The 70165-nt window shown below is 48.7% G+C and overlaps 1 protein-coding gene and 1 long non-coding RNA gene across 8 annotated transcripts; both read left to right on the top strand.

Moving 5' to 3' along the window:
• Positions 1 to 35650: 35650 nt before the first annotated feature.
• LOC126051505 (uncharacterized) lies at positions 35651 to 41893 on the top strand. Of its 2 annotated transcripts, none has more exons than XR_007509832.1 (4): positions 35651 to 36023; positions 38069 to 38250; positions 39313 to 39443; positions 39577 to 41893. It is a non-coding gene; the product is annotated as an uncharacterized LOC126051505 (long non-coding RNA). The 2 variants fall into 2 exon arrangements; XR_007509831.1 differs by having other exon boundaries at positions 36931 to 38250.
• A 1163-nt stretch (positions 41894 to 43056) lies between these two features.
• Positions 43057 to 66704, top strand: VEGFA (vascular endothelial growth factor A). 6 transcript variants are annotated; one of them, XM_049830810.1, is made up of 8 exons: positions 43057 to 44157; positions 50138 to 50189; positions 55286 to 55482; positions 57246 to 57322; positions 57734 to 57766; positions 60481 to 60552; positions 61692 to 61823; positions 64100 to 66704. In XM_049830810.1, exons 1-8 carry the CDS (start codon positions 44092 to 44094, stop codon positions 64119 to 64121), a joined length of 651 nt encoding a protein of 216 aa, XP_049686767.1. In that variant the 5' UTR covers positions 43057 to 44091; the 3' UTR covers positions 64122 to 66704. The 6 variants fall into 6 exon arrangements, 4 of the variants coding, with proteins under 4 accessions (XP_049686767.1, XP_049686768.1, XP_049686769.1 ...); XR_007509829.1 differs by lacking the exon at positions 61692 to 61823 and having other exon boundaries at positions 57930 to 60552; positions 64100 to 64125; XR_007509830.1 differs by lacking the exon at positions 64100 to 66704 and having other exon boundaries at positions 57930 to 60552; positions 61692 to 61740.
• Positions 66705 to 70165: the final 3461 nt, after the last annotated feature.

Raw genomic sequence — 70165 nt, 5'->3', positions numbered from 1 at the left:
CACAGAGGAAATCATGGAAAAAGGATGAAGCAAACAGTGGATGCTGATTTATCCACCTCTGCACTTCTTTAATTTAGCAGGGGTATAGAAATTTAGTAAAAGCCTGCTGGAGAGTTAGCTGTTGCTGGCCCTACTGTCAAAACTGCCCTGAGATGTTTGCATCTCTGGTTAAGCTGATCCATAGCTATTCATTTAGCAAACTCCTTTTGGACATGGTGGTTGCACCTTGAGCATTCACTGTGCTCCAAAGGGACATGAACATCAGACAAGAGAGAGTGGCCTCAGGAAACCATTTCGGGTTTTGTAGTTGAGCATATCTGCACCATCCAAAGGATTCCCTTCATGGCAAGGGACAGAAGGATCCTATGGCACCTGCACTTCCACTCAGAGCAGCTGGTATTTCAAGCAGGCTTACACAGAGCTGCTCATGAGTGAACTGATGCCTGGGAGCTGTCTGTGGGAATTATCTGATGAATAGTTTCATAGAACAAACAACAGAGATTGAAAGAGAGAGGGATGAGAGAGTCAGAAAAAGAGATGTCTGAAACAGGGTGAGATGCAGCAGGAAGAAATTACTCTGCAAGGAATTATGTGGTGGGGACTCAGCAAAGAGTATTATTCAGACCCTGTTCCCCAGGATGGAGGGAAGGCTCTTCTAGTCCCACCTCTTTCATCCTCAGAAATTGCCCCAGGCCTCCTACACAGTCACCCAGATTTACAGCATTCAGTGTAACAAAGTGATTGCTGTGCTGGCAGCTCCCAGGACTCAGGGCAGGCTAAGAATGAGCGCAGTCCCTGTGTCAGGATAACCATTTGTAACCCCTGCAGAGAGCCTGGACAGCCTGCACAGTGCAAGGCTTATGTTGCAGGGAGCTCCCAGTCCTATGCCAGGTCTCAGAGGAAGACATAGACAGGGAATACCAGTCATCAAAAGACATGGATGAAGCGTTGGTGGGTGCTAGCATTAACTCAGGCTAGGAAGAAGCAGTCCATGCTGGGGATTTTACATGGCCCAACAAGACATTGTCACCCTGGAGTCAGACTCTGAACAACAGAGGATAAAATCACTAAGATGTCCCAAAGACATCATAGTGGCATGCAGAACATGTCACATGTCCTCCAGCATGCCCCATGTCCTCAGGGAAACTAGCAGGGGACCAAACTACCCCTGTGCTGTGAATTAACAGGAACAGGCTCACATAGGTAGGAGAGCACTGTTCACAGAACAAAAACAGCCACACTGTCAGAGACTTGATCCTGATCCTTATTGCAAACCTAGGAAACACCCTCAAGAGCAGGGAATTAAAGTCTGTGACTTTAATGGATGCTAGAAACCAAGGATGCAGCACCAATACTGGTTTTACAATTTTCCCCAGCTCCCCACTCTTCTGCTAATTCCTTGCTATTTGCCTGGCAAGAACTTCTGCCTCTACTTATTATATGGAAACTAACAGCCTTTACCCCTCTCCCTTGGTAATATTTCCTGCTGCTGTGGATGCACTAACAATCCCCCTTTCCTTCAAAACAGCTATCTGATTGACACACTGAAGTTAAACTTGGAATGCTTGTTTGCAGTCTGTACATAGCTTGAGGTTTGATGTGTCTCTTTCAGACCTAAAGAAGAGCTCAAGCTCCTGACAGCTTGTCTGTTTTTTCCCAAATACATCAGTTGGTCTACTTAGAAAACTCCACTACTCTCCCTACAAACCTTGCTGTGCTAATAAAGACGGCAGGAGAGGAAAATGTTCCTATTCCATCTCCCACCCTTTCATCTCCCTTTGCTATATCCATAACTATCAGTGTGGCTAGGCATAGCTATGAGTAAATATTTAGCAGTACAAGAAAGACACGGACACAAATATCTTGGCTAAAATCGGAGGGTGCGGCATTTCTGTAAGGCAACAGCCCTGTGTTGTTGTTTTCTGTATGCAGCATTTGCTATTCCAGCTGACTGTCACGGCCAGAGCAGGGAGAAGGTAGTCAGGACACCTGAGTTCCTCTCATAACTCTGCATATGGCTTATCTGTTGTCTGTGGGAAATTTGGCTCATGTTCCATGGCTGTTTTCTTCTCTGCAAAAGGAAAAAGTAATAATTATTACCTGCTGTCTTTGGTCTGTTGAGAGGTGAAACTGACACTCACAAAGTGCCTAGGGGTCCTAGTATTAAAGGTTTACTCTGCTTTCTGCTTTCTGGACCACTGATGTGAAAGCTGAATCTGGAAATTTGGACCTCCAAATACCCTGAAAGATGCAGCTCAGTTGTCCTTGGTGAAAAGTGCCATGGCCTTCCTTTAGCCAGCTTTCCTCTGTAGAGCTGGGGAGCACCAAGGGTGTGTAAGTGTCTGGGCTTCATGTGCTATGGCCAGCTCTTTTGGGAGCTGGAATCCATGGGCTGTGCTCCCCACTCTGCCACATCTATCCAAAAGCATAACGCCTGAGACAGGAGGCTTCAGAAGGAAGTGACAGAATTAAGGTTGTCTTTGCATCTAGGTTTTAACTCTCTGGTGCATAAGGAGATCAGATACTAGGGATACACCATCACATTACATTTTTTCTGTGGGTTTTTCTGACTTGCACAGATCTCAGGCTTGGTGGACATGAATCAGGCTTCTCTACGGAAGGAAACCAGAGCTGTCTGTGGAACACAATCTTGATCATGGCAGAAATCAAAAGGTGTGTGAAGTAAATGAAGTTAGAGTAGGCCTGGCAAGTGTTTTCAGTTAACGTTTGGCAACTGGGACTAGGTGATTCAGCAAGATTTTACAAGGCAAATGCTTATGTTCTGCAGAGAAAGTAAAATTTCCATCAACGCCCCCCCACCCCAAACACACTGACATGGAGAGATGCAGATGTTCCAGTGTAGGTCCGGTTCGGTTCGCCACTTGGGAGCTATGTGTGGGCATACAGCACACTCACTTTGGGCAGAAACTTTGCAGCCAACTCTGCCAAATCTGTTCTGTGTGAGTATTGAGCTCATAACTGGATCAAAATTCAAGGATATTTTTCTTGGGGACAGCAGAGACATATTCTTGGCAGCTAGGCACTTCCCTTGCCTAATTTCAAGTTCTTGCTTTAAACTGTAAACTCTCAGTTAACCAGTTGTAAGTGCTGATTTTTAGCATGGACAGAATAACCTCTTTTTCTTCTTGTATTCTGAAAACAGTCAAAATCACTAAATGTGTGTGGGTCTTTTTTGTTGAGGTTTTTTTCTCCTTCTTCTTTTTCTTTTAACAGGCTAAGGCAGATGCCTGGTCTGGAAAATATCAGCCCAAGTGGTGAAAGTGGCAAGTTACAAGCAATTGAAACCAGGGCTGGGAGAGACAAGTCAAATAGGTGCTAGTTCTTATGTTCTCTAGGACAGAGCAGACCAGCCCAGAGCAAGACACAGTCACCTCTGCAGCCTAGGGAAAATGCCAGGGCTGCTTTCCTTGGTGGAGATCTGTTTTCTCTCACTGCTACAGCATTACCTTTGCCTGCATCCTTTGGAGTTTGCAGCTCCTTGAGTGGGCTATGACTCCAGGAGAGCTGTTCCCTGGCAGCCCTTGATGTGGACCTGGAGCTTCTTCACCATCTTGCTGGCGTGCTTTTCCTTCCCACTCCTTTCCTAGGGTGAGCCTGGTCCCAGAGTGGCAAGCAGGGTTTTTCCTCCCGGTGCTGCATAAAGCTAGCAGGCGGCTCTGGGTGACAGGCTGGTTGCTTTTTTGACAACCTCCTCTCTTTGGGAAGGGTCCAGAGACTAGGCCTGCAGGAGGCTATGATTCATTCTGTCTACAGCCTTTTCAATGAGACCATTTCCATTGTCTATGAGTGCTGGGTAGGAGAGCACGTCTGCATTGGAGGCTCTGCTTGGGCCCAGGCTGAGAGCGTGTGTGTGTCTATGTGTGCACTCTTGGGGCTGCTAAGAGGGCTGGGGCGTTACAATCTGGGGTACAGACCAATGGTACGCCCTGGTGTCACTGTCTCTGAGCACTGAGTGCAGCAGAGCTTGTGTGTGGGATGAGATGCTGCCACCCACCTTGCTGCTGCCAGGAGGTGGGGAGTGAGCAGTGGGGCTGGGTCCTCCCTGGGGATGCAGCCTGGGACCCATTGAGAGCAGGGAAGACAGGCTGTTGCCTCTGTATTTCTGGGCAAGCAGCTCCTGTGGAGCAAGTCATTAAGTAACAGCCATGACTGCTGCTGACTGGTGTCGTAAAGGCTGATGTTCACAAGGAGGGAGTGATGAAGCAAGTCGGCAGAGCAGCAGGAAGCAGCTGGCAGGCAAGGTGAGCATCTGTGCACAGTCTGCTAAATGCAATGCAGTTAGCTTTCCACGTAAGGCACTCCACCAATGGGATGGCCAGATGTATATAAATCCATGAGAGATCAGGCACTGAATTGCCAACAGTGCTTATGGGGGTGATAGCAATGCTATCAGCATTAGCAATGTGCCCCACACACTTCTTGGCATAGCAGCAGGCTTTCAACTGCATCTGGTGCTCCATCAGCAACGTGTCCATGTGCAGCCCTAACTTGGGCAATATTAGATTGGACAAGAGAGAAGGGATACACAGAGGGGCTCTGCTGTTTTCTCTCCAGTAGCTAGATTGGCCTTGCATTCCCAACTCTCCAGTTTCCCCTTTGCCTCAGTTCGTGTGATATCCTGAGCTACTACCAATACCTGTGTGGCAGTGTTATTTTTTCATCATTCATGGCCTCACTGTGCTCCTTAGCCTCAAATATCTCTGGTAAAACACACAGCACTTCTCTTCCCTGTCAGGGTGGTGGTGGTGGAGGGGAACCCTCCAAAAGTTTCAAGCCCCCCTGTGTTGTGTTGGTAGAGGCTGTGGACATTTTCATCCCCTACTTATCTATATGCACAGAGCAGTGTCTCTGCTGAAACAAACACATACTTGCTCCCCTCTGACATATGCAGCAAAACCAGTGTAAGGTGGAAAGCATTTGGATTGAGAGAGCCTGCTCTGCTGGAGCCTCTCCAGCCCTAAGAAGCACTTTCCTTTGGGGCAGGTCTTACAGTATTACAAGGTCTAGGAGGTTGGTGCTAAGTGGGCAGATGAAGAAATGAGAGCCCCAACTCAGCATACATGTGGGCATTCATGCAGGCTAATGTGTGTAGTCCCAGGCATCTTTTCTAGCCCCCTCCTGGCTGTACACCTCCCTTGACACCCAGCCCTGCTTCCTCAGCTCTATGCCTCTACTTGTTGCCCTGCCTTTCCCCTTGGACGCTAATGGATATCTCCCTTTCCCCTTCCACCCTCTCATCTCCACCATGCCATCTGCACTCTCTTCAGCAACAATAAGAAAACTCATGTACATCCTTCCTGCTCCTCCTGGCCCCCTCTTGGCACACAAACTTCCCCAGCCCGTCTCCCCCTGCATGCAGACCCCTGCCTCTCCCACCCTGCTCCCTTTGAGCACTCCCTGCTTTCCTCTCCTAGCCCCATGCCCCTTCCCAGGCATGCATGCAGCCTTCCCTCCTCGGCAGCGATCAGAAAGTGGGCCAGAAGTCATGGATGGGTTTCAAAACTGCTCGGTGAAGTCCTGGATCCTTTGAAGCCTAGCAGGAGCTCCCAGAGAGAGTCAGGTCTTTCTATTCTCATTAGGATTATATGCTTTCAGGCCAAACTTAGCATACAGTTACCAAGCTGTCCAGAATGCTTGCCAGAGTCTGGAGATTGGAAAAAGCAGAGTAAGGCTTTAAAAAAAATAAAAAATCCTAGGCAGAATAGCCCAGAGGCTCTGCTCCCGACAGCTAATGTTACTGTATAGCTTGGCTTCGGCAGGCTTTGCCAGCTTGCTTACCACAGGCTCCTCTTCTCAGCATGGGAGCCAGATTGGATGGAGAGTCTACTGTAACTCCATTCCTTCTGGCCTGCGGTCTTCACAGTTTGTTCTGGTAGTGGCTTTTAGCTGGGGACATGTGCATGTGTAGTGTCAGGGGATTTTTCCTCCTCCTCTACTCCTTTTTCCTTCTGACATCTATTGCCCTGCATCATACAGATGTGACCTTCTAGTTTTTGGTGGTGGCATCTTGGACCCTGTATGTGCTGCTTTAGGTGCCAGAGTGAATTAGTACATGTGTCTCCTTGTTCTTGACTTCCACTGACCACTGAGGAAAACTGCAGCCCCTTGATTTCTAGCTTGAGGGGTTTACTTGGTTATTGCTATAGAGGTCAAAACAATAAAATGAGAAAAGGAAAGCTGGAGAAGAGCCTGGCTCCCTGGGGCAACCCTGGAGGAGGTCAAGCCAGGTTTGGCTGTAAACTATAAGCTCTTTTAGTCAGGCTCGGACAGCACACACTGTCCCTCCCACTACCCTACGTGCTCATCTGCGTTGATCAGCTCTGTGATTTTGTGTTAGGAGGCAGCTGGGCACCTTTGGAAGAGCCCAGCCTTCCTCATCCGGCCTGGCCTGCAGCATGGAAAAGTCTCCAGCAACCGGCACGGGGGTGGTGGTGCAGGCATGTGTACTTTGGAGAGGGAGAAGCATGGTGCCTCAGGGGCCAAGGAACATGCCCAGGGCACAGACGCCCTCCTCCTCCATGAGCAGCACCAGGAGCAGGCACGTTGTGCACGCAACTGGTGAAGCTGCTGGGCGCAGGGCGGGATCACATCCAAACCTTTTTGTTTTTGCAACACAAAGGTGGAGACTGAGCGTCAGGGAAGGGGAAGTCCTACTTGTTCTTCCCTCCCAGTGAGGCATCCTGCGTATCTGGGATTCCCAGCAGTGGCAGCACTGCTGGCCAGCTTTTCAGCACCACTGCTGCTGCTCCTCAGGAGGTGGGATTCGCTATTGTCCTCAGTGGGAGTTGAGCACCATTAAAAATCCAGCTATTTCAGGCTAAGATGTCCTTTATTAATGTCAGCCTCACAGTGGAATTGAGACATGTAGGGGTATGGGGTATTTTTTTAAAAAGCAACATTTCTATACTAGGAAGCGTAGCCACTGTTACACCAGCAATGAAGTCTACTGCTAACTCATCCCATCTGCCAAAGAAGCAAGGACAGCACTGGCCACAACAGCCCTCTGCATAGCCTGATAAGAGAGCTTTGTAAGGCTGGCTACCCTGGGCCTGATTCTGCCTCACTCTCAGTGTGGTCATTTAGGATTGGGGATGTATGCTCAGCCCTGGGGGATCACCAGGCTCCCCTGACATCTTTACCAGGCCCCAGAACCCAGAGACCAGAGCACAAAGTGCTTGGGAGCACTGCAGTGCAAGAGGGAGGTTTTTTGGAGCATAACAAACACATCTGATTTTCCCACCTAGCTGAAGTGAGCCGTAAGAGCAGATTGGGGAATGGAGGGAGCAGCTGGGGCTCTGTGAGGGGAAGGCAACAGAGCCTGGATGTCTGGGAGGATGCAGGGAGGGAGCACTTGAAGCAGGGCTTTGCTCTTGCTGCTGGAGGTGTCGGCAATGGTTCTAGTCCCAGCCTCTGGAAATGGGCAAACCCCTCCTGGCAAGCGAACTCCATGCTAAACGGAGGCATGGATGAGCACTTGCAATCAGTTGAGTGGTGTGTGTGAAAACTGTCAGGCAAATGCTAACTTGCCCTCCTCTGCCAGACAGTTACAGTGTACATCATCATGCTCCTTTGCAAACAGGGGTGCAGCAGGATCGTGGGCAGAGCGCTTAGATCTAAGGGTTGATGCCAAACTTGGCAGATAAGCATCTGAATGAGGAATCATCCAGATGAGGAACTGTGCATTAGGAGAGCAGAAGAGGAGGAAGGAGACAATGTGCTCTGTGAATACCTGTCCAGAAGAGCCTGCTTCACTGTCAAGCCTGGGAGTGAAAACTTGGTGTGTTTGACACAGGAGCTTACCCCAGTGTTTGACAGCGCTACTTGGATATGAGGAAAAAATTTTCTGCCCTCTCTGCAAAGATCATTGCGTGATGCCTTCGGCTGTCAACGCTCTGCTGCTTCCGGCTGGGACCAGGCAGGGAAGTGTGAGTGGCTGAGAGCAGCTGGGCTGGGGGAACAGAGAAGCCAAGGTTTGTTCCTGGCTCTTGGCACAGTGCAGAAGACAACCCTTCTCCTCTTCCCACTCCCCACCCCCACCTCCTTTCTCTGATGAGCAGAGCAGTGGGAATAGGCTTAAAGCCTGTGTCAGCCCTGCCTTGATCTCCATGTGCACTCCACATCTCTTGTGACTTTATCAACACAGCAGGCCAGACGCTGTCTCTGGCGACAGGGCTGCCTCCTGGGCAGCTGAGCAGAATGAAGTGGAGGTGAGAAATTCCCTCTGGGAGAGATAAGCAGAGCTCTCCCTTGTGTCCCTTCCACTGCTTGTCCCCTCCTGCAGCTGCTAATGCAAGACAGTGAAGAGCTCTGAGGACAAGGTGAGGGGGATGCTGGGGAAGGAAGGAAGGAGGAAAAGAAGGAAGGAGGGAAGGAAGTTAAAGAGGGGCAGAAGATGCTTCTGTCACTGTGGTGGAAGTTGCATTAGGCCTGAGTCAGTAGCTTGGGGCTGATGAGGAAATTTAGCACCTAACTAGTCAGAGAGCTCTGACCCTATGCACCAAGGCATGACAGGATTTCAGCACCTTGCTTTAGGCATTCACTATATGAAGTCCCTTTGTCCTGGCCCCACAGTGCCTGGTCACGCTTCTTTCTACTGCAAATGTTCCCATGTGGCCAAATCAGGACGACGAATGAGATGGGGTCTCTGGAAACACCTTTCCACAGTAGGTATATGCTGGTGTGACAATGAGGCTGCCTTTGAGGCCATTCCTTGAGAGTCTTGCTCCTTGCCTGGAGCAACTGCTGCATACAGTCCATTGCTCCTGTGTGTGATCCAAGTCCTCCTTGTGACAACATGACGGAGGTGCCAGTCAGGGAGTGTGGGCTCAAGCTCCAGTGCTTTCAACACTTGCAGTCTTGGTTTCAGTGCTTGGAAATGCTGGTCAAGAGGGTATGCAAGGGCTTTCATCAGTATGGCCTTTTAACTGCCTGAAGGAAGGAAAACGCTGGCTGCTGGGAGCAGGGGAGCAGAATTTCAAAGGGCAGCTCTCTGGGGGGGGTCTAAATCAGCACTGCTCCACTTTGTCACCAGGCCCAACTTTCAGCAAGCCAATGTGACCCAACAGTGTCCTGCGAGCACCAGTGATGGGGTGAGCGTGAAGTCTCCCCAGCTGGGGCAGGCAGGGTCTGGGAGCCTGGTAGGGAGGAGATCATTCCTTGTTGTCCCTGCAGGATGTTACCCACGTCATGAAGGACGTCAGCTCCGAAACCGCTGATAGGAGCAGGGATATTTCTGCATGGAGGAGTGTGCAGGGGGGAGATCTGGAAGAATATACAGACTCAGCAGCCCTCCTCCCCCCAGCCCTCCATCTGGGACCCTGCACTGGGCCTGTCCACAGGGATCAGGGAGCTGGCTTTACAGCACTCATTAAGTGGAGGTGGGAGAAACACAGTGGAAAAGAACTGGAGGGGACAGTGTGGGGCTGTGGCCTTCCAGAGTGGTGGGAGAGTGGGTAAGCTGCTTGGAGACAAGTCCACCTGAAGGCAAAGCCCTCCTGTGTAGCTGGGAGTGCTGTTTTGACCCTTGAGGACCTCACCTACTAGGCTTATTTGGGACTTCTGAAATGCATCTTTCCTAGAGGAGTGCAGGAGGGGGACAGTATTTGTCGCACTAAGTGTGAATGTGCTAGTGACAATAATAAAACCATACTTAAGCATGGACTCAGTCCCATTTTAAGTGCCCCCAAGGTCCTGGTTTACGTGGACTAGCCACACAGTTAAAGACTTCTCTCCTACTAGCTAACTGATCTTTACTGGACCCTTGGGCAATCTCTCATAGGTGTTATTTTAAATATGCAAACCCAAACGATCCCTATTGCATGCCACCTGAGGTCACTGAAATTGCAGCAAGGATGTCTTTGTGTTCTGTGTCCCCTCAGGGAAAACAGCCAGCTTGAGATTGCCCACCCTAAAAAGTGCCATCTTTCTAACTCCATCAAAGGGGATTGAGCCTGGTGTTCAAGACTTGCCTTTGGTCTTGGCATAGCTGCCTCTATTTTGCAGGCAAATATAGCCACACAGGACTCTGAGTGCTTTCTAATGAGGCTGATTCCTTCAGGGGTGAAAGGAGTCTGGGTGCCTTCCAAGCCGAGATGCTAATGGGAGTAAGCATATGGTGTATGCGTGTAAATTATAACCCAGCTATGTGCTAACATGCCAGCACCTTCCTGGCCCTGTTTTCTGGAGTCTCCCTGCTGCCCCAGGGGTGAAGAGTTCTATTCATCCTGTAGGCCACCCAGCTCTCCAGCAGAGAAACACTGAATTTTTAAGTGATGGATTTAAAGCTATCGGAGGGAAGCGGGATTAGCAGGGCAAGAGACCTTTCAACCACTTATCTGTGCCTGCCCGTGATGCTGTGAATCACTGGCACTCCCCAGGCACTTCCCTCTGTGCCCTGGCCAGGGACCCCTGTCCTGCCCCACAGGGACATCTCCGCTGCTCTCCGTGCACCAGCCCTGGCTTCTGCTTCTGAGCCACCAACCATGGCTGGCCAGGAGTGAGCCACAGCACACCCAGTTTTGCCTCTCCACAGAACACTGGTGCTGGAGGATGCCCTCCCTCAGACTGGATTCCCTTCCTCTGCCTGCAAGTCCTACAGCTGGAGACCATCATTTCTGCCCTGGTGGTCATTGCCCCACGGGAGCGAAGGGCGGCAGGATCCCGGCACACAGAAGGCATGTTTCCCTCCCAAAGCCTCCTCTGGTCCCTTGGCCCCGGCCCTGAGTGGCTCCAGACCCCGCTGGTTGCAGGCAGCCCTGCTAAGGACCTCTGCCCTCTCCTGCTCTTCCTGGCCTGGACTCTGCCCCCCTGCCTCTCTGCCCTGCACCCGGTGCTGTCCCAATTCCTTGGCCTCTTGCAGACCCCAGCAAGGTGGCAGCTATGCTGGGTGGTGACACATTTTCTGGAGTCTGAGCTGAGAGTCAGGCCTTCAGCGGGAGAGAGACTCTGTTATGCCTCCTGTCCCATCACAGTGTTGCTGGAGGGAGCAGAAGCACGCTTGGAAAGCAATGGTGTTGCGTGGGTACTGAGGCAAAGGGTTTTGCAGCTGATATGTCCCCCAGCAAGACAGCTTCTCCAGGACTCAGTGTGGCCCCATGGACCGAGGCCGGGGAAGGGGGTGCCTTGCCAGAGCTGCACACCTTCAGCCCATTTGTCAATGTTGCTCCCAGAGTGTTAAGCTCCTGACTTGTTTATTTTTCATTAAGCCCCCGAGGCTGTTTCTCATGTGACAAAGGGGAGAGGGGATGGGGAAGTGACAGCCTGCCTGGTTAAGGCACCGGGCCTGCCGAGCAGCAGGCTCTGATGGCAGAGAGAAGAGCTGGACAGTTAGGCTGCAGGCCCTGGTGCTGTCAGGGCCTGGGGCTGGGAGTGGGGAGGAGGAGACCTCTGTGCCAGGCCCACTGACCCAGAGGTGCGGGGTGGGTGGTCACCGGACAGGTCCCTGTGCCTGCAGGGTCTGGAGGCTTCCAGTGGAGCAAGGCCTGCCCCAGCACGGCCCTTACCTCCACCAGTGGCAGGGCCTGCCCTGCTCACATCCCTCCTGTAGCGCCCACCATACTGAGTGGCACTGATAAGGGTCTGGGGGGGGGAGTGGGGGCTGGGAGAGGCCTGATTTACAGCTTCCCCCCCCCCCCCCCCCCCCCCCCCCCCCCCCGGTGCCTCCTGCAGACGTGGCTCCTGCCGGCCCTACCAGCCCCATGTCTGTGGCGACAGGGCTTTCCTGGGAGATGGTGTTTGCATTGTGGGGGGTGCCTGTGCCCTTGACAAGGGTCACATTGCTTTTTAATTTCTTGCTGGAAGCGCATCTGGAAAGTTTAGTCAATTACTGGCTGGAAGACTCCCTCACAAGGACATGGTATTTATGAGTTCCCCCAGCCCCGGGGGGTGCCAACCGCAATTAGAGGAGACGAGGGAGTGAAAGTTGCCTGCAGTGAACTCTGGGGATGGTGGAGCCGGGGAACAACCCGCTGGCCTCTGTTAGAGCAGCAGCAGCTCCGGGCGTGAGCCGGGAAACGGCAGCAGACCTGAGGGCTGCAGGGCAAAAGGCAGTAGCTGAGAGTTTGCCATGGGGAGGAGGTGAGGAGGACAGAGTGGGGTGGGAGCAGCACATGGGACAGGTGGGACACAAGTGGGACAGTTGTTGACAGGAGACAGTGTGGAGGAACACGCTGGTCAGACCATGATGAAGGCTTGGGGTGCGTGAGGAGGATGGTGCATGCATATCCTGACCTTGTTTGTTGTGCCTGAGACCCCAGTGTGTAATCTGATATAACAGATGTTGGGCCTGAAGATTTGTGCCTACGTGTAGCCCTCTTGGGCCCCAGGGAGGGGCTTCAAAGCATGCTTCAATGTCATACACATCCTTTAAATTCTGCATGCTGATGAGGCAGCATTAAGGGGTCATCAGCCTGGTCCATTCCCAACAATTTTTTGCCTGCATAACCCTATTAATTAAGGAAAGGAAAAGTCATCCTGTCCCTTGCATCAATACAGCTATGCTGGCAAGAGTCTTAAGATGATGTGCTGCTCTGCTGGCAGCAAATTCATCTGGGATAAGCCACCCTGGCATGTGTAGACTTTTTGTCAGTGGAAGCTAAGTCTCCATTAGGAGGGTTTGCTACAGCAGCTGACTGGTTTTCTGTGTGAAGAAGGCATTGCTGGCAATGAGAATGAGGCGCACTGTGTGGTGGCAGGTGGAGATGTTTGTGGTCAGCAACCTGAGTCAAGTGGTAGAAGAGGACCAGCTGGTGTCCCACTTAATTTGTCCCCCTGTCCCCACAGGTCCTGTCTCTTCTGTGGTCTTTTTCATGAAGGGGCTGCCACCAAGCTGAGACTGGTATTGCTTGCTAGCCTTGCCCCATGTCTTGTGTGCTGCATTAGCTACCAGGGTGGTTGCACTGCTTGAAGACACGCACCCATCCATGGAGCTGGCAGGCTTGTCCTCACCGGCGTGTCAGTGTGAGAGTAGGTACATGTGTACAGTAATTGAAGAGATCAAGGCTGAGTGAGACCAGCAGACCGACAAAGCCAATTACCCCTCAGGAATTTCTGCTCCTCAGGCTCAGATGGTGATTACAAAACCTTTGCCATTAAAAATTAGCCAAGGGAGAAACTTGTGGCCAGAGACTAGCAGGAATTTCCCATGCCCATCTGATACACAGAGAGACCACAATATGTGCAGCTGCCAAACCATGGACATCACCTTTTCACAGGCCTGACATTCCCCTGTGCTTTAGGATATGGGTAGGATGACACATAGATGCATGTATAGCCACAGTAAGTGAGCATGTGTCCACATATGTTGGCACACAGTGAATAAGCTGTAAAGCTGCAGTAATAGGAGGTTGTGAAACCCACAGTGACTGTGCTGACAGCTCCCATTTCTGGCTGCATGCTCTGGGCCCAGCTGTGGGTCTTGGGGTGGAGGTGGAGGAGGGATGAGTGGCTGCAATATGGACAGTGGGAGGGGGTCCTGCTGCTGAGATCCCATGTCCTGGAGACTGAAAGGAAAGCCATGTGCACGTGGCACCAGGATGGCTGGATGCATGGGGTGAAGGGAATGAGAGTGGGAACGCTACAACTAGACCAGAACTACAAGCCTGGCTGCCCTGTTTCTCTTTTGGAATCACTCTGCCTCCCTGGCCTTTCTGCTTAGTTAGGGTAGGTGTTCACTGCAGAGTTAATAAGATTATAACTCCAGTGTTGCTGGTAACTTGTGTTTTATCCACACCCACATCCCTATAAATTAGAGATGCTTTTCAACTCAAGCTGGCTGGCCAGCCAAAGAGGTGGGCTAGAGTACAACCCCAAGGCTGCTGACATAACTGCTCTGCAATGTGGGTGCAGGCTAGCTCCTCTCCTCTGCTGCTAAGTCCTCCTGGGGCTTCCTATAATCCCTCCTTTGCCCTGGGTCAGACAGAGGTCCCTCCTCCCAGTTCGCTAGGAAAGGGTTTGTAGAGCCATGCCGTTTCCTGCACAGCACTTGGGGCTGTGGGATAAGCCCCCAAAAGCACAGAGAGGAGCCAGTGAGGCACAGCTGCTTTTCTGCAAAGTCAGCCAACCAAAGAGGGGGACTGGACTGTAAACCATGCAAGTTAACTCCACCATGTGGATGAACGCTTGCTGGTGTAAACCCTGCTCATCCTAAAGGTTGGCTCTTGCAGTAGAAGAACTGGGGAAAATCTCACAATATGCTGCCAGTCCTGCTATTTTTCATGTCTACTCCCCTGTAGGGCTTGGTAGTGGAACTAAGAAACTTTTTTGTAAAAGTCTATTTTTTGGGCGTTGGTGAGAATTCACTTTTATGCAGACAAAGTAACACCAGGCTGGAGTCCACTGGAATCTCACTTATGCCTAAACCATTCCCCATGTATTTAAAGGGAGATAAAATGTCAGATTAGGCTAGTGTTAGCTCTTTGCACCACATGACTGTCACTCTAGCATATTCCTCCTCCCCCTTTCATTCTCTTTATACTGCATGATTTCAGTTTTGGTAGGATATTGCCACTAGAAACACCTTAGCAATGGCTCTGTGAAAGCTTCCTGGGTATTCACTACTCACTGTAAGCTTGCAGCCATGGGTCACTCTCACCACTGTGGCATGCTGCTGTTGCTGTTTTCTGATCTGGGAATAAGGAAGGAGGAGGGATGTGGTCAAGTCGCTTGGCGTTTGATTCATCTGTCCGGGGAAATTAGTGAGAATGATGAAGCTTTTAGGAAGTTTCACACCTCTTCTCTTCCAGTCTTTTTAAGCCTCACTAAAAGTGACTCCCCCAAACTGAATTTGCTTGTACAACTCTGGCCTTGGTCCTGCAAGGAGCAATTTGTGAGTGGACGTCTGAGTTAACTACGTCTGGAGGTGGAGAAGGGGAAAGCACCTGTGAGAAACACATAGCAGAATCAGGGCTTGTGTTTGTAACCCAGCAGCACCTTTACAGCAATACCTGCAGTTTAAAATCCCTTCTTGTAGTTGAGTTATTTCCTCTTATAGCCAACTGAAGAGGCCCAGGTTCCCGTCCTGGTCCATGGGCTCCATGAAGGATACAGAACTTTTACAAGACAGGAACTTCATGCTCCAACTCAGGAAGAAATAATCCAGCTACTTGGTTTCCTAGCCTCTGCTACTTGTTTTTTGTGTGCTCCATGTATATGCCTCACAGCCCTTGTCCTCTGATTTCCATTAGGACTTTGCAGTGATTTGTTATACTTTTTGTTTCCGCCTGCCAGTGAAGAGCCCCCCCCCCCCCCCCCCCACCTTTGTGCTCCAGTCAGTCCCCAGTAAATTCACTGCCTAAACTAACTGAAGTTCTCTGGCACTACATAGTGTAACTCTTAACGACTACGTTTGCAGTCTCCCCAGCATGCTGCTGTTACAAATATGCCACAGAGCAGTCTGGAAGCAGGAGGTGCTGGTTGGATTTAATGGAACAATTCTTTCATCCTACTTGGTTAAACCATCTTTTGTCCGTGGTGCCTGGGCACTTGGAGAAACCTTGTCCTGGGACTGCCTTATTTAATGAAATCTCTGCTTGATTCTGGCTTGACTTACGGAAAGCCTGTGCAGCTCTGGCACAGAGGAGTGGCGTCAAACCTTGGTCTATTCCTGTCCCTCTTCCCATCCCAGTTCTAGCCTGGGCTTTGGAGGCTGCAGTCCCACGTGCTACTGCACTGGAAACAGTCCATCCTCTGAGCACCACCTCATGAAGCCACCTCCTGCTGACCATTACTGCCTTTTCTTGATGCAGAGGCAGGATGCAGGGTTGAAGTCACCCTTACTCAGCCTCATGAGCTCAGTTCAGCATGTGCTATACAAGACAATTTGCTCCAAGCCTCACTTGTGCTGCACAGGATTGCACAATTCAGGTTCAGGAGCTGCCACGTGGGTGTGTATGCACTCTCTACACTGGAAGAAGCACAGACAGTTCCTTGTAATAGCCTTTGTTTCAAGGCTCTGGGGAACATCTTAAAGGCCTGTCCCTCTCCTATGTCAGCTGTAACTTCCTTTGCACGTCACTGGAACACACACAGTGTGTGGGAGAGGTAATGACAGTGGAAGGAAAAAGTACTCACAATGTAAACATACTTTCACCTTGCACAGATATCAGAAGAGAGCCCAACAAATGGCCCTGCAAAGAAGGGAATCTCCTTCCAACCTGGTGTGTCTGCTAGGGGAAGGTCACAGGTGTTGCCTGCACAGACACTGTGTTTTCTGCAGGGCAATCTGATGCTGTTAGGAGCACTGTCTCTGATGCTGCACTTGTTTACTGCAGTGTGATGTGGCTTTTGGAATTGCAGCACAGGAATGTCCAAAAGATTTTATACTTGGCACAGGTCTCACAGACCTGTGGCTTGTAAAAGTCAGACTGGCCTATCTTTTCCTCCAAATATTCAAGAAAAATAGTTGGAAATGTTATTCTGCAGAAAGTTTTTATTTCTGACTTTTCCAATTAATTTAGGTAGAAAACAGAGGTCTTGGAATTTCCTGCAAAGCAGAATTTCTGTTTTTCCACCAGCTTGATTCAGCAAGAATTTTTCCCACAGGAATTTGGCCATAGGCATTCATACTAGCTAGACAGCTTGTATGAATCTGTGAAGATGGTGAAAGCAAGAGAAAAGTATCACATAAATCCTCACATAGTTTCTGTTTCATGCCTGTGAGCAGAGAAGATCATCTCACCTTTCTCTCTGTTCTCCAATGTAGGTTTCCTGGGAACAGCCTGTGTAAATGGGTACCAAAGCAAAGGTCCATGGAGTGTTTGAAGGGCTAGAGCTGACGGAGCTGTGCTCTGTGAATTGTTCCTTGCATACAGCTTCCTCCTTTGTTTCTCTCTATGAATGAGCTCAGTTTTTACAACACAGCTTCTTGGTTGCAATTACACAGATATCTCAGCCTTTCTTATTAGGGGTGGATAACCAGTCTTCAGAAATAATGTTTTTTTCAGGTGCCATTTTTGCTCGTGGTTTCACCAGTGGAGAAGGATGGGGTGGAGAGAGTGGGGGTGAGAGGCAGGGAAATGCTCCAGTGACTGTGCACCAGAAATGGCAGAATCACTGGCTTGAGAAGCCTTGTCCTGAGCCCTGTATTGAGACCCAGGAGAACAACTGGAAATGGTCTGGTCTGTCCTCACCCAGATGGGGTGTAAGGACTGGAGTGATGGAGATTTTACCATACTTCTGTCTTTGGGTGGCTCATTCTATCAAAGCTGCATTAGAAAAAAAACACCTAATAAATATCTTGCCTTCTCTCCACCGAAAAAACCAAAAATCTTGGGGATCTTCCTGCCATTGCTAGCAGAGATTTGCTGAAACCAAGTGTAGCTCTTGAACTGCTGAAGTCTGTGGCCTAGGGGCACCAGGAGGTCAGATGAGATGTTCTGGCTGGCCCTCTATGGCCTTAAGAGGCTGTGAACGTCAGCTAAAACAATGTTACCCTAAGTGAAGTTCAAAGTCTATGAATTGAGAATTCAAGCCCGAGCCTAGCTCAGTGGAAAGGAACAAATTCATGGTATTTGATGACAGTGCAAGATGTTACTAGGAAGTTTTCCTGCATATGCATAGCAAAAGCCAAACAACTGACTGTGTTCAGGGCCAAAACATTTATTTTCTTTATGGAGTGAAAACAGAACCTGAAGTGCAATAAATAGCTTCTGAATGTGCCTTCATCTCTGGGCTAGTGCAGGTCTGATGATTTTAAAAACCTGCTGGAAACTTGGGCTCTGATTGCTGCTGTCAAGGTAGCTGCTGCGTCATCCATGGTTTCATTGGGATGTGTCCCCTGAATTTGTGTCTGGGCCTGAGCCTGCACTTATGACCAATCTTTTCTGTTGTCCACCTGGCTTTCCTCATGCCCGTGGAGTGGTTTCAGTGTCTGTGGGGTGTTCTGTGTGTGGCCATGCTTGTGCTGACCTGCAGGTGCTCTACACCTATGGCTGGGGATGGCTGCATGGAACAGGGCTCGGGGAGCTTGCCAGGGTTTAGACCACTTCCTGGCAGGGCCTTCCTTAAGCTGTGTAGATGCAAACAGAATTCATCCAGGTGACCACAAACAGGTACTTTAGGCGAATGTATGTGAGAAACAGTAAATCCTCAATGGTTGCTCATACAATGAGGTCTGTCAGATAGCAGAGAGCTGATCATGGCAGTCTTACACTTTTTGTAGGTAAATAGCATGGTCAATGATTGTCTGGAGCTTCCCAGATTTTTGGTAGAATTTGTTGTGCTTCTGAGACTAAAAAAGACATTTATAACAATGAAGGAATGAAGTACCTGACGATAGCAAAGCACATTGCAATCTGGCTTTTTACAGGCACTTAAATTGTCCTTTATGTTAAATTTTCAAATTTTAAGGCCAAAGAATGAGTTATTTCTTTTCTTGCTTGCAAGATGACGAGAAAACCATTGTGGCTTTTTCAGAAATGACCTCGGCAAAATAACGTCTCTCATTTTTCTTTCTAACTCTCAGGCAATACCAAGGTGACAGCAATAGTTATGCTGAAAAGCACAGGGAACATCAAGACTGCCTTGTTGAATTGTTTAGAGTGTTCAGAGACACAAAATGTTCACCTCGTCTAAAGATCCATTTCCACCTTGAAGCTGGACTCTTTGTTAGTTTTCTAAGATGGAAGTGAGGTTTTGCAAAGGACCCCACTGTGCATCATTGTCAATGCCTGTTGACTGATAGACATGCAGGGCCATAGGAGGGCTTGTGTTTGTCTGGCATTCTTTGAAATGCTTTGTGAACATATTTGCGGACATCCTGTTTCTCTAATTCATCTGAACAGCAAAACCAGTAACAAATTAAACCACTTAGAACTTTTGAATCATTAGTTTAAGTAACATAAAGGAGACATCTCCTGGTTTCAGTCAGGAGACCTGTACTTCCTTCTTGGTGAAAATTTTTTTCTAAGGTCTTTCTAACAGCTTTTTAATCAGCTACCCCACAAACAACGAATCATACCATGCCAACCTGTGCTTTCCTTCATTTCATTCTTTTAAACAATCTATTGGTGCAAATGATGTCAGGATCAAATTTGCTGTTAGCACAAAATACAGAAAAGTCCATAGCTGTGCAGGGAGAACAGCCAGGAGAGGTTTGAGCAGTAGAGGCCATGGACAAGAAGAGGAGATTAAGATCTGCAGCTGGTGGAAGGGAGAGGCTCAGACCCACAAAGGATGAAGGAATGGCACGAAGTGCTATCAGAGAAGACCCCTCTTTCTTCCTATTACTGCAATTTGTTTGTCTAAGCCCTGGGAACAACTTCATGGATCATTGAAATACGACTCTGCAAGGCTATGAAGGAAGTTGTGAGCAAGAAAATCTTACCTTTAAGAAGTGATTTCCAAAAAGAGATTCCAGGACAGGCTCAACTGTGCAATACAACACGTGTGCCAGTTCCACCAAGTTAAAATGGGCTAAGAAATAAGTAGGGTACATTTTTTTTTTACTCTTTAGTTATTTAAGATGTTATTTAGGTTCTTTCTTTCTCCTGCTGCTCTGAAAGCATATTTTTGTTTTAACCCTTGCTTTGTGAAATTCTGCTTGCTTTTGCTGCCCACATAGAAAGTTATAACTGTGAGTGGTTAGGTCTGATTCAAATCTTCTGTACATTTAGGGGTAACTAACATGCCAACCTCAAGAAGCTGGCAAGTGGCCAGCATGCTCCACAGCACTGCTAACAGCTGTCACCCTGGCTTGTCAGGAATCAGAGATGTTTCCTTCTCTGGAAACAGAATGGCTTTATTGATGTCAGGACTCTGCATGGTCCAAGGAGGGAGAAACCAGTCACCAAGACTGATCATTATTTTCAAGGGCATCATTTGGTGGGGTCCTCTTGACTTACTTCCCACCCAGTCTCTACTGCTCTTCTGCTCTCATCACAGGGCAAAGCAGAAAGGGCGGAAATGTTTCTCTTGTGTCTGAACTCGCAGAACATTTGAAATTTGGATGAGTGCCTAGATGGGATGGGTTCAGGATGATCCCATCTTGCATTACGATTCCAGGCAGGGCAGGGTATGTGCTCACACTGTGTGCTCTCCTCCATGCCGGGATGTGTAGAGTCACTGCCTGGAGGGCTGGAATAATGTGGTACAGGTTGCCTAGTCTACTTCTGTCTTGTTCTTGTATGGTCCCCATCACCACAGTGTCTGAGCAGCATGTCTTGTAAAGCAGACGAGGTGATAATGAACGGATCCCTGGTTATTAAAGTCAGGGTGGTGCTGACAGGTGCGTGTGTTAACATCCTTTTATCATCACCTAGGGCCCAGAGATGCCTATCCTGAAACTGCAGAAGGGAGTATATCCTTTGCTAGGCTTTGCATGTTCCCTACACTGAACGGTGCCTGCTTGGGTTCCTTCAGCGACCGATGGTGAATGAGAGAGATGCTTAGGCCCTGGTCCCTCCAAGGCTCCTCCAAGGTACCCACGGCTGTTTCCTAGTTTCACAAAAGACACCTTCTGGACCACAGGCAAGTAGTCTGCTTCTCAGAAGGCTGAATATTGCTCTCTAGTACCCTCTAGGGTTCAGAAGACACAGGACCTGGGAACTCATGGATGTGGGATGGAGTCCACAGGAGCAGAGCCACTGGTTGGGCGAGAGGGCGAAGGAGACGTACTGGTCACATCTCAACTACTCTTATCCAAAGGTCTCTGAAGCACTGTCTTCTGCAGGGGTGTAACTTGCCCTTGTCTTGCAGGCCAGCCTGAGGCCCTCGCATCACCTCTGCCCCACCTACAGGGCTGACCCATGCAGCAGATGGGAGGGAGCGACTCTCCAGCCCACAGCCAAGTTACTGAGTCACAGCATTTAGAGGCAGAGGCGTGGTAAGGATACTTGGGTTAAATCCCGACTTTAAAACAATGAGCCCGAGGGGTCTTTATTGTCCATCACAGTGCAGACAATAATATTTTTGTTACCAGAGCAATTGCCAGTGGGATGTGGGGACAGCAGCCCTCTATGTACCACAAGGAACAAGAAAATATTGCTCAAAAGTTGTGTCATGTTTTGGATTGCTACTCTGATTTATTGCTTCTCCCTGCTGCCTCTAGGGATGCAGTGCTGAGGCAATCCAGGAGTAGGGATGCTGCATTTTTGGAGCATAGTCGGGGTGGACTGTCAGCATTATTTGTAAACATGGCTTAGTTCTCCTCACCAGGAATAAAAGCCACTTGTCCTGCAAACAAAGCTTGTGCAACTGTAGGCCCCTTACACTGCCACTTCCCACTTCTCTATTTCCTAAAAAAAAAGAAGATAAGCTTAATCCTTTTCATATTTTAATGACAGGGTAGCTAACTTTTCAGTCCCTCTTTCCCTTTTCTTGTGTTTGGACTTGTAGCCATGAGCCTAACTCTAAGCTTCTCTATATTCATTCTTTCCTAGAAAAAGCAGGTGGGAGGTGTTCCCAGGAAAATTCAGCCTAGGCTCAGGGTGATACAAAAGATCTTTCTGAACTGGCTCTTTTCCTTTACAGAGTCTCCAGGGGGAAAATCTGCTTCTGGTCTGTGGGGAGAATGTGCTGGGAAAGCGGTTTGGGGAGAAAGACCAAGTGAGTGCCTGTGAGGAAAGTGGCAGGGATGGAGGGCACTGCAGCAGGGTGAGCTCAGCCCCTGCCAGAACACCCCACATGCCACCAGCAGGACCTGTTTGGATACAGCCTTTAAGGGAGTTAGATCGATGGGCTGCTGTCCTTGAAAAGATGGGGTTGCTGGGGCGTCCTTTCAGTGGGGCTGAGGGACATAGTACGGCTGTAAAGAGCCTCCTGCCCTGTGGAAAGAAGGACAGATGAGGGCTGTGGCTTATCCCAGAGGTATTACATCTCCCATAGTTAGGAGTAGCCAAGGCACGCATGCAGCTGGGTCTCATTTGTGTGAGGGGCAGCTTGAAGAAAAGGAGGAAGCTGCAGTGGGGCACAGCAACCTGGAAACTCAACAAAAGCCAGGGTGCAACATGTGGCAGAGCCTGCCTTGGTGCAAGCAGGAGCAGATCACTTGCTTCCCTGCCATGTTCCTCAGTGAAGGACTTTCCGAGATGTGAAAGACCCTGCCATGCTGCAGGAGGCAGAGCTGGGCCTGAGCCCCAAAACTGGAGAAATTAGCTGCTGATGAGGAGGGAAGCAACACTGAGAAAGAGCGAGCTTGAAACCATGGAAACGGGTCTCCCCCCTCCTTCCCTTCACTCCCATCTGTATTTCCCAGAATAGATGCTGAACTCTGTATTCTTTTGATGAGACAGACACTTGGATCAGTGCAGCTGTGAGTGAAGTGGTCATTGCCAGGCTAGGTGAAACAAAGAAACAAGACGCTAAAGGTCTTCCTTGCTTCTCCTCCTGAGGCCATCTCATCATCTAGAGGCAAATTAAAAGTCTCCCTCTAGGTCACCCTCAAAGTCAGAGGCAGGGATTAGTACAAAGGACTTCTAGGCAAACAGCCTAACTTTAAACATCTTTGGCTTATCTTGTTTGGTGCCAGGGGTTCATTTTCTCTACTTCAGATCTATTGGCCTTTTGAGAAAAACCCTGATGTCTTAGCTTGGCTTCAGGATTTCCCTCAAGATTTTGTTTTTAAGTGCATACAGACCCCACTGTCCATATTGCAGATCCAGTAAGATTTCAGCAGCTGCTCCACCCACTGTTGTTCACTTGCATGAGGAAAAAACTGCACCCTAATCTTTTAAATCTGGTAGGGCTGGGGAATGTAAGGGTGAATGGTGGGAGATGGATGGAGAGTATTGCAGGATGGAGGGTAAAGTGAGATATGGAGAGTAACTGATGAGGGAGAGGGCAGCTGAAACCAAGGACAAGGGACAGAGGGAAGTGAAGGAGGAGAGTGTGAGTATGCACACGTGGAAACAGATGATGCACCTGGAGATAACTGAGGCCCTCTTTGATTCAGCCTTCAGAAGTGGTGTGTTCATCCATAACTGCTGAAAAGGATCAGTTACACTCACATAATGTTTGAAGAAGAGGGCAGCACTGATGGGCGTCTTGCTTGAAATCCTACAAGGGGAACACTGGACTCCTGGGAAGGGCCACCTGGAAGGGGTATAGTGACTATGCAGTAACACAGCCATCGTCCCTTCATATGTTTACAATGATCATCTTATCAATCCATTTTCTGGGATAAACCCAAATACTGTTTTCTGGGGACTGTAAGTCCTCCTTTTCCTTTGCTTGGCTTATGCTAGCCGAACAGCAAGCACAAAAATTGTTCCACCACAGCCTCTCTCTCCCACTGAAAAAAAAAATAAAAAAAATAAATCATCTGTTCAGAACAACCTTTTCACCCTGATGCAGCAAGATAGGTATGCTACTAACAAGACAGACACATAATCCAGGTAAAAAGCTTTGTACTCATTCTTCTCCATTCCCACATATGAGATGTAGAGAAAAGGAATGTCCTTCTGGGGATGTCAAAGGATAAATTCAAAGACCCATGAAACAATCTGAAGATGAAATGGGGGATACAGTGAGAAATGTCTCCATTATCAAGTCCAGAGGAAATGTTCCTCCTGGAGATTATTGGATGGAGACATGTGGATATGTGCTTTGGGATGTACCAGATCCTCCAGTGACAACAAATATCTAGAGGGGATAATTTCTAGTTAAATGAGGTTCCAAACTGAGACAAGTAGTTTTCACTGTGAGCAAGGCAGGAGAGGACTCTCTCACTTACCTCAAAAACTCTGGCACTCAAGAGAGGTAATGAGAACAAGGAGAACTCCTGCATATGAAGACAAACCATACTTCTTAAAACCACGCTGAACACACTTTGTTCTTGGCAGCACTTGAGCTTCAGCTGTGTTGAGATCAGGCTCAGCTGCACCCCTTTGCAGTAATTGCTAGGACAGATATGCAGCATGCGCAGCGCTGGGACTTCATGAAGAACACGGCTGCTTAGATGGATGCTCAGATTGCAAAACGCCATACTGAGCCCTCCCGTTGGTTCCAGGAAGTTTAGTGTACAAAGCGCTTTCAAATGCTTTCATCATGATAGACACTACGGGGGGCTGAGGAAGAAGCCTGTGGTCACACTAACCTGTGCAAGCTGGGATTCTGTGGAAAATATTATTTCTGGTGTGTGGAAAGGAAGCCTTCCTTTTTGCAGTGGTATTTCTGGCATAGTTACAACCCCAGAAGCAGCAAAGACAGCTCCTGGCTGGAATGTTGTGGGCACCTTGATACTGGAGAGAGCAATAAAAACCAGCTTAAAAGCTCTGTTTTATGTAAGAGCAAACACATGCTACAGGTGCCCTGCCAAGTCAAAATACAACCAGGTTTATGGCCTTGTTTGTTTGTTGACATTGTGTGATCAGGACAAGAAAGAAAAATGGGAAGAGGGAATGGTTGCCTTGATTTTGATGTATGTTTCAGAACCAACAGATGTCTTGTCTAAATTTACAGTGATTGTTGACAAAGATGTTATTCTTTTCCTATGTTTATTAGGTGCCGATATTAAGAAAAAGAACTGAATCCTTCAACTTAAAATGTCTACATGCTATTCTTTTTTTCTTATGATGTAAGAACTGTCAATAGTTCTCACACCATCTCTTGATACTCAGGTTATAGGAGTCTGAGTATGAGAATTAAGAGAAATCATTCCTTTTAAAAATGCTATGAAAGCGTTATTAAACATCTAACTCTTAAAGTCTATAAATTCAAACAGCTTTTATTGGGAGGTCAACTTTAAAACATTCTTAAAAGATGATGCCATAATACAGAAATCTAGAAGAAGAATCACATTTAGAGGCAATCAGAGATTTTGAGCAATTGTTTTTCTCTAGTTTTGATTCCCATTATCTTTTTTTTCTTCATATCCTTTCTGTTCTTTTTTTTAATTCCTCATGGAGGTCAGACATTTGAGGCATCCAATTCTGATTGATGGCTGTGGAAATAGTGATGGGGCAAAAGTGAGAGCAGTGACATCATGGGAGAAACAGATGGCGAGAGCCGATGAACTTCTAAGAAACAAAGACACTTCTGCCAGTAAGTATTCCCAGAGAACAAGAAGAAGAAAACTGAGAAAAACAATCTTAGTTCATAGTGCTTGGAAATTACTCTTTACTGGTAGACTGTCTGAAAGGAAGAACAACTAGCGCTATGGCTAGCTTTTTGGACTCCAGTAGGCCTTTGACTCAAGCTAAATTAAAGCAGTGTTGAATACTGGAAAAGCAGAGAGTAGAAGGTCATGCGGGGTGCAAAATCTCCCAGACACTTCCACATTATTAGGAAGGTAGTTTAGAGCAAGCTCACAAAAAACCTCCCTCTTTGCTCAGGCATCTTTGGAAAATTTGCTTTTGGGGAATGAGAGTCCTCACAACAAACCAGGCTCTTCTGTTATGGGGTGATATTGGTGTCTTTAATAATCTTGTTGAAATGCTGACATTGTGAAAATGTAGCTAAATTTGAAAAGGAATATGGATAAAATGACAGTCAGCCCTGCTATTAAAGAAAGGAAAAAACCAGGAATCTGCACAAATGGTTGTCTGTTGTCTTCTAGTGTGAAGAACATGAAGAAATGTTTGGTTTGGGGGAGGTGGGTGGCAAGGCTTTTGAGTTTTATTCTACTGCCTATCATGATACTGGCATTACTATTACTTTGGTGCCTAAATGTGAGAGTAGTTTGTGATTACAAGCTTGATTAAAAGCCTGCTATCTAGGGTTGCTGGACTGTCTCTGGCTGCATCATCAGTGGGGGTAGTAATTGCAATGTCTACTTGTGATGTCATTTGGAGGGGGTCTGAGTGTGGCCTCCTGTCATGAGGTGGACAAGACGAGGTCTCACTGGTGACAAGTTGCAAACTGTGCTAATGAAGGCAACTGAGTTGACACACCTTCTTGATATAAATTCAGAGATGATAAAGTATTTTGCCTCACACTACTTTGAGGAAACATGAGCTAGCATTATGGAAGACTGCATCTGCTCAGTGACAGCAGACAAGCAGCTCTTCCCTTGAATGGAGTTTGCTGTAAAGTAATTCTTGCTTTTGCTGAGACAGGGCAATCTGACTCCACTGATGGCAGCAAAAATAGTTGAATTGAAGTTGTTGGGTTTGAGGCTAAGGCTTAAGCCTAATTTTCTGTCTTCAGACATGTGAGTGAATACCACTGCCAGACAAGGAGTATAGGGTTGTGATTCCTTCATAGAAAATCCTCTTCCTTACTTTCTATTACTGTTTGATCACATAATGGAAAACACATAGATATTGCTTCATGCACTACAAAAGACCCAAAGCCCAATGACTATTGAAGTAGCTTTGTATTAGGCACTTTGAGGACCATACACTTTCATCTCTCTCAACTTTTGATGTTTATGTTTGAGCTTCTGCTCCAGGCAATCTTTATAGCCAATGGAGAGAGATAGGCACTTCCAGGACTTGATTCATCTAAGCACTTTTCAACATCTACCTTAAATTGTGATTACCCATGCCCCACAATGCCTGTTTCTCTCTGCTGACTGTTAAAGTAAGTCTAGACGTCTAGCTCTGATGTAAATGCCAGCATCTGGACAGGTTTATCCCACCAGCAAAACGTCCCCTGGTAAAATCCGGAACAATTACTTTGTTCTCTTGAAAGGACAAACAGCTGAATCAGGGGTGAGAGCAGAAAAGAATGAGGCTGATGAGAAAGCCAGGGAGAAAATGATAAAGTGATCAAATTCCCACACCACTTCAGGGCCGGTAAGGAACAGAGTTGGTGCAGAGGCCTGGCTCATCCCCTTATTTATGGATTTGGTGGGAAGAATTTATAGATTTCAGAAGGAGGAGACAGGAGCATATGAATGTTTTGATATGGTCTGTAGAAATAAGCTAATAAGTACTGGCCCTGTATGTAAATGAAATTATCCCATTAGCCTAAACTCTGTGATAGTGTTCTGGCTTTAAAGCATGAGCTGTTATATGCAAAGGATCTGTACATTGAAAAAAAAAAAAAAAAAAAAGAGAAAAAAAGAGAAAAAAGAAAAAAGAGAAAATGCTGTGGAGGAAAGCAGAGCTGTAGGGATTAGGTCACCCACTGACAACCGTCCTGCTTATCCGCAACAGGAGCAAAAAAGCAGTGCTAGGTGGTGTGTCACCAGAGAAGACCACTTCTTTTATCAGCTCCCCCAGAACAAAGGAGCCTATAGATATCTGCTTTCTCACATACTTGAGAATACTTGATGACTTTTTAATTTCTTTCTTTTCTACCTGTGCTCTTCCATCAACGCCAACAGACACTGCATTCTGTCTTTAAATTTGATACCTTAAGATATTGTAGCTGCAAAGTTGCTGAAGACCAAGACAGCACAACACAATATTACTTGGCATTCATTCGTATGTATAGATGCATTTTTCTTCTTCCTCTTTTAAAATTTCCCTCTCAAACCTTAAAGGTACATCTGTCTTAAATTTTCAGTGTCCTGTTACTGCTTGAAAAGGCACTTACTATTTTGTGTGAGGAACACTGTGTGACTGCAGTGTATATTTATTACTGACTTTTCTGCTGTAATGGAGTCAGTTAAAATTCATTTAGTGTAAGGAGTGAAATATCAGTGTGACTGGTAGAAAGTAAATCAGCAAGAAATGTCCTACATAGGTGTCTTCATATGTGACTTGTTATAAAATACAACATAAAATATGAGAAGAAGAATGTTGCTGTAATTAAAAACAAAGGACTGGAAGCAAGAATATCTGGTTTCCTCTTTCGGCTGTGTCACAGACGCTCTGTGTGGCTATGGAAAGATCACTGCTCTCTCCTGTGGGTTTCCCCATCTTTCAAAAAGGTGCTTGAGAAGCATGACTCATTAATATTTGTAAATATCCAGGGATCAAAGGGCCTGTAAGATATACAATGTAGCATATTATTATGCTGCTGTTCTTTGCCAATTTCCCTTCTCTGGAAGGATGAGGTCTTTGAATTTATTGCTTTTGACTTGGGAAGATGGCCCCATAGGACTCTGTTTTTATTGACTCCAGATGAAGTTTTCTCATGTTTACAAATAAAGTGATAACTTACTGACCTCCAATGCCCACCATGCAAGCCTGCCCTTGGATCTGGCTCCTGAAAGTGGTTCTATCTGGTGCATGGCAATAAGCAAAATGCCACGTTTCTGGTGAGCAGAACCAGTTTTCTCTCTCATAGCTGGATGGCTCCTGTGGGACTAGCACAGAAGGAAATGCCCTGGGTGGGAGTTTCAAGAGTAAGCAGCACAAGGCAGGCACAGGGAGCTCAGCTCTGCCGTAAGGAGTGGTCATGGCTACAGATATTTTGCAGACCATGATATGATGCTGTTCTACTAATGATTGGTCCTGTTTTCCCTGTCCTGGGATGCAGATAGTTTACAGTTCTTCTTACAAGGCAAATGACTTCTGCAGCTGCTCCGCTGTGGGGATCTTTCAGAGCCAGAAGAGCCAGAGAGCAGCTCCTGCAAAATGTTTTCTCTAACTGAAGAGAATGTTATCACCAAACAAAAATGGTCTTGGAAATGCTTGAAAATAACACCAGGGTTATAAACTTCCAGGTATTGGAGTGTGTGAGAGAGTCTGAATGCACTGGAGTCCACTGGTAGATGGACAGAGAACAATTCTGTATAGTTGCAGAGTTGCAAGTGTTTCATTAGTCCTTAAGACAGAATTTACTTCAAAATTTACTTATTGTTATTTTGTTCTCAAGAGACAGCTGAAAGAGTTTGTGATCTGGTAAGATGAATGGGTAGCTTTTATGTACTGGAACACTTATGACTTTTGGAGGTGGTTATAAACTGTGTTTTTCTTAAAATAAAGTGCTTGAGCATTTCAGATTTAGCTGCATTTCTCCAAATGCACCATACAACCCACTAGAGAAGAAAGAAGTGTGATGGCCTAAAGCCAACATTTGCTAAATTAGGGACAGAAGTTTTACTCAGGGGAAAACTGCTTTAGTTTGGGGTAATTTTTTAAAAAAATTATTATTAAAAAATTTTATCTTCATGGGAACAAGAGGTTGCAGGAGAGGCCAGGGCTGACCACTTTGGGCAGGAAATTATTAACGATTCTTATCTTCTGGAATTTGAGTAGATTTGGTTGGTGATCTTTATAGAACAATATTTATCTTTCCCTGATGGACTTTCTCTTTGTCTGGACTAGCTATCAGAATTATAACCTGGTGTTCTGCATGAGTGGTCTTGTAACTGTGACCTGGGAGCAAACACAATAGAATTATGGTTACAGCTGGCAAATTGTGAAGACTTTTTGTTTAAAGGTTGGATGGTAATCACAGGCGATTGGGTTTTGTGATTACTAATGTCCTTTACTCCCCTTTCCCACATGAGTCTTTGCATGTACAGAGCTGCAATAAATTGCATGGAGTGAGACTTTCTTTTTTACGTGCTATTAATGTGAATTAATGTTTCAGTGTGTTTTTCCCCTCCCCCTGTTTATGCTGCTTCTGTGTTTACAAAGGAGAGGAAAACCACAAATGTTCTTTGGAGATCTGGTGTTTAAAACTTTCTCATTCAAATTCGTGTCTTCCTCAATCTTGCAACTGCTCTATGCAAAGTTTCTCATTTTCTTTTCTTCCTACATCACCTTATCTGTCCTTCCTCATTGTGCTATCTTGTCCCATAAATACCCCAGAATCTATATGTTTGTATGACTTCAACTATTTTTCTTACGCTATCTTGAGCTATTCCTGCTGCATATGCAAGAATAAACAATGATAGCACAAACTCATGGCTTTTTTTACTCTTTGTATATAAATGTGTCTAATCCCAGTTGTTGGGAGAAGTTGCTCTTTGCTTCCCTGCTTGAAAACTGGTACTGTTGTATGGGCTAAGAGTGTGAGAAGTGTCCTACCTCAGAGGAAATCAGTGCTGGATTCCTTACCAGATAGGCCAGATATATACTAAAAATTTAGCTTATCACTAGGGGGGGCATGCTGTCCCGTGCTCTCTTATTGCTTTAGTCCAAGTGTTTTGGTGGCAGTGCACAGCCCACAGACCAAGCCACACACTGGTCTGTTGTGTTGGTAGGCACATCAGAATCCTTTTGTACGAAAGCCTGGACCGTATTTTCGCCAAGGATTCAAGTTCTTCTGAAAGAGAGACTAGGTTGGGTTGGAGGGGAGCTTCAGCAGGAGGTGGCAGGGTTATTTTGGCAGAAAGATTTTGCCAGAGAGATGGAGGTATACCACAGGCTTCTTGTGCCTCAGCTCTCTCCAACAGGAGTATAGTCCTGGTTTTCTTCTTTGGGATTTAGCAGCCTTGTCCCAAAGTCCTCTACACACAAAGGAAATGCTCAGAGTAGCTTCAGTGTGCTCAGGGTCAGGCCTTCTAATGGCCTGATGGGAGCTGGGGAGCACAAGAAATATGAGGTGCAAGGCCAGTTCCATTTCACTCTGGAATTTCTCCATCTTCTCGCAGCTAGAATACATTCCCTGGAAAGCCCAGCTAACATGCCCCTCCATTAGCTGCATGTTAATTATTACCAGCTATCTCAGAAACGGAAATCTTCACTCATTTTTCTCCTTAATCCCTTAATCTTCAGCAGAAAAGTCCTGCCTTCAGAGGGTGGCTGGCAGGAGGGGACAGGCCAGTCTTTTGAGTTAGTACTCCCATATCTGGCTTCTTAGTAATAACGACAACAACAACAATACTAATAAGTTATTTTTTAACAATCTATTTCTGCTGGGGTTATGACTGTGCTGTCAGAGGGCGCAGGTAATGCGCTTCCACTTCCAGCTATGAGTCATGCAAAGTGTGAGGTAACATTCAAGTTAATGACATTCCTGTTCACACACCTGCCCGATGTCCCTCTGTAGCTCTTTGATGCTGTTGAGTCTTTCCTACAGTGGCATTTGCAGGCAGAGGCTTCCTGGCTTGGGTGACTGTGTTTACATGGGCTTTATTTTCTTGCTAGCATCAGCTGAAAAAAGAGGCATTCCTCATTGCTCCCCTCATCCAGGCAGAAATTCATGCCCTGTTGAAACACATGGATGAGGCATACTTAATCTTGAGTACCTCCAGGCAAAGGACCAGGTGCTGTCGTGATCGTTTTCTGTATTTCACCTCCAGAATTGGAAGTAGCCAGAAAACTAATACAGTGAGAAATGGGCCAGCCTGCAGCGAGAGCCGAGCGCCAGTGTGACCAGCAGGGGGGAGTGTGGGCAGCATGAAAATTTAGTCGCTTTGCTGTCCGGGGTAAACCAACCAACCGACCAAACACGGTCCAAGGTTTTGAATGCTGGTGCAGGACATGGAAGTCTGCTCTGAGTCCCTTCCCCGCTCTGCCACAAACCTGGAGTATGACACGGGCAAGCTGTTCGTCATGGAAGTTGCCTTACCTGCTCAAAAGTTGCCTTTAGCTGCCCCCAAATTTGCCTCTGACTCAAGTCTGAGGCAGTTGCATAGCTGCTCTCTGTAGCCGAAGAGAGACACATGGGCATCTTTCAGGACATTTCTAGTGTCTTTCTCCAGAGATGTCTCTTGAGATTTAACAGTAGGAGCAGTAGGGATTTAATGCTGGTGGAACGTGGAGACTTGGGCACACCGGGACAGGAATGGAGCTGTGGGGAGCCAGGAGTGGCCTGTGAGGGTTTGAACCTTGTGGAAAGCAGGAGGGAAGGTAATGAAGCAGACTGCTGCTTCTGGCTAGAGATGAAGAAGGAAAACAGGCCGTCAGGAAGGAAATCACTGCCGGATGCAGAGAAACAGCAGTCACTGACCAGCAGGAAGGCATGAATCCCTATTGTAATGAGAGCAAGCAACAAGTATACCCACAGAATCCATCAACTTTTATAACAGATTCAGAAACATAGGGCAGAAGGGACTGTAGTGACTGTCTCACCTGATCTGTATAACACTTACCAAACAATCTTCCAGAGTTCATCCCTGTTTGAATTAAGGAGAAACATCAAAGCTCTTTTCTAGAAGGTAAATGACTGAAAGATTTCTAGTTTTCAAAAAAATCCACCAGAGCTTCTTGTAATTTTCCTCAGTTGTATTTTTGCCTCATTTCTAATCTCCAAGATTGCCTTGCATCATTTCCCCCATTGACTCTTTTAATATTTGTAACTGCTAAACCAAAGAGAACCGTTTGTTACTTCATTGCTATCTCCAATATAAGACTCTTCTATGCCATGACCAAATCACCCACGACCTTCTTTTTCATCCATCAAACAGGCTGTGTCCGGGAAGCTCTACTCCATGGCACCTTTTCCAGTGCTGCAGTCATCCTCTGGCTCTTCTCAGCACCCTCCCGGCCCCTCCCTGCCCATGCGATGATCCCAGCAGCAGTTGTCTTGGTGCTAAAGGCTGGGATAATGCAACCTCCCTTTTCCTGTTTAATATTTCCTGTTTTGCAGCCCAGGATCTTGTTACCCTTGACACTGTATTTCACCCTGGCAGATACTTCCATGACCTCCAACTCCTCTCCAGATTTCTGGCTTGCTTGGGTAGAAATCCCCTTTTGGTAGGAGGTCTCTTGCTGTCTTCCACAGCTGTAATTTATACATTTCTGCATTAAAATGCATCATGTTTGCATAAGCCCAGGCAATCTCTATTGTTCTGCAGCAAAGACATATCCTTTACATTACTTAATAGTTCCATCTTTGTGCTGTCTTCAGACTTCAATAGGAATCATTTCATGTATCCTTCTGAGCTGGATTTGAAGAAGCTGGGCCAAAAGCACCACCTGCCAAATGGTGATTCTTCACGCAGTATCACTTCTCAAGACCTACTAGTTAGCCAGTTTTTAATCCATTTAATAAGATCCATGCTTATTTTGTATCATCCTATGGCATGAACTAAAACAGCTTGAAGAAGTTCAAGTGAATTACATCAACCCTGTTACCTCTGTTAAGCAAACTCATAATGTCCCTGATAAAAGCTGTCATTATTCTAACTAGATCAATTTTCTGTGTATCTAGGCTCACTGATACAAATTATGCTATCCCCTTTAATTCATTTTTCCTAAATGAAACGCTCAGGAATGGAGGCTCCACCAGCTCTCTGGGTATCTTGCTGCAGTGTCACACAACCTTCTTTATTTACTCATTTTAATACTGGTACAATGCCACCTTGTTTCTAGGCCTATGAAACTTGTTTTCCAAAACTTATCGAAGCCCCTCAGAGTCTTCTTCTGCCAGCTCTTTTTAATGCTTTGCAGGGTTTTTTTGGTGTGTTCAATCTAAATGGCTGCCTTCAGGTTTCTCGCACTTCTGTTAAATTTTTAAAAAACACCGTAGTCCCTATTGGGAAGGAAATACGTGTCATCACTGTCCAAAGTCTACAACAGTCATACTTGTTGGCTACAACTGTTTTCTGTATAATTATTGGATAATTATTTCACCACTATTTCCATGTAGAAATGGACTAGAATTGTTTTATGATATCCTTTGTTTTTACTCTGCTTAAAAAAGCTGTCTTACTGCCTTTAAATCTCCTGTCCACAAATATCTTCCCATCCTTTTGCTCCCCCTATCAATTTCCTACAGTTGCAATCAATTAAATTATCAGTCACATTAATGATTGCTACCCACTTCTCTCTCCCCCCACCTTGTATCTACATACACACAAATCCATACAGAGACACCAACACCTACATATTTCATTATTGCAACTGCTTTATTTTCCCTCCAAACCAGCCTTCTTTCTCAATTGTGGTATTTCAGCACCAACAAAAATATTCCGTTTCCCATCTATTCCATTTATTCTGCTTGTGTTTTTCTTCCACCTCATTTAGCTCAAACCTGAATTGTTTTCACCTTTGGAAACTGGCCCTTTTAAAACTCCAGGTTTGTACATTAGCAGTTTGGACTTTATTCTGTTTGCCTGTAAGAAATCACATTGAGTCACGCTCATTTGACTCTTAACTAATCAATAATTCATTTTAGTTCTGTAGTTAGCAGCCTTAATCTAGTGCAGAATACCAATAGGGAATGAGTTTTCACCAAAGAAGTGTTTTGGAAGGTCCAACCTGACCCCTCCTACCCCACTTGGCCTCCATTCTGCGTGCAGGTATGTGCTAGCTCTTGTGGGATCACATTCCACGTTAGCTTAGGCACTACTAGTGCTGGTCAGAGTAAAATATGCCCTAGTCACAAGTCTCCTGGGATGCAACAGGCTGTTTTGCTTTTAATCCTGCCGTGCTTTGGAGCTGGACGTGCTTTGGTGCCTTCAGGACAGAAACAGCCAGCAATACACTGCCCTGGATAATTTTCCCTATTTGCCAGCAGGTGACTGTCCCCAGGGAGTCCGCAATGACAGAGCACAGGCCATCTTCTGTAAGATGGCACAGAGCTGCTTTGCTGGCTGGCTCCAGCTGTGTGCTTGCGTGCCTCCAGCTAACTGTTGTTTATCAGCATGCAGGGACCTCCCCATGGCACACGCCTTGATTCTTGTCTGGTTTCTGCTACCTGGCCACATCTGGTGAGGAGATTGCTCCTGCATGGAGGCCTGTCTCAGTGGTGACCCCATCAGAGACCTTCGTTCTCCCACATGGCCAGATACATACAGGTGGGATGCCAGGAGAGAAGTGCCAGCATGATCGTCCTCCCCCTGCCAGGGTGAGCAACAGACCTGGGAGAGCAGGTAGCTGACCTGGTAGCCGCTCTCTGAAGCACTTGTGCACGGTGTCGGAGAAAAATGCAGCCATCTCAGGCAACCTCAGCAGCTGCTTAATGAGTCTTGACTCATCCTGGTGCGCCAAACATTTGACCAGATGAAATTGGTGCTGGCTGATGCAGCTCCTCCATTCCCACTGCTCAGTCCAGAGCAAAATGAAAGGCAAGCGCTTTCAACCGAAACCTGGCACGAGCCCCCAGCCACTGGCCTCAGCTCTCTGTGCCATACGATGCTGTCCAGCACTGAGGCCAGTCTGCACATGGTCTGCACCTGGGTCAAGGATATATGTTATTAAAGAAGACAACTCCCTTGGCAACCACTTCATTCTCCGAGGTGGTAGCCCTTGGGCTTCTCAATGTCTCTGGTGTTGTCAGAGGTGCTCTGTTACATCGTGAACTGACAGGTTGTCCTCTTCCCATGGAATCCTCCAGGAATGATCCCTCGGGTGAAGAGCTACAGACCTTCCACCATCATCTCCTCACTATGCACTCTCTGCCCAGCCCAGCCTTGTGTGCGCAGACCTCTCCTCAGTCCTGGGCAGGGCAGGAACATGGGTACATGCACAGCAGATGCGTTCATCAGTGAAAGAACTGAAGTACAGAACGAATAAGGTATTTCCATTCTGGAAGTCACCTCTTCCCTGCAAAGACTGCAAAGCCACCTTCCTTTCAAACACAAAAGGCCAGGTAAATCACGGGCACAAATGCTGCCTCAGCAGAGCTTTGAAGCTGGAGCCATTCGCCATTGCAGGGTCCCTCTGCTGAGTACCACAAAGGATCAGAGCAAGCTCCCCAGGTGAAATGCAGTGAAATATGTCAGTGTGCAATGGGGAGAGTGAGCAGAAGTGTCAGAGATGGGACTGCTGGTCTCCAGAGCAGGGCTAGCTAGCCAGGCACGGCGCTGCATGAAACACACTTATTCTTGCATTGAGTTTGCTGCTTGGCTTTGTTTGCTTAATTGTTTGTCTTCATAGATAGCACCGGGTTGTGCAATCATTTTCTTTGAAAACAGGATTCAGCTCACGTTATTTCACCTAACTGGGCTGGTGCTGAGTGAAGCAAAAGCTGTTTTGCTGACAGCCCTGGTCCCTAGCCAGTGACATGTACTCAGGATGTTGCCTCAGAGAACAGTTGTCTTATCCTGATGTCAGGCGCATCCTGGGGCCCCAGCACAGCACTGCACATGGCAACTGGGAGACATATAAGCCAACCTCCCAAAAACCAATGGCATGCAGGTCCAGCTGTGGCATAAAGACATTTTGAATAGGCAGGAGGGGCTTTTTGCCTTCCAAGCTTCAGGGTTATGAGCATTAAACAGGTAAAGTGGTTTAAGCATTTAGTCCAAGGTAGAGAGGATGTTTTGAGGCTTTTGAAACTTTTGGGGGATAAATGAGAAAGGAAGATGGAAAGAAATGGCATGCTGTTATTTCTGAAAGGTAAGGAAGTCTTATTCCAGCTCAGTCTGCTTCTCGTGTATTTGCAAACTGGTTGGCTCTGGACATGGGCTATCCAGATACAAATGTATTGCTCTAAAAGCTGTTTTATGGCTCGCTTTCAGGGAAAACAAACTGCTAGATACTTCATAGCAAGTTTTTTTGGAGCAAGGACTCTGTATTTTCCTTTGCTAGGAAAGCAGCTTGCTCTTTCTCAGTGCTGCTGCCTCACATTGTAATGGTAAGAGAGCACTGCCCTCATGGTCTTGTGCTGCCCTGCGACGTAATACAGATGGGTAAGAAGTGAGTGGATAAGGTGGTACTCCACCTACAATGTACCTCTTGTGAAATGTCCAGGAAGGGGATGGAATAAACCTGCACTATATTTCTTGCTACCAGGATAGAGATAATATATTAGATTCACTGATGATTTGCAAACTCACATCCCTTCCTCTGTCCATTGTTGTTTGGAAAAGTGAATATTGCCTCTTGGGGAGAAAGAGAATATATGTGGGAATACAGACAATATTGAAAAGCAACTTCTCTATCAAACTATAGATGTTAGAAGCTAAGCTCTTTGACCTATAGCTTAGTTCCAGAAAAAACACTTCTTTTTAGATGAGCAGAAAATAAGCTGGAAATGATGAAACTGATCATATGTTTGAACTTTAATTTTGCTGATGGATGGCAGTTGTATGAGTAGCTGCCCCTAAGGTTTTTGTTTTAAGTCATCTGGGCTTTTAGTATTGTCCTTTCTGTGAATTGGTGACATCAGAAAACCTATTACCCAATTCAGATTTTGCCAATCTTCTTCAAAAGTAGTTTTATTTATGAATATCATATTTGTAAGAAAGGGGACATTTCTGGCATCTCAGGCATCTTAAGCCTTGGCTATGTTTTCTCCTACTAGTGTAAATGAAGTTTTCCCAGAACTGACACTACTGGAGTGTTGTCTCAAGCTGAAGCTGTTTGGACCAAAGTTCCTTCCTCAAAGATTTGCCCTAAGAACTTGGTTTTGAAATGCTGAGAGGAAAAAGGAATTTGGGAAATTATAATTAGCAAGGAGGAGGCTGATGAGCTTGGTCAAGGATGAGGAAGACACTCTCAAATTCTGTTCTTGAGAAACGCTGTTCGGGCTCCATTTCAGTTCCAGAGCTGAGAAGTACTCTGCCAGGAGACTGAGAGCTGGCGAATTTAGAAACCTCCTAACAGCCTATTTGTCCTTGTTTTGATCTTTTATTAGTTGGAGTATTGCCCAGCCTTTTTTTGGGTGTGAAGGTGTGGCTCTGGGCAGATGGCCACCAAGGTGTGTGGGCATCTGTAGAGTCCAGAGGCAGAAGGAATTTAAGAAAACTCCCCTGCTTTGAGGAACCCAGTGTGCTCTCATGAAATTGCTCACTGACCTGTACTCAATAAGCTCTACTTATGGTCCTGACGAAACTGAAATACTATCTTGTGTAAACTGTGATTCAAAAGAGTTATCAAATTTCCATTTATCCAAAACAATTTGTTGAATTCTGTTATTTTAAAAAAATCTCATGTTTTTGGAGTGTAGAGCCAGACTTTAATATACCTGAGATGGAAGCTTTACAATTGTACATATTTTGTGGTTTACACATCAGATAATAATCTAGCATAAGTATGAAAATATATAACTGGCATCCAGTTGTAGATTTGATTGGAGAATCCTTTGGTTGGGGTTTATAGCCTGCACAGTTGAGTGGGCAGGATTTCCTGAAGGGATTGGGCCCCAGGTAATTTGTGGAGGTGAGACTGGGATGAACACGAGTTACTTGTGGGAAAGAGGGTGGGAGAAGGAAATGGTGCAAGGAGGTCCAGAGTCACCTGTGGGGGAGCGGTGTTTGAGGATGGGGAGGTTCCCTAACTCAGACCCTAAATGTTGGAGAAGAGGCACAGGTGTTGCTTTGGTGCAGATACATTTCACTCTCCTCTGGTACCCTGGGATGGGGAACCACAAATGGCTGGCTGCTCCCTAGCTTTTCAGCCTAAGGAAGTTATAACTCCCAAATCTCCCCGTTTCATTGTAGCGGGGCTTTTGAGTCTCACCAAGGAGATCTGAGAGGAGGCTGGGTCAGCATCTGTTGGCACTATGCCTGTGCGGCAATAATCCCACACTTCCTGAAGGAGGCAGGAAGGGTTTCTCCTGCCTTTGAAGAAGAAGGAGGCTTCTGGGTTTCTGCTGCAGCTTCTTCCTTCTAGAGGAGCACTGGTGAGTGGCTGGGCAGAGAAAAGACATAATTTGTGATAAGGTGTATCCATTATCCCATCCCTGTCCCCCCAGCATTTAATCCAACTGTCAGATCTGTGGGCAGGAGGCAGTTTTTCCTTGATCAGATAGACACCACCGGTTGGGGTTTTCTACCTTCATTTTTGGTGCTGACAACTTCTGAATAGTCGTGTGGGGCACTGGTGCAAACCACAGGCTGCCACTGCCAGGGCTTGGACAGGGCCTTGTGCTCTTCTCTCTTTCTGTGGCACGTTACGTTTGTGGTATTTGGCCTTTGCTACAGCTCTGAAGTGTGGTGTGAGGTGCTGGGAGGGACTTTGTGGCCCATAGCATACAGAATAGATACTTTGTGGGTTCCTCTTGACTGAAATCCCATTTGCTTGTCTTTGCAGAGGACTGTGCACGCTGACTGTCCAACTTCTCTGTCCCTCTGTTACTGTACTCATTTAATGCATCATTGACGTGATCTGGATTTGATTGTTGCATAGGTTTATTTGTTGTTCAAGGCAATATTGCTAACAGCCACTTGATTTGCAGGGGAGGGATAGGTATGCTTGAGTTTAGTATTATTTTTGTTTGGTAGTTACCAAAATCATGAAATCTGAGACCAAGTCATACCTCCTTCAGCAAACAACATGTGTCCAGCACCTGGGACAAACATCAAGTGATCAACCTCAAACAACAGAACAGCTTTTCTGAAATTAGTCCTTGGTTCTTACACCCATAGCCATGAATAACACCCACTCCCTATACTCAGAGTGTAAAATATGAGCTCCAGGACAAATGATAATAAATGAGCCCAAATGAATTCTCCCCTCCAGGAAATTATTTAATACCTAAGGCTGCCCCATCAGATGCTTCTCCAGGGACTGTGATGTAAGTGTAAGGTGAAGTACTATCACAATAACTGTGTGTGTATATTCCTACCAGCTCTATTAGCTGGGGACATGTAAGTCAGGGTCAAGATGTCTGTACCCTTAGGCTGATATTACATGCAGTTCTGGCAGGAAAAAAAGCTGTTTGAGTCTCTTGATCTCTCTGTAGATATTAAAACAGTCCTGCTGATGGCTGAGGACCTGTTCTGTTACCTCCACTCACTTGTCACTGCCTCTGCTGCTTGCTGCAAAAGGATCAAAGATGCAGTGAGAGACAGGAAAATAGAGATGAAGAGTAAGGTAAGGGGAACAACTCCTTATAACCTGCTGTAATTATTGACTATGGGAGAGGCACCCAGGGTACAAAATCAACCCAGAAGGACAGAATGAGTGATGGTACTGCAGGTTCGTGAGCGTTTTTCTCTCTTTCCAGGAGCTGAAGATCTTTGGACAATCTCCTGAGTGACAGAGGCAAGTGAAACTGCCAGTGGGTGGTGCATGGGCATCTCTAACGCTTGCAACTACAAGCCTAGTGCTGCCCTTGCCCACTGCATGTATTCTATTTATACCACAGCAGAGGGAGCGTTGGCAAAGCATCTAGGAGGAGCAACCTTTTGTTATACCTAGAGCTGCTCCCTTCTCTGTTAGTACAACCGACACAAAAATAATCACAATAATAAGGATTGTGCGGTTACTTGATTCACTGTCTTGTGATCATGCTGCAGCCAACTCGGCCACAGCCTGGTTATTGCATCTTGTGTCCCTGGGAGAAGGTAGCACCTGAAATACCTCAGGACATTTAGGATCCATTCACCTGGCTGCTTCTCTCAACAGTTCACTCCATTCTGGCCTTTTTTCCATGTCTGCTAGAAGGCTGGATCAAGACGTTGATTTTTCCTCGTGCTGTTCTCCAGGCTCAGTGCTGAGGGACTATATTTGAAATCAGAGATTGTGCTGTGTGTTAAGAAATAGCTCTGGCACTAAAATGTTTAAAATTACTCTTTGTTTCCCTGACTTCTCTCCTAATTTAGATTATCCAAATCCAGATTCCCCCCAGACTTGCCCACAAGATGGAATTCTAAGAAAATATTGTTTTGTTTCATTTGTTTTTTAATGTCCACATTTCTCACATTTCCTGTTCCGATTTCAAAGTGGGCCTGAGCTCCTCTGCTAACATTGCTCCAGCTGTTATTTTGGGGATCTGAGAGACGGGAGAAAAAATAAACAAAGTGCAGGGAATGTGTTTCTTGCATTTTCCCCTTGTCAGCCACAGGTTCTTTTAGGCAAGTTGGTAAAGAGTTACTGACATTCCTCTTTTCAGGTCAAATAGACGGATTAGATGAAGGGTATTACTAACATGGGTCAAGGTATTAAAAAATGGATGCCTAAATTTAGGCTCCTAATTTTGTATTTTGAGCCCCTAAATAAGGGCTTGATCTTATGCCCTTTGAAGTCAATGCCAAAGCTTCCACTGAATTCAATCTGCAAGATGAAGTCCTAAATTATGGTCAGGTTCTTAAAAGTTCTCAGCGTCTCACAGCTCCAAATAAGTCATCAGCCAGCCTCTTTGCAAATCATGCGTCTTCCCTTAAGTGCCTAAACATGGAGCTCATGCTTTTAGGTATTCCATATTTAAAATCCTACCTGTTGATGCCGTCTTTCTTTCTGCCTCAGGAGCCATTGACATAGGAAAGATAACAAGGCTAATAAAGAAGTGTAGCTGGGACATGCATTGATTTGCTTTTCGGTGAGCAGTGCTTAGTATGAACATTGTAGATACTATAGCAATGTCAGTATTACGGTGTAATGTTAACATGGAAGGCACATGAATGTCCTTGCTGGTGCCAGAATTCAGGCAAGTACATGACCATTTGCACAAACTTCACATACACCGCTTTTCCTGGTAACAGGATGTTGGCAGGTGGGAAGATCACAGGATCCAGATGAAATGTAAGACAAGATTAGCAATCTTGTAGTGGTAATTTTAGAAGCTGGGTTCTATACATTATTTACAGTACCTTGTAACTTTAAGGGGATAAGGCTATTCCTTGCCACTTGTGGATTTAATCTTTTCTGTGTGATTTCTGTATGGGATTTTCAGCAGTGCAGCAGCCAGAGGGATTTCATCCATCCAGAGGAGTGTTAAAATTGCAAGTTCCTTTCAGTAGAGCTACATTAATTCACAAAATGCTCACCTAGCGGGAGGGGAAAAGGCACTTAGGACCTTCTACCAAATAAAAAGTACCAAGTGAGTTATCTGCTTGCTGCTGCTCTGAAGTGCAGAGGCCTGGTGTAAAGAGGGAGCTGCTCACAGTGAACTGTGACACAGTCGGAAGCAGTTCCTGCCTCTGGCAACTTTAATCTGGCTTTATCTTCAGTTGGTGAAATATGCCCTCTTTTTCCCGGGGGAAGCTTGAAGTCTCCCTATGTCTTGGAGGACATTTTGGGGAATTGCATTCTGAATATGGGAAACTCTGGTTATTTTGGATGGATATTTGTTTCTCCAGAGCCACCCTGCAACAATTAGTAAAAAAAAATAAAGTGGAGAAAGCAAAGAAAAAGGGATTCTTTTGCAATGTTTGAACAACACCCACCACTCCTCTGTAGAAACGTGATCCCTGAGGGGAAAGGGATTATATTCACCTCCAGGCTTTTGACTAGGCTAGATTTCTCCCCTCACCCAGAAGGAAGGCTGTGGGCACCAGGGGTGTGGGGCGCGACCCCGCAGTCGGGGCAGTGGACGGGCCAGACGGGAGCTGGAGTCATTCCTTGCTTAGACAGATGTGTCACTCATGTCCGAGCCCTCCTAGTGACCCGGGTGACATCCCCACATACTGCACCAAGGGGTGCCACAAAATCTTTAAAAAATAAACAAAGAGAAGAACAGGTCTAAGATCTACCGAAAGCAAAGACTGTTGTTCTTTCGTGTGTTTCCCTCAGCCAGCAGGTGCCTCTATAGAGCCGGCGCTTTGCCTGTATCGGAAGAGTCTGTGGCAGAGCACTGGAATACCTGCTTTCGAATGACAATATGGCCTTTTCTTTCTTCGGTGTCTTTTTCCCCTTCCCCTTCCTCCAGCCCATGGTGCGCCCCAGAAATCTGCCAGAAATCTCCGTCTGCCACCCAAGGTCCTTGGAAGACAGTGGCAAGAGAGGGATTTATATATGTTGACACGTGCATGTTGTTACTATATATCCCGTATGAGGAAATTTTGCATGTGACACCAGCAAGGCTCAGTTGGGGAATGCCTGTGGTAGCCCCAGTGAGACAAAGCTGCCTGTTTGCCCTTCAAATACCATCCCAGAAAGCAGGGTGGGGTTTGTCTGGCAAAATCTTCACCCCTTCAGTAGGACACCCTTCCGCACACTGGGGCACCACTCAGCCAGTGCTGGCAGGCCCCCTGAGCCAAGGATAAAGAGAAATAAAACCCAATTGAGGATGACCCCCCCCCCCACTTTAGCACATAGGTGCTCAGAAATCACTGTATTTGAAAAGTGAAGGCCTTGGGGGGGACACTGATAATGACTGTGATCACAGTTTGTCCCCTGCTGCCCCCTCCCCTCAAATGGCTCTGCTGGACTTTGGAGCAATTCACACGGGCAAGGTGAATTTTGACCCGAACGCCGCATCCATCAGCAAGACAGAAAGGGTGGAGGAAGCGCGGCCCGTGGGGCGGCCGGGGGGAAGGCAGGGCAGGGAGCCTGGGGGCGAAATGTGCGAGCCGCGGGGGGCTGCGGTCGCGAGTGGGGCGGGCGGGCGGTGGAGGGGCGCGCACCCCTTACCTCCGTGGCCTTTTCGCCCAGCGCGGAAAGGGATGGGAGGGGAGGAGGGAGGGGAATTGCCGGGGAGGGTGGGACTTCGCCGGAGCGTCTCTCCCCGCGGCCGCGCCGAGCAGTTGCAGAGCGCCGGCGAACGGGCAGTGGGGCGGGCGCTGCGCTGGGAGCGGGCGCTGCGCGGAGCCGCCGCTGGAGTGCGCGGAGCGCGGCTGCCGCCGCGCCGGGGGCGAGGAGCGCACGCCGCGCCGGCGGGGGACAGCGCGCCGCGGGAGCAGCCCTCCCCGGGCACCGGGACCTGCTGTTGGCTTGCCGCCTTGCTTTATCCTCTCGTTTAATTTATTTTTTCCCCACCTATACTTTGATCCACTGGGATTTTTTTTTCCTCCCTTTACTGCAGAGCCTCCCCCCGCCCCAGTTCCCTCTCTCTCTAGCCAGTTTGGATTTTTTCTTTTTTTTTTTTTATACATCACTGTTCTGATTGTTTGTTGTTGGTTTTTTTTGTTTTGTTTTGTTTGGTTTTTTTTTAAAGCGGTGGACAGAGAAAGGGCGAGAGAGACAGAGAGGGCAGGCGGAAAGCGCTCTGTTCGTCCCCTCCGCCACCACCACCCCGACTTGCGGAGAGGGGTCGGGCCGAGCGGCGGCGGGATCAGCCCCTTCCCTCCGGGGAGGCGACCCCGGCTCGGGGAGTCGCCGGAGGCAGCCGCCGCGAAGAGGGGGCGCAGGAAAAGAGATGCATTGAAACTTTCCGCGCAAACTTTGGCGTGAGTGCGCGAAACCAAGCGAGCGCGGCGCGGGTGCCTGCCTGCCTGCCCCGGCGCGGGGAGAGCGGCCGCGAACGAGCGCCGCTGTGGAGCTCGGACTGCCCGGCGGCGGGGGCCGGGCGGCGGCGGCGGCGGGGCAGCCGCGGAGCGTGCGCTCGGCCCGGCGGAGCGCCCACCGAAAGCAGCAGCGGGGGCCGGCGGAGAGCCGGGCTTATGGAGGGGTGAAACCGGAGACCCTGAAGAGGACCCCCCCTTCCCCCGGAGCCCCTCGCAGCGCCCGGCCGGCGGCACCCGAGGAGGCGGCGGCGGGCACGGAGGAGGCGCGGGCGAGAGCGCGCCGAGGCGGCGGCGGCGGGGAGGCGGCGGCGAGGCGGAGCGCGGCGGGCCCCGCTCCGCGGCGTGCGCCGGCAACCATGAACTTTCTGCTGACTTGGATCCACTGGGGGCTGGCGGCGCTGCTCTATCTGCAGAGCGCGGAGGTAAGCGGCGGGGACGGCGGCGGGACGGGGGCTTTGTGCCCCGCGTACGGGGTGTGTGTGTGTTGGAAAATACTTTTCCCTCCGGGTTTTTTTTTCCCTCCCCCCCCGCTTTGCCTCCCACCTGCTCGGTGCGGTGCCGCCGCGCTGCTGGCACTGGGTCCAGCTGGGTGCCTGCAGCGCGCACACGTGTGCGTGCGTGCGTGCAATTGCTGCAGCGGGGTGGAAGGCGCTACCCGGCGCTTCGCAGACCCCCGGAGCAGCCGGCAGCGCCGTGCGGAGTGCCCGCGCACATGTGCGCGCATTGCACGTCCCCGGCGTGGGGCTCCCGGGGCGGCGGGGCCGCGGCCGGGCCCCGGGCGCTGCGGCCGGCGGGCGGCGCGGCGCGGGGCTGGGAGGCAGCGAGCTGGCTTCTTGCATCAGCCTCACCTCCTGTCCTCGGGTCTCCTGACATTGCAAAAGGGTGTTTCAGCGGTATTTGCCTTGGGTCCCAGCTCGGGTTCGTGCCGCCGAGTGGAGTTCAAAATACCTAGCTGGAAAAACAAATAGAGATCAAAGAGGACAAAATGGATCCTGAATTTCTTCCAGATTGAAAAAAAAATCAAAATACATATCTACTGCACCGAGATTACAAAACTGTGCATTTTTCTCTTCTCTTCCTCCTCAGTCACTTTTACTTTTGCCTCATTGTCATTCCTGAGGGATTAGAAATCAACTCTTCCTCCTTTTCTTTCTTTTTTTTTTTTTTTAAGAAAAAAGAAAGGCAGCTTTCTGTGCAAACCTGTCCTATAAATCTGTTTTCTAAAGAGCCGAGAGGGCTGTGTTGCCAAGAGATATTAAGGGGTTTACACAGAGTGCCCACGTGAAAGCGGCTGTTCGCTAGATGGGCATGGATTATGTTTTAAAGGCTATAACAGGTTAGTCCTCTCCTGCCATTTCTCTTCGGCACTCTGAGAGAACGTGTGCCACATAATCTCCCACAATCATGAAAATAAACGTCACTTGCAAACTAATCAGTTATTCACATTGTTTGTTCAGCACCGATGCTGGAAGGTAACTCCCCAGTTAGGAGCCATTTCAGCTGTAACTGAAGTCATGCAGGCACTGCACGCTTTGTTTCTAGCCTGTTATATCTCTACTTTCTCCAGTGACAGTCACACATTAGGCTGTGCTCGATGGGAAGCGAGGCGCAGATCTCACTCGATTGTGGCACAGAGCAGCTCCATGCTGTCTGCCTGCCAGATTTGGCTCGTGGGACAATTCTTTCCACTCTCCCAAGAGTTTTTCCACCATGACCTAAAACGGGGGTTTCTTTGCCTCATAGCTCTTCAGTAAACTTGTACAGTAGCATCTGTTCCCTGGCTATAGAGTAGACAATTCTGTATCGGTGTCTAGTGATAATACCCTTTAACCCTCCCCTTGCTCCTTCTCCCCTCCCCTTCCTCTTCCCCAGAGGAGGAAACGGCGGATCAGGTAGAGTCCAGGTCTGTCTGTCCTCAGGAGTTGCTTAAAAGCCTTGTGCTGTCTTTTTCTCCTAGGCAGGATGATGGTGCCAGTGAGAAAAGAAAGAGGGTAACGGTGGGAAAAAAAGTAGGGGGGAATTATGGGGTATTGGTGGGGTTGGGAGGAAATGTTGCGGGGGGTAGATACACGAGAGATGGTGAGATGTTCAGATAGCTGGGTGATGCGGGCCATATAAGTGCTCAGGCAGACCAGCGGTGAGGTCTGCCCTTCGGTTCTGTCCTTATTTGTCTGTTGATTGCCCAGGCACCACGGTGATGGGAACGTTAGAAATACCAGCAGATCTCACGTAGGCAGCTTGACGATGACTCTGGGCATGGCAGAAGGCATGACTCTTCACGCCGGGACTAGGGTTTTGTGCTTTGATGATAATATTTATCTGTACTGTTAATCTGGCTGTTGCGCTGAATAAAACCTATCTAGCTAGCCAGGCGTGTTGGAGTGCATTAAATAAAAGCCCTGGCAGAGGCTGAGTTGGGAAAGTGGGGTCCAGCGCGTGTCAGGCAGCTTTCCTGAAGGTGAAGGAGGAGGGATGCAGGAATCACGGTGCTCCTCTGGTGAAGGTGGCAGGGGGATGACTCCTTACTGAGGGAGTTGTTACGGTCACTCCTGCAGCGAGGCTGGCTTGGTAGGAAATCATGTCACGGTCAAGGCTGGGTGGCGCTGATGCCACAGGTGTCTGCCTCCACTGGTGGCGATAGCCTTTCCATGCAGGAGAGGGAAGAAAAGGTGGTTTTGCGATGCCACCCTCCTAGCTGTTTGCCTGTGCTGAGCTGCGGTGCACAGTCCTCATGCCCCACGGGGTCAGAGAGGTTTGGTGGTATCCCCTTCCAGTCCCTCCTTTTCCTAAAGAATGGGGGAGGGTCAGTTGTTCCCTGTCTTCCTTTGTCTGCGGGGCCTGGTGGCAGCCTGGTGGCAGGTCACCCCTAATGATGGTCTGGAAACTCTTCCCTTCCTTCCCTGGACTGTGGAGGGACCTGGATACACCAGCTGTATTGCCATAGGGAACAGGCAGGGATCAGACATCAAGGGAGGGAGAGCGAGCCTGTGACTAGACTGCTAATGATTGCACACCCACCAGGCTCCCTGCCTTTGGTGTGCCTCTGCGCCAGGCCGCGATGGGGAGCCACCAGAACCTGCTTCCCCAGCCCGTAGGTAGCCAGGATGCAGAGGGTCACCTTCCCCAGAGCTGCTCTGGGCCTGTGCTCTGAGGACAGGCTGGGAGGAGTAGCGCTCCTTTGGGAGCAGAGGAGAGGAAAGCCCATGCTGACATCTCAGAGGGGCTCACTGATTTCCTGAGCAACCCCAAATCCACTCTCCTGACCATCCTGCTCCGTGTCAGGAAAATGCCTCGCCTGTGCTGGCAGCTTCTGGGATTACTGACCTCTGTCTGCATGTACAATGGAGAAGGAGTGCAGTGAGTCCTGTCCCTGCCCCCCCTTAAGTAGAAACCGCTGAGAAGAATTTCTAGTGCCTAAGACGAAAAGTGCCTTAACTCCTGTCCCAGAGTCCCTCACAAAGTGGATGGATTGTTTGTTCCAGTCCTAAACAGTTACAAAGCTCTTTTAATGAGGCTGCACAGATTAGGGGGAGGGGAAGGGAGAGAAAGAGTGCTGGTGGTGGTGGTGAGGGGGGTGATGGTTAGAGAGGAGTGACTTGATTAACCTTTTCTCTCCCTTCAGCGAGTAACTTGCTTTGGGCAGGGACTAAAGGAGAATAGGGACAGGGAAGGTGCAGACACATGGATGGTGTGAAGTGGGTTTATTAGTTAGGGAGGGTTTTACTCCACTAAAGGACCTGCATTCGCTGTGACCTGCAAAGGTCACAGAAAGGAGCTTCCCCCTGGTCAGCCCCATTCCCGGGGTCATTTATCCTGCTCTCGAGCGCAGGGCTTGCTTCCACATCTCTGTGAAATGTTGAAAATCTTTTGGAAGGAAATTGTGTTACAGAGCTGTTGGGAAATGCCAAAAGCCAGCAGAGGAGAGCGTGACCTTCAGGCTCCCACTGAAGGGCACACTGGGCCTGCTTATCCCTTGGAACGCTTTTGGTTCCCCATTGCCCTGTCTGATATGTAGCAGACTGGTTTAAAGTAAGGCACAAGCCCCTGCCTCACCTGCTGTTCTAGTGGACGGGCCTTGAGGGCACTAGCCACAGGTGAAAGACACTGCTGAAAGGGCAGTTTCTTGGTATAGTGAGCAGAGAGCATGTTAGTGATAGTACTAGGAAAACTTTTGGCTTTTTGCTGAGAGCTCCCCTGGGTGTGCTTAGAAGCTCTCTGCAGACTTCGTACCAATCTCATTTCCTGTCCTTGGGGTGGGATTGCAACCCAGGTCTAAGTGAGCGCTGGGAGAGTATTCTGGCTCATGCTCTGGTACATCAGGGGCAGAGCAAGGTGCTAGCCAGGCGCAGGTGAGCAGTGAAAGTGTGTTTGTGGCTTGCTTGTGCTTCCCATCACCTCTGCACCATGTGTGCTTGCATGTGAGGAGGTGGTAGGCTTGGTAGCCAGCTGGTCAGCCTCTCATAGAGAATGGGTAGAATGACCCTCAAGGTGTCTCTGAGGTAATTTTGCTCAGTCCATCATGGTCATTCGGTGTGTGAACAAAAAATCCCTCTGTGAAAGGTCTTGGGGGCGTTGTGACTTGGATAAACTAACTTAGCTCGTGATCCTCTTCCTGTGCTACAACACAGATTGAGGCTTTTCTGCCCTTGGTGCAGTTTCTTTTGACCCATAGATTGTCAGGCGCTGAGTGGCTTTGGAAGGCTGTTGCAACCTCCGCTGCCTCCATTTTGTTTGTGCTGTTGCAGTGACCTTCACACTTCAGGAATGAAACTGTTTCTAGGAACCTGCTTTTTAAACTGTTGTCACAGCGCTGAGGTTGGGCACACAGCCCTCCCCAGAGAAGAAACAGGTCCACAACACATGGGGTGGCTCAGGTCTGGGCTGGTGAGTTATGCCCAGGTATAGAAAGACTTTGGTTGAAATGAGAAGCGAGCAATTCGGTCGGGGGACCTTAAACAAAGGGAACAGTGAACAGACACAAAGGAATGGCTGGAAGAGGGGCTTCTAGGGCTTTGCAGGCTCTCTTGCCCCCTCCTTTTAAAAGCCTACACTTCGGGCTGCTTGGATGGTGGTGCACGGGGCTGCCTAGAAGACCATAGGTGGCAGATTCCCACTGTAAGCTTGGGGTGGACTTTGCCGGCTCAGTTCAGTTCTGTCTCTGGCTACAAGATCAGAGAGCCTTTTTCTGAGCCTGAATGCAGCATATCACTGATGAAGCAGTATTTTGTATGTATTGCCATGCTCTTTTTGGGCCGCTGCTGAAAGGCAGCAGGTTCTGGGGTGGATGGCATAACACAGGTGGCAACATACCTCAGAGAAGTGAAGCAAGCCAGGCATTTTTTGGTTTTGGTTCAGAACAGAACAGCAGGGGGAAACCTGACTTGGCTGGAAAGTTACGTCAGAGCTAAAACCCTCACGCAGAGCTGGAAGAGTGGAGTTTTTGTTTCACCTGGAATTAAAAAGACTTCCTTAGTAAAGCGGTGTAAGGCTTCTCCATCCCAGTCTGGGGGTGGGTTACCTGTCACCACTCCTGCCTGCATCAGCGGTTTGGAAATGCCCCTTGACCCAAAAGGCAGCAGGAGCGAATACAGAGCTTGGGGCCTGTTTGGTGTTTGTCCAGGGGAAGCCACACAGAGTGCAGGGACGGGAGCTGTGCTGCTGCTGGGCCACGCAGGGGCTGGGGACCGGGACCGTTAGGTGAGGGCACACATCGCCCTCCCTTCCAGAGGAGAGGAGGGAAACCCGGGCGGTTTGGCGGCATTTGTCGGCAAAGCTGTGCTGTCACAGTTAATTGCCCTGACGCCCGGCCAGATACCAACACCTCGTATGCCACAACTACTCGGCGACAGACATATGTGACGTTGAGAGGGGAGCGATGCCCTTTCGCGCCTGGCTGCCCTTCTCCCCCTTCTGCCATCCTGGGCTGGATTCACCTTTGCCGGGGGTAAATGGAGGCCTGGGGGAGAAGAGCGGTGCCCAGGCCCACTGGTCGTGTCAGTGGTAGAACGTCACCCCTGTTATTTTTCTCCCCCCCGGGCCCGGATTTGCTCTTTCGTTTTTGACCGTAATCACTGAAAGCTCCTCCCGAGGAACGCGTTTCTCCCTTTGGGGCCTCTCTAGGGCCCACCGCGCTGGAGGCCCGGCCGCCTGCCTCCCGCCTGCCCCTTCCCTCGGCCCGCTCGCGCCTCCCGTGTCCCTCTCGGCTCCCCGCGGGACGGCGGGAACAAAAGGTCCCTCTGTGCCCGCCGGGGCGGCTGGAGGGGCACGGCTCCACCTCGGGGGGCGTCCCCTCCCTCCGGGGCCTCCCTCCGCCTCCTGCCCGGTGGGCCGCCGGCGGCGGGCCCGGGAGCCCTCCCGCGCCCCGGAGTCCGTGTTGTGACTGATTTTCTGTTATCTTTGCAGTTGTCGAAGGCTGCTCCTGCCCTGGGGGATGGGGAGCGGAAACCCAATGAAGGTAAGCGCTGGGCGGCTTCCCGGCGGGCGGGGGCGGCCGGGGGCTCGGGGGAAGGAGGCCCGAGCCCCGGGAGCCGCTGGCGGCCAACACCGCCACCTCCCGGGGAGCGGCGGCGGGAGCGGGGGGGCTGCCGGCGGGAGGCCTCGCCGCCATTAACCCCTTCGCGGCGGCTGCGCCGCCCTTCGCGCCCCCCCGCTGCGGGCCCGGGGTGGCAGTGGGGCCGCGGCGTGCAGCAGGGCCGGCCCGGGCCGCCCCGCTGCTGGCTTCCCACAACTCTGAGGAAAACTGCGTGCGTGCGCTTGTGCACATACACATTCTCATTTATATATATATAAAAATACATACATACACACGCGCTCGCACACAAAGAGCTGAGTAGCGGCGAACAGTTGGCTAGGGATTCGCCACAGTGCCGTAGGAAGGGATTTGTCATCTTCACTGCCCGCCTCTTCCCTGGCGGCGCTGGTGGTGCCCGCCTGGGTGGCCAGGGCTGATCCCCGAACAAAGGCCGAAGCAGCGCCCCGACCCTCGCCAGGCGGCAGGTCACCGGGGGGAGAGGAAGAGAAAAGGGCAGCCCAGGATGATTTTCTGGAGTTTTGCCTCCTGACAGTCCCTGGTACCTTCCCCAGTCAGGGTATTGCTAAGCACTGTACAGAGCCAGGCTCGAAAAATACACCCTTTTACTCCAGTTTGAGCTAGCAGGCTTAGCAGATTCAGGGGACAGCAGTCTGGTCCGATAGGCTCTGCTTAATGTGTTACTGGTGGTCCAGTAAGAATGGGACCATTGCCTGGTGAGGAAATGAGGTGGTGCCTCTGCAGCCATTGTGATTTTGTGTCTCTCCAGCTGCCTAAAGGCCAGGCTGTGGCAGCGTCCTCTGCCTCGTTGGTTTGTGTGAGTAAATGTAGACCAGAAGAGCAGCCAGCCCCCAGGTTAGTCAGAGATGCCTCCTGTAAGTGCCCTGTCTAGTGGAGCCCTGTGCATTGCAGGAGGTTGGCTTTCTGTCCACAGTCCTCAGTTCAGAAGTGAGGTAAAAGGGCTGTGGACTTTGGAGCCTTCAGACTGAGGTGATCATCAGCTGCTTTAAGACCATCATGACCGTGTTTTCCCCATACTTTCATAGCAGAGCAGACCACTTGCTGCATGGCAGGGTTTGGTGAAGATCTTGCAGGGTCCCCACGGGTTGTGACCTCCAGCGTTATTCCAGCCGGAGGTCAGCAGAGGGCTCTAGCAGTGTGGGCCCAGATCGGCTTTTTTTTTTTTTTTTTTTTTTTTCGTCGCACTTTATTTCAATTTCTGTAGCTTTATTGGTGCGACAGACTGCATGTGCATTGCCAGAGGTTTGTGGCAGGCTGTGTTTGGGATAGGTGTCCATTCTGCATGGTCAAAATTTCTGATTTGCTGGTGGGCTGCCGCCTGTTGCGCTTGACCCTTGCTCCTGCTGAAGTCAACAGAAGAAGGTTCAGTGACTCCAGAGAGATCAAGATGGAGCCTGCTGTGAGGCTTATTTTGGTAGCCAGTCCTCTGCTGTTGGTAGAAAAGAGCTACTGTCCTCATCTGTGCCATTTGTTGTGTCCAACTACCTTCCTGGGGAGGGGAAATATCAAACAGAATTTAATTCCCTGTCACAAGAAGGCTGATGGGATTGTGGGAGAAGTTGGTCTGACAGTGTGATCAGTGAGACTTCGGAGCTATTGCCTTGGTGCTATTTCTGATTCTGTGATGCAGATATATCTGTGAGCTAGAAATCGGGACTTCTGGCATTACCTTCCTGGCTCTACTTCTGTCCTCCTGTATGACCTTGGGGGTCCTCTCTGTACTTCAGTTTCTCCTCTGTGAAGAGGAGACAATGATGTGCCTCTGTTCCACAAGGACAGTCCTGTAGTTTCTTCCACTGAAGCTCTTGGCGGCTTTGGGGTTGGGGTGAAAGATGATTTTGTGTCTTTGGCCATTTCGTGCTTGCCCTGAAATGTTGAGCTGTGACAGCTTTTTATTTGGGATGGACTTACTCTGGTTGGAGACTGTAATTTTAGATTCAGCCCCTACCCTTTTGTGCTCAAGAGAGCCTTCCATGTGTTTTGTGGCACGGGAAGTTGTAGAGGAGTCAGACAAACACTCTTTGTTTGTTCCACTAGAAAAGATTTTCTGGTATAAATAAAGGAAACCACCAGCACTTGTGGCTGCACTTTTATTTTTAAAAGAACAGTGTGTCTGTATTGCTGCTAAGCCATTGACGGGGAGGGAGGCAAAATGATCATAGACTTGGTCCTTTTCTAGTCTAGCATGTTCCCACTCCACTGCTCCAAATTTGGACTTAATCCTGCCTACTGTGGCTATGTCTCCCCTGAAGAGTTAATGTGGGCCCTGACTGGGTTTTAACCTTACTTCCCGCTCCATTCACAAAGAAGATCCTCTGACTCAAATCTGGAGGTGTTTTGCAGGGTAGTGGTGTGGGTTAAATGCGGGATTAACTTTTAATGTGGGCTGAAGCCCAAATTGCAGGAAGGGAGCAGGCCAAGTGGTATTAGTCCTTCAGTGACCTTCCTGTATTTCCCCATGAAAGACAGCCCTTCTTCCGTCCCTGACACAACCAATGGGAAGGAAGCACAGGCTGAATCAGCGCTGCAAAGTGTGGAATATGACTCCCAGTACATAGGAGTAAGTGTAGGAACGGTAGCAGGGGCAGGGTTTTGCTGTGAGGATGACTGTACCTCAGTCATGTGCTCCAGTTTGGGTGCTAACTGTGCAAATGCATTATCGAGTGTTGCACAGTCTCCGTGTGAATGCTCTGTGTCCAGCAAAAGCAATGCGCCTTTCATGGCAGGATCTTCAGACTGGCAGCTGGAGAAAGATTCCCCGTTTCCTTTTCAGAGGCTGATTCAGACTTTGGAAAATCATCGTATGTTAAAGTAAAGGCAAAAACTCCCAGATTCTTTATGGGAAGCATTTGGTCCTGTCAAATCTCCCAGATCTCAAATGTAATCATCAGGGTGCAGCTGTGAAAGTAAAAGCTCTGCAAAAGAAGTTGAATGTGCTGTTCTGTGGCCAGTCTGTAGTCCACATTCTCTGGTGTAATCCAGCTGCTTGCGCAGTGCAAACATTTAAAAAGCGTGGCAGACATGAATCAGTTTCACTTCAATTTTCTACTCTGTTTTGGTTTCTGCCTCCTTTATGCCCCAGACTACTGCGGTGAGCAGCATTTAATCTGCACAGGTAACTGCCGCTTTCCCTCCCTCCCATTGACATAGGTCTGTAAGCATTTTTATCCAGAACTGTGCCTTTACTGCCAGAGTTCCCAGATCCTTTCTGCTGGCACAGCATGAATAATCAACAGTGCTGTCATTGTGCCTGCAGAATTTCGCACATACTAAATTGTTCAACTTGTTCAACATAGGCAGTGACTAAGGTCATTCTGAAGGGGAATGGGAAGAAGGAGGTAGCCATAGACAAGATAGGAGAACAGACAGGAGGCATACTGCCATTAGGGGAGGAGGAAAGAGGAAGGGAAAGGACAAGGAACAGAAACATGCTGTCTTCTAGACAAGGAATACCAACAAGCAGTCCATGCCTGCCAGGCTACATTTCCCTTTCACAAGGCACTTCCTTTTTTAATAGCTGCTCATGCTCTCTGACACTTCAAACTCCCTGGATGGAAGCTCCTCCCCTCTTGTACCCACTCTCAGTACTGTGGCACTGTCAGCTCTGCATGACCTAGAATTAACTTTCAACAATTAACTGTGGGCTGTAAGCTCCAAGCCCTGCAGCTTTTGCATTTTTGTGGCAAAGTAACCTTTATGCCAGTTTGTCACAAGTTCAGAAGCGCTTACTGGAGACCATTTTTTTTCCATGATGCAAGCAGTTTGCTCTTATCACTCAGAGTTATCAACCTTGGTGCTGTAGGACTGCATACTGTACAGGTGGATCATTATAGTGCTTAACAGCATAGGGCAGGCACTATCTCTTTGTGCATATTCTTATCCTCTGCTCCATTTGAGACATCTTTCTTTGCCTGCATGCTGGTGGAGCTAGGAGGCCTGGAGGGCTCCTGGTACTGACTGGTGGCAGAACTACTAGCAGCTGGGTTTTGTGCATGTGTACTTATCTATCCTATCTCTCATCACTTTAAATCTCTCCAACCCTTGACCAAGCAGCACAATGAAGCTTTGGCAAGAGGCTGGGAAACATTGAAAAACGCTTATGAAATCAGTGCAGATCGCAAGTAGTTAGTGTTTGCTCCATTTGTAGTGAAGGCAGGGGATAATGGCAGATCGGCCCTGTTCCCCCACCCACACTGCCTCATTGTGGTTCGGTAACCAAGTTACATGGTCTAGTTAATCCTGGGGGTGCCGTGGGCTTGCTTTGAATCTTTCAGCGGGTGGTTTGATTCCTTGGTCTGGGAAAGTGGTCAGTGTGGAGACACAGAGGCTGTGATTTGTAGCAGGTGCTATCATGGTTCTGAGGTAGCCTGTTGAGGTGGATGTTCTGCAAGGGCGAAAGAGGTTGCTGACAGGAAGAGAGCAGATATGTGGATGCATGGTTCAGAACCCTCTGCTTCTTCTCAGAAGTGTCTGTGTGCTGAGGTCTGTAGAAAGGATGCTTCTGGCTTATCCCCTTGCCTTCTAAAACCCACTGGGGCATCCACTGGCTATTTTGAAAGGGTGTAAAAGGCAAACCTGTGAAGGGCCTTAATCCAGAGTCCAGGTCATCTGCAGTACCACAGGTGCTTTTTAGCTGAGCTAATCTGCTTAGTGGCAGCATATCTGAGAGTATGGGGGATAGCAGGGAAGGGCTTTGGGGAGGAGGCACCTGAGGGACACATCGTCATGCCAGGCAGGCAAATAGTGAGGCTCTGTTGTCTATCTTGCCTCTGCCCTGAAGGAGCGCTAGGAATAGATTGTCTCTTTCTCTGCCCCACTTGATTTGTGTGTGTGTGTGTGTGTGTGTGTAGGGCAGATACAAAGGACTTAGGCCTGCGAGACTGTTAGTGAAGAGCATAGGGTAGATGTCTTGCAACTGTCTGGCTCATTTTAAGGGGTGAAGCACTAGACATTCTTGAGCTAAGTTTGCATTAACTTATTTCCTTCATTCCTCCTTTTAGTTATCAAATTCCTGGAAGTCTATGAGCGCAGCTTCTGCAGGACAATTGAGACCCTGGTGGACATTTTCCAGGAGTACCCTGATGAGGTGGAGTACATATTCAAGCCATCCTGTGTGCCTCTGATGAGATGTGCGGGTTGCTGCGGCGATGAGGGCCTAGAATGTGTCCCTGTGGATGTGTACAACGTCACAATGGAGGTGAGGGCACATCTTGCAAGCTGGCATGCTTGGGTGGAAGGAAGCAAGTTAGCCATCACAGCCACCCCAAGTCCCAGGTCCCAGCTAATTCAGAGGGAGGGCAGCCTACCCCAGGGAAATGGAGATTGTCGGACCGGGGGGACTTGCCTCTTTCCTGACCCTTGTGCCCAGCATTACACCATGCAGCATTAAAAGATGAGTTGCCCGTGTCTATTCAAGGCTAAGATGAGAATCTGTTTTTTTGCTCTGACCTCACCAGTGCCCAAATAGAGTAGCTAGGGGCATGCAAAGGAGCATTTCTGCAAAGCAGAGAGTGCAGAAGACATTTCTGGTGCTATTATCTCTGAGGTTCCAAAGAATATACTCCTTGGGCCCTTGCTCCACCTTAACTCTGTGTTTGGTCCAGACAGCTGCTGTTCTGAAGGCAACTGAGTAGTGCTAAAGGGGAAAGCCTGTCAGTATTCTCTCCTGGAGGGCATGTGAGGTCAGCCTTTACCAACAGAGCAGGGGGATTTGGGTCATTAGCTACATTGGCACAGCAGGGGTGGAAGGGGGCTCTAAGAAACAGACTGCTTCAGTGTCAAGTGGAAAAGCCTTTCTGCCTCTGGGCGTCCTCCTCCTTTGTTTGGAGGCTGCTGAATTGCTCCTTGGAAGAGACAGAGATGGCCCCGATAGCAAAGGCTGGGCACATGGGGAAGATGCAGACTTGCTTTAGAGAGCTTTGTCACTGCCCTTGTCTGCCAGCCTGGATGCCAGCTTGTGCCCACAATGGCACCCATTACCTTTAACCCATAGCTGCCTCACCTACTTGTCCCTCAGCCTCTTGAATGGCCACTGTAAATATTGCCATCACTTTTGGTATGGATGAGAGACATGCAGTACTAAGTGATTAACCAGAAAGCTCTTTTTACTTGTCATTTGAGCTGTGTTTGAACAGCGGTGGAGAACTTGTCTGTGCCCTTCCATGATTCCCCATACTGCTTTTCCACTTGCAGACTCCAGCCTGGGCTAGACCATACTAGCATGGTGTAGCGAGGGATGGGTTTCTTACTACCATTCCTTGCTGAATTACAGTTTTTGGCTGGTATGCCTGCATACCTGTAACAGGTCAGAGGCGCTTGAGCAGATCTCTGGTGCAAGTGCTAGAGCTAGTGGTCCAGCTGGGTTCTGTGTTGAGGGACTGTGACAATATATGCATAGCTTCCTTGGAGGCACCTGGGGATGGGGGATGGGCAGTGTCTGGCTCTGCAGGGCTGTTTTAAGCACAGATCACCAAATCTACGTTGTGTGTCAAGTCATTGAGAAAGTGAGATGTCAGCTGGGAAGGAATGGTAGCTTAGGGTAAAGGAGTCGGATATGGTATTTTTGCTTTGGGCCTTTGCGTTAGACTGAAGCATGCTTCTACGTGAGAGCAGGCTGGATGCCCTGTTACTGTCTCTCTAGGATCAACCAGGGACAGCTCAGTGAGAACCTTGCTATGGTGTTACGCCCTCTCTCATGCCTGTCTCCAAGGCAGTCCACTAGTGCTGGCACCTTGCATGCATGAGCAAACAGAGCTTTGGCACAAGTCTGGTGTTGCCACTTGCTTGTGATCAAAGGCCTTCCCTGACTGGGAGAGTGGGGCCTCAAAGCGAGCTCAAACTCTGCCATGCTCTTCCCAGGAGCACCTGGGGTGCAAATGCTTTGCTGCGCAGCAGGCTTATTTGGAGCTGTGAATATAAATAGTGAATGGGCAGTGACCCTCTCTGTTTCTTTCATTCCAGATCATGAGAATTAAACCCCATCAGAGTCAGCACATAGCGCACATGAGCTTCTTACAGCACAGTAAATGTGACTGCAGGTGAGAATGGAGCAGCACTGGTTCCTCTTGCAATAAACTTACTCTGAGCCTTTACTTTTTTTTGCCATTGGGTTGGGACTGTTGTGCAGAGGCTTCTGCAGTCTCCCCAATTGGTTTGCAGTGGGATGGCTGAGCCTGGTAAAAGAAGTCCTTTGCTGGCGAGGCTCCTCCATCTCTAGTTATCACAGGTGGGCAATGCTAGCCTGAAACCTGTGGTTTTTTTGGCACTGGCTGCCAGCGAGGTGCAGCAGGAGAGCAAACACTTTGAGAAGGACCACCGTACCTGTGCCATGGGCATCCTGCAATGCCTGCAATGTCCTTCCCTGGACTTGGCGGGAACTGGGGATAATACTGGAAGCATATATAGTAAGCTGCCTTCTAATGAGGCCTTTGTTCTCTCTTCCCCCACAGACCAAAGAAAGATGTCAAAAACAAACAAGAAAAGTAAGTGACAAGCCTTTCCTCCTTTCTCTTTTGGTGGTTGGTTGGCATTTCCTCTCCCCACTGCCCCTTGCCCTTTTCTTTGGTTGGAGGTACTTACTTTGAGAAGGTGTTTTTGGAAATGGCATATGATAGTGCATGGGGCGACACTCTGAATCCGTTCCAGGTGGGCACAGAAACCCAGATCTGACGGTCCTTCCTTCATACCCCAGACCTGGAGCTTGCATGACGCATGACCATGGCAGTCATTCCTAATGCTTTATCCCGAGTCAGGGAAGTCTCATCGTGTGTGTCCTACCAGAATGGATTCAAGGTGCAGCCCCCATTCTCCCTTCCCTCTTCCTGGGGTGTTTCTGGTTACTGCAAATTGCTGCCTTTCTTTATTATTAATTTTTTTTTCTTGCTGCTTGAGTGAGTACTTGCTGGCTTCTTTCACAGCAGCTCGGGTAGGAACTCTGCTGGCTACAGGGAGAGGTGGCAGTAGAGGCCTGGTGGAGGCAGGACTGATGCCATGCAGGATGTGATGCTGATTTTGGTTGGGTGGGGGCCCAGGAGGGTGTAAAGGGAGGTGGATGTCCTGTCTGGGTCTTGGTGGAGGCTTTCATGAGTTTTTTTCAATCTGATGGATTTGCTGGTGACCTGAAGGAGGTTAAGGCACAACCTTCCCTTTCCTTCCTCCCCAAAGTAAAAAGGTTGTGGAAAGTAGAGAAATAAGCTCTTGTCCTGCAGTAGTCGCAGGGACGATCACAAAATGTGGAACAACATCAAAAGAGAGAGTGACCTCTCTGAGCGAGAGGGTCAGCTGGACTGCGCATGGCTGGGATAGCGAGTCTGCCATTTAGAGGTGCGGAGTTGGAGAGGAAGGAGGTGAATATTGGGAGATGAGGCTGAAACAGACAGAGAGAGCAAGCGGGAGAGTGAGAGAACTTCTTTCACCCCTCTCCTGGTGATTGTATATTTCTAGCTGCCTTCCAGCCTCTCCTACTCCCCCTGGAAATCTGCTCTTGGCTGCACTGGGCTGTGTGCAGCCAACACTCCTTTCTGTGCAGGGCCGTGTCAGGGATGGTTGGTCTGCGTGGCTCTGTGGTTTGAAGCTGTGCGAGAGTTGGGTCTGTGTGAACTCTGGTGAGGATGGGGTGTGGGTGAAGCAGCCAGCCCAAACTGTGTTGCATTCCCTTTCCTCTTCTAACAGCACCTTGCCTGCTCTTTGCTGGTTCTGCACTCCCTGGGGAAGAAAGGGAAGGGATGGGAGAGGTTGGTGTGCTTTGATTTGTGCTGGACGGAAAGTCCTGTTATATTGGTGCCCCTGTCCTCCCTTCAGGTCGATTTTCCTCCCCTCACTGCCTCCCTGTGACTCCTGACATGTAGGGCAGAGACTGGGAGCGAGCTGATGCTCTGACACTCGTTCCAGTGAGATGACTTGAACAGGGCCTAAGAAACACCTATGGTGCTTTCCCTTCTGTCCCCCCGTGTCCCCTCAACAGCTCCCTCCCGAGGTGGGCTGCACCAGGGAACAAGAGAGCTCAACTGCCACAGTGCTGGGGCTCACTTGTCTGGCAAGCCCTGGTGCTTTGCCTAGGGCCTTCTCCTTGCATGTCTCTCCCTTGGTCCTGTGCTAATGTGGCTCAATGAGCAGCGCAGGCTCCAGCCTCCCTCTCTCCCTGTGCTCTCACTGGTTAGTGTCCAGGCCTGCACATCCTAGCCCCTGCCTGTCTGTCCCAGCTCCTGCCCAAGAGTGAGAAGCAACTGGTGAATTTTTCAGAATGGAGTCAGTGCCTTGGCTCCGTCTGCTTGTCTGTCTGGCAGATTCATGTAGAAGGCAAGAGGAGGGAGGGAAAGGAGGGAAGATCTGAAAGCTGCCTGTTGGTTATCTTCTGGGTGTCATAACTAGATCAGGCCTCCCTCTTTCCCCTTTGGTACTCAGGATGGAGGCTGCCAGAGGGGATGTTAGCAGACATCCAGTGAGGTATTCTGGAGTCTTCCGAACTACAGGCAGGAGGTGGGGTGCGTGAGCAGAGCCTTCGGGCTAGATAGCCCTCTCCCACACAGCACTGGTGTGTAGACCAGGTCTCTCCCCTTGTCTGCGGGGTGCTGAGGCCGGGCCCTTTTTGCTCCCATCCCAAGGCAGGATTACCACCGGCCCTGTTGGAGCTCAGCTGCCCCCTCCTAGGCCTGGTGCTGGGCAGTGCGTCAGGTCAGAGTGGTTTCCTTTTCCCTGGGGAGAGCCCCTCCACTCAGATTGCCTCTTGTCAGTCAGTGTGTGCCCACGCTTGTCGCCTGGAAGAGTTGTCTGCACTTGCTGCGGTTGCGTGATGCTTTCACAAAGCTTTCTGTTCCTTCCCCCTCACCCCTTGGCCCTCTCTGGAGGGGGCAGATGCCCCTCTGAGGCTCCAGCAGAACCACCTCTACTGGCAGCAGCCCTGCTGGAGGTGGCCTCTGCTGAGTCCCTGGGCGTTGGCTTGGCTGTGGACAGGCTGGTTGCAGTGCTGGAAGGAGTGCAGGAGGGCCAGTGAATGTGTGTGTGAGGTGGAGATTTGTGCTTTGGCCCTGGGACTTGCCCTCCAGTCCTGCCTCATGTGCTTCCCCCCATCCCAGCAAGGCACATGGCTGGTTTTTTTTTCCTCTTCTTCCTTGCGTTTTCTTCCATTTTCTCTCTCTCTCCCCCTTTCTTTCCTTCTCTCTCTCTCTTTCTCTGTTTTTTTTTTTTTTTCTTCCAGAAAATCAAAGCGAGGAAAGGGGAAGGGTCAAAAGAGAAAGCGCAAGAAAGGCCGGTACAAACCACCCAGCTTGTACGTTTGTGTCCTCTGCTTGTAGACTGTCTTCCCTTCCTCTCCCCAAATCAATCCGCCTGCTTGCTGCTCTACTCAAATCTCACCCTCCCCTCCCAGTCACTGGTGGGCTGCAGATCCTGCAGGGGCAGCACTGGTGGTGGCACCGCTCTGGCACTAAGGGTATCTCAGGGAAGGTGGCTTTAGCTTGCTTGGCTCTCTAATCATCAGTGGTGACCATTTTCCCAAGGCACAACAGCGTGGGTGGGTGAGCGAGGCCCTGCACCTCTTTTCCATGCCTTGTGATTGCAGCTCTGTTGTCTGCTTTCCCCCACTGGTCTTGTGCCCTCACTGCTACGATGACAGGCGACAGGCAGGCTGGCATCTGCCATGCATGTGTGTGCGTGTGTGCGTGCGTGTGTGTGCGTGTGGTGGAGTCACAGGTGGAGAGGAGAGGTGGGATGGTGGGAAGCCAGAGACGGGGTGCTGGGGAACAGGGGGGGGGGCTCTCTCTCATTTTTTTCTCTCTTTCTGCTGGATTTGGTGGCTTCTCTCTCCCTGTGTCTCTCTCTGTCTCTTTCACTCTGCCTCTCTCATGGTGGTTCACAGAATTCTGCATTGTAAATTCATGGCCCCTCTGTAGGAGACTCCTAGGTGGCAAGGTTGGGATGGGGCTTACAGAAAGGAGGGCAGTGCAGGCTGCAGGGGTAAGCATGTGATGCTGGAGCCCAGCTGCTTTCCAGGGGAGGAGAGACCCTGTGTATTTAACTCGTTTAGCCACTGGCCTCTTTCTACTCAAATAGCCCACTTCAGAGAACTCCTTTCATTGATATGTCAGTAGCTGGTTGGGACCTCTCACCTTCCCATCCTTGCTTTCCTCTTCTTCCTCCCTCTGGCCTGTGCCGATGGATCCAATGCAGCATTTGTGAATACTGTGCAGAGAGCCTGTTTTCTTTCTCTTTATGCTAATGCAAGGGGGTGCTGTCCTGGGACTGCCGGGGTGCTGCTGGAAAATCCGTCAGCCCATGACGCTCCAGTGGGCAGCATGGGGGCTGCGGGAGGGGGCAAGGGGATTGCTTTGATGTTTAGGGTGTTGCATGTGTATTTTCTTTCTGCTGAAGCGCTGTAGCTTAGACATCTTTCCTTTTGCCTTTTTGCAGTCACTGTGAGCCTTGCTCAGAGAGGAGAAAGCACTTGTTTGTACAAGATCCCCAGACCTGTAAATGTTCCTGCAAATTCACAGACTCACGTTGCAAGTCGAGGCAGCTTGAGTTAAACGAGCGCACTTGCAGGTTTGTGTCCTGAAGGATGAAAGAGAAACACACAAAGAGAAAGAGAGAGAAAGAGAAAGAGGGGGGAGCTTGCTTCCTGCTGACTTCTGGCACCAGTGCTATATGATTACTTCTTTTTGCTGTCCTACGTGGGCCAGAGGGCAGAGGGGCTAACTGAGATGAGGACAGAGGTTCTCTGTGTCAAAGGGCAGCTCTGCGTTTCAGATGTGCTGTCAGGACTTGGATGGGGATGGCTCCCAGAGCCAGGGCATTTGTATCTAAGGTATCCTTTCCCATAGAACAAGATAACGGAGTTCATGTTGCTGAGGTAGCCAGGGGGAGAGTCTGTAGCCCTCCGTACGTTATCTGTATGCAACTCTGAGCATACTGACAAAGACAAATCCTTAGCTGACTAGGATTTGACCACCCCTGTCTTCCAAGCCCTTTTTATGTGGCTTGTGGACACTCTGCTGTGTGCAGAGTGAGGAAAGCCAGGCCAGGAGCCTCCCCACATTCTCCTTTGCCTCTTTGTTCTAAAAGCCAGGGAGAGCACTCTGTTCTCTTGCACTGTGTTCACAGTTCCTTGTCCATGTCTTGGCCAGAGTTGTGGTTTGAGGGGCTGCACTCAGGGCTGTGACTGGGATACAGCAGGATTCAGTTTGTCTCTGGGTGAAGACAGGCAGAGGTCTGGATTTCAGGTGTGAGGTGGGAGACGAAAAGACACTGTGTGGTTAGTGTTTTTTCAGAGATCCATGCTGTGCATGTGTCATTTGAGTGCTACCTGTCATGCACCATCTGTGGCATAGACATGCAGAAACTGATTCCTGGTTCTCACCTGAGCGCTTTGTTGAGCTCAGTGGGGTCTCTTGACTGGCACCACCTGCGTGTACATCTCTGGGGTGTGGGATCATCCTACCTATCCAGAGAGAGACATAGAAATGGGGTTGCTATTGGTCCTTTGGCTGTGACTCTGAACTCGGGTCCCTTTCACAGAGATACAGGTGATTCCTCCTGTCAACAGAGTATTGCAGTGGCTGGATGAGAGAGAGTAAGGGAGAGAGATCCAGGGTCCTCTGTGGCTACACCCTGAAAGAGACTTCCATTTGCCTCCATTTGCCTGCCTGGAATTGGCTAGGTGACTAAGGCTGCTACAAGTAGCAAGTGCTTCCTTTAGGTGTGAAAAGGCTTTGTGCCCAAACCAGAGAGGTGTTTGCACTGCCAGTGAGTGTGGTGGAAACTGCTCTGTATACAGAGGATTTTTCTGGGGTGCTGTAATTTCAGTGGGAAAGTGATTGATGGAGGGCCAGAATAGAGCAGCTTCTGGAGTTAAACTTCTCCCAGTGAGCATAACCTCTGAAGCGTGAGACCAGACCTAACTTTTCCCTCTGCCTCTATTCCCAAACTCCAGAATAACTGGAGATTGCCCTACAGAGTTTGAAGGGTGAGAAATAGTAACAAATACAAAGAAAAAAGAAAGAGTACCCCAAAGAAGTCATGATGTCAGAAGGGGTTTCCTAGTTTCTCTTACTGGTCCCTCTCTGTGGTGGGATTAATTGGCACTAAAGAAGGTTTCCATAGCTGGTGTGTTCGCGAGAAAGATGGGAAGGAGTCATAGAAGTAGTAGCTTACGTGCTTCCAGAGAAAAAGCTGGTTAAGCTGAAGTTCCTCATGCTCTTTCTTGTAGAATTAGAATTGGGCCCTACTGGGGAGGGTAAATTCTCATTTCTCCTGCTGCTTCTTCAGGCTGCTGCTACTGCTGTTCCCTGGTGCTAACCCCTGCTCGTGGCACCTAGTGGAATGAGAAGCACTTTCTTTTCACCTTCTTGCCTGCATGAGGCTGTGTTGCCTGCACCGCTTCCAACCCAAACAACAGGATAGGTGGAGAGCTGAGGGAGTGTGTCATTCTGCATGTATTGCTTAGCATTCTTTTTCTGTGTGTTTGTGTGTATCTATGTGTGCATGGTGTGAGAGACTGCAAACAAGACAATCAGCTCATCCGTGAGGAAACCTCTGATACTGCTCCTAAATTTACCCCTGTACCAGTATCGCCCCCACCCCGTGTAAGTGAGCCTGGGGGAATAGAATTTATCGACCCATTCATGGGTGGAGATTCTCAGCTGTTTTGCCCCATCTGCACAGCACTTCACCCCACCAGTGACGTCATGCCATGTCTTAACACCATGTGCTCTTAAACACATCAGCCACCTCCCTTCCTTCCCTTCCTGTCCTACTTGCACCCCCATCACAAACATTAACCCCTTTTCTCTTTTTTTCCCCTTCTCTCTCCTCTCTGACAGATGTGAAAAACCGAGACGGTGAGCAGCGGAAAAGAAGGGGGAACAGCCCTATTTCTGGAGCCTGATTTCTCGCCTGGACAGAAAAAAACAAAACAAAACACTAATCCAAATGAACCCTAAAAATGAAGGATCGGTAGAGCACAGCACTTTCAGTACGGACGATGGACTCCGGAAGGAACATTCCCCAAGGCACCCGCCGCACAGAATTCACCTTTTGGTTTTGAACTGTTTTATTTTATTTTTCTTTTCATGCTGCTAAATAACAGAGCCAGGAAGACTATAGGGGTGTATTTGATGGGTTTTCCCATGTATACATATATATGTGTGTATACATGCATATACATATATATATATATTAACCACATCTATATATACATATATGTATATCTTAACCACACACACACATATATATAATATATATATATACTGATTATTTTTTTTAACATTGCTAATGTTATTGGTGTCTTCACTGGATAATACTCGACTGCTGTGGACACAAGCGGGCTACTTGGGGTATAAGAAACAAGCTAAGATTGGACTTGAGTAGAAGCGCTGGGTGTAAACTTCTTAACTCTTAACTGACTCATGTGGCCTCCGCTGTTTCTCTGTAGAGTGTGCTGTACCACAAACCACCTTCTCCTTGCCTGGGACAGGGAGGAGAGGTGATGGAGAGGATGGGCAGGGAGTTCCAAAGAGCGGCATCCTAGGGTGCGATGGGTCAAAGGCCAAGGAAATGGCCATCTCCGTGATCAAGGATTCCTCCTCCCCTCTCTTCCCCCAACCTTCGCCCTTACTCGTCTCATAACCTGCCTGCCTTGCTGGGACATGGGATGTCAGTGTACATTTTGCGTTGACTTTACTCGCTATAGAAACTTTGCCAGAGAGACATGCTGGCTTCTCTTAAGGATGGTGGGCAGCTGATGCGCACTAACTTTCCATTCAAGGAAGTATCACAGGAGTCTAGATTTCCCGCCCTTGGTGGCTGCAAAAGGACACAAGGCCTACAGTGTGCTGAAGCAAGAATGGGGACCGGTGCATAGCCACACAGTTGTTCAGCACTGTCTGCTTTCTTCATGCACAGAGCTGCCACTCAAGAGCATCCAAGATGCTTACGGAACATTTCTGGAAAGGGATATTAATCAAAAGTATATACACAGTAGGGGTGTGTGTGTGTATGTGAATGTGTGCATTTGTGTCTGTGTGTATGTATGTTTGTGTTTTTCTCTCTTTTTTTATATATATATATTTATTTTTATACATATATATATATATAAAAAAATAATATATATGTATGCCAAGATTGAAGGGGGGGGAAAGAAAGTAACTTCTACTGCCTTCAGTTTGCGTGCCCAGTGTGAATGACCTGTAAGAACGTTTTTATGATGAACTGTAAATATCAGGCCCCTTTTCCACGTTGGGCTGGGGAATCAAATGTGAAGGCAGCTGAAATCCCTAAGCAGTGTCTGAGAGTCTTGGCTATGTGTGTATCTGCAATATACGCTGTGGTGTATGTGAAACCCACCTTACACATGCGCGCACACACACACACACCCCTGAAAGCGTGTTTGTACATCTATGTGGATATATATAATCTAGTTCTGTGATTAAAATTATTAATAATAATCATAATAATCAAAAAGGTACTCAGTCTGTGTCAGAATGCTGCCAAACATCATCTGCAATTGAATTTTCAACGCCTGATAATGTACAACATGGAAAGCTTCCAAAAAGACAAGACAGTCTAAAAACAGATTCACAACAAGTGACTACTAACCACTAGGAACTCCCCATCCGACTGATGGCTTTCAGAAGGAGAAAAAACACGCGGGTGGGTGCTTACATCTGCAATGTATAATACTCATGCTGCATTGTGCGCAAGACAGAGGCTTCCGATGGGGGGGGAGGGAAGAGAAAGTGTTTTATATACTTATTTAATATCCCTTTTAAAATTAGAAATTAAACAGATAATTTAATTAAAGAGTAGGGATTTTTCAGTATTCTTTGTTAATATTTAATTTCAACTATTTATAAGCCGTACCTCCTTTTTTTTTTTTTTTTTTTAATTTGTACTGGTTGTGTATAAATTTAACCTTCCTGTTGTCCCATCCCATCTCTCCCCAATTGTTGGCAGAGTCAGTAGCATGTTATGGGCAGTTATTTAATTAATTTGTCTAACACCTACCCCTACACATTCCTATTGAGACAAGGGTTAGATATACATCTACATACTATATATATATTTGGCTATGTGTTTGTATATATATATATATGTTTATGTATATGTGTGATTCGGATTAAATAGACACTACGATTTTTTTATATATGTAAAAAAAGAAACAGGAAAAATAGAAAATTCTACATCTTGAATCTCTCTCCTTTTTAATTTTAATATTTGTTATCATTTTATTTATTGGTGCTACTGTTTATCTGTAATAATTGCGGGGAAAAAAGATATTAACACTACATATTGTGTCTAGTGAATTTTTTCAAGATATTCCTTAGTACATATTTATTTTTAAACAAAGAAATTACAGATATATCTTAAAAAAAACAACAACAACGACGACAAACAAACTTTTTTTTGTATTAAAGAATTTAATTCTGACCTTGATTTCCTTTGCCTTCTCCTTCTGCCTTGCATCCTGGTTTTCTTCCATTGTGTAACAGACCCTCCAGCATTGCCTCTGGAGGCTACAGGGCACCAGCAACCTGCCAGCTGGACTCTTTGATTTGGGCCCAGAGCCTCCAAAAGCATCTAGGTACCTAAAGTCCATTGAAATGCATGGGAGGTAGGCAGGCACCAAAATACTTGTGTGGAGCTCTGAGTTCCCTGCTCAGTGAGAAGAGGGTGGTCTGATGGGCAGGAATGAGGGGGCAGGACTCCTGGGTTCCTTTCCAGCTTCTGATGCCAAGGAGCATGGTGATGGTCCCAACCCTGCCTCTACCTTGTCAGGAGCCAAGCCCCGTGTGCTGAGTGCTGTACAGGCACGAGTAGATGCGATCCCGGTGGAGCTTACAATCCAAGCTGAAAGTAGTGCTCTGAGCCTGCTCTTCACTGGTAATGGACTTGGTGTTTGCAGCTGAAGCAGCGTGTGTTTACTCGCTGCCAGTGATGGCTCAGCAAGACCTCAGCATCCTGGATGATGTTGAACTAAGAACTGTTCAGCTGTGACTGTGCTCATCACTTCGTGAGGGATCTTGATACCATTGCATCTTTTGTGCTGTGCTTTGGGGTCTTTGGGAGGAAGAGCTCTTTGGAAGTGGTGTCATTTCCTCATCAGCCATGAACACGAGTCTATTGTGTGTCAGTTGCCTGGCCGCACTGGAAAGGAGCATACAGGGTGTTCCTGGATGTCTAGGAGGCAACTCACCCAGGCTAATACAGACCACTGAGTTCATGGCTGCCTTGGTCCTGCTCTTGTGAAGGTAAAGGATCTGGCTTTTAATTAGGGTGGACTTAGGTAGCTCAACAGGTGGATCTCCGGCCACAGACTCTGCAGAGGGCAGAGTGGAGGAAAGAGGACGAGTACTTGAGGAGGCTCTGGTTCGTCTTGTTCAGTAACATCTTGTGGAGTGCAGCAGTTAAGGTGAGAAGGTGAGCAGGGGCCATCTGTGGATGCTGCTGCACGATGAGTTGCTTGCGTATTCACCACTGGCTTTTGGTTTGTGAGGATCTATGGGCTGTTTCACAGATAGCTGTGCAAGGTGACAAAGATAGCAAGCCTATCCTCAGTAGACCTGCATTGTCTCTGTGACCTGGGAAATGTTTACAAGTCATAAATTGAAAAGATTGAAACCGGCAGGTTAGTGTTGCTCCCCTGGGCTGAGCTGCATGTGAAATCTCAGCACGAGGGAGCCCAGGTCTCCCAGATGGATGAGGCAGCAGGTCCCTACTGTCAGTTGCAATACATCAAACTCTTCCCGCTGATGGCGAGCTGGGCTGGCTGCTCCCAGCACCTAGAGGAGAAGAACATGCTGCACCCCTCTCTTTTCCTACCTCTGATGGCTCAGGAGAAGTAGGACACCTGCAGAGCCAGGTAACCTGGTAGCCACCTACTCCATGAGACAGTGGCTGCATGGCATGCTTCAGCTGGGACAACTCTACCCTCTCAAAGGATTTGCTTGAGTGTGGCTGCAGCAGAGCCAAGGCAGCTGACTCAAACCACTGCAGCAAGAACGTGCCCAAGCCAGCTCTGAATGAGCTACCTGGGGTCCTGGAAGCAGTCCAGCTCTTCTCCTTTATTCTCCAGGGTGGATATGGCTGGGCTGTCTCACCTCTTGTGAGGAGAGCAATTGCAGCTCGATGTTGGAAGGGAGCTCAACCGGGCTCGAGATGCTGTGGGCGAGTGAGGACCCTGGTCCTTGAGGGGCTGGGATGCAGGAGTGTGGCTGCCTCTCACCCTGCCCAGGGTTTGCACCTGGCTCACCGGTGCTCTGTCCCAAGATGAGGCGAGGACACGTGGAATGAGGCCAGGTTTGCAGGCTGGCGCTCTGATCTTGGTGTGCAGCCTTTCACCCTGCACACAAGAACTTTCCCTCAAAGGCTTCCAGTCACATCCACATTTTGGTGGCTGGCTAATTAAAATGCTATCTTCAGGCAGCAGGCTGGTGCTTTCTTCGTGCCTGCTTCATTTATTCTGTGGGATTCAAAGAGCGGAGGCACCATGAAAGGCAGAAAAGGGTGCCCTGGGCAGACATGACTGAAACCCCCACTAGCAATGAAGAAAGGGTGTTTTTGGTTGGAAACCCTTTCTATCTTTCCCATTTGGCACCTTCTAGCTGGTTTAACCCCTTGTTGCTGATGTCTTATACTGCTGATTGGGTCTGTAAGTCAGCCAGGCTCTGCTTGGGCTCCACCACCACCTGCAGTGCCTATGTTAGAAATGCATGTAAAGCTTCTGTCCTTCAGCATGGTCCCACGAGGGATGTTGGAAGCCCAGAAGAAATCTGTTCACAGACCACATCCTCCACTGTAGGCCTGCAGGAGCTTTGGTAGCGAGATGGGTATTTTTATTCCAGACCATGCAGTGAGCATGCAGGCAGCCTCTCTGTGCGAGGGACACCTGAAATTTAAGGCTAATCCTCATTGTCCAGCACAAGGTCTGCAGTCCCAGTCTGTCCAAACATCATGCTTGCTCCCAGCGCCCTGATCAGGGCTGGGCCAGTGTGGCCCCAGCAGCACTGTGCCACCCCACAGGCAGCTGCTGGCCCCTCCTGGGCTCCACAGTGCCCGACACCCTGCAGTGCGACGGGGCAGCTGACCTGCCAGCCATCCCAGAGGGACCAGGCACTTGTGCCTGGACCTCCAGCCAAGTACCCCATATCTCATAGGAGGTGGCAAGTTCTGGATAAGAGCAGGGAGGTGATATCCCCTGCACCAGCAGTGAAGGAGGGTGGGAGAGGAATGCAAACAGTGCCTGACCGCAGCTTTGGGGAAGGCCTTCCCTTCAGTTTGGTGAGCTGGGAGGACCCTGGGGGCTTTGCACCATGGAGGGGACAAGGGTCAGGTCCCCCTTCAAATGTCAGTGGTTTGCTGGCTGCCTGCATCAGGGAGGGGGTCCCCAAGTACATTCCAGAACTGCAGCTCGCCATCTGTGTGAGGAGGTTACGGGCTTATATGGGTAAATGGGCTTGTTGGGTACATGCCATCTGCTCACCTGCCCAAGGCGGACCTCCTGAGGCCAAAAAAAGCCTTCCATACATAAGAATTTCTTTCAATGTGCTGCCTGAGCCACCTCTATACATTCAGGCGGGAGATGCTGCATGTTCACAGCTGAGGGACATGTTAGGAAATATCTGTGCTTCTAGGCTGTAGCTGTATGTTGTGATACTGTGCTAATCTTGCTGGTTCGTGCTCATTATTTTTACCTCGCACTTTCGGATGCCCCAGACATTCCTTTGGGGGTGAAAAAAAAGCCCAATCCCTCCCTAACCTGAGAGTGCCCAAGCATCTCCTTAGGCATCGGGGCGACCTGCTGCAACTTGCTGCTGTAGGCTTCTACATGCCTTTGGCACCCAGGTACCTCTGCTGCCCACCCTGTGCTGCCTGTCTCCTGGCCAAGCTTG

Source organism: Accipiter gentilis, chromosome 28 (genome assembly GCF_929443795.1).
Source record: "Accipiter gentilis chromosome 28, bAccGen1.1, whole genome shotgun sequence".
NCBI lineage: Eukaryota > Metazoa > Chordata > Aves > Accipitriformes > Accipitridae > Astur > Astur gentilis.
The sequence above is the reverse complement of the archived record's forward strand: the minus strand, read 5'-3'. Positions and strand labels throughout refer to the sequence as shown.

Bases quoted from the DNA above. Each gene is read 5' to 3' on its own strand.
- VEGFA (XM_049830810.1), top strand. From the start codon at position 44,092: ATGAACTTTCTGCTGACTTGGATCCACTGGGGGCTGGCGGCGCTGCTC. The intron at 44,158-50,137 runs GTAAGCGGCGGG...TTATCTTTGCAG, and splicing joins TCTATCTGCAGAGCGCGGAG to TTGTCGAAGGCTGCTCCTGC. The intron at 50,190-55,285 runs GTAAGCGCTGGG...TCCTCCTTTTAG, and splicing joins GGAGCGGAAACCCAATGAAG to TTATCAAATTCCTGGAAGTC.